This window comes from Solanum dulcamara, chromosome 10 (genome assembly GCF_947179165.1).
Source record: "Solanum dulcamara chromosome 10, daSolDulc1.2, whole genome shotgun sequence".
In the NCBI taxonomy this organism is placed as follows: Eukaryota; Viridiplantae; Streptophyta; class Magnoliopsida; order Solanales; family Solanaceae; genus Solanum; species Solanum dulcamara.
Genome location: NC_077246.1, coordinates 58,763,743 through 58,835,831, shown reverse-complemented (window position 1 = coordinate 58,835,831; position 72,089 = coordinate 58,763,743). Strand labels below are relative to the sequence as shown.

Sequence of the window (72,089 nt, the reverse complement as noted above, 5' to 3'; positions counted from 1 at the left end):
TTTTTTAAAATTTAGACATTTCCTGAAGAGACCCTAAGTCATTTATGACTTGCTGGCTCTGACAGTTTAGTCGGTTGGTCGTTCGTTTGGGTTTATTTTGCCCATTCCCTTGTTCTGAAGCTTTTATAACTTGAAAAGTTGACTTTGGTCATAACTTCTAGTAAATAACCTAAAGAACAAAATTATGGCAATTTCATCAGCTTTGGAATGGCCAAATTAGGCTAGTACGTGGTCGGCAATAGTATCGAGGTAAATTGTACGAGTTTGGGACCATTTGACGCTCTTGCCTTCAAAATTTTGCTTATAGTTTACTTTGGTCAACATTCTTGGAAAATGTGCTCGAATTTAAATTCCATCAGTGCGATTAGCTCTGCAATGTTGAGTTTGGTCTAGAACGACCCTTCATTCACCTCTCGAGGCTTCTGGTCTAATTCTAAAGCCCGTTGTGGAATGAGGCTCAAAATGGATTTTGCGTGTGAGACCTATTTTTAGTGTAACGACCTCGTATGGAAATTTTGACTGCACCATTGAGTTTGGAACATTAAATTTAGTGCGGTAGCATACATTATTTGCGCGCACGGGGTTTCGAATGAATCTTGAGCACTCCATCGGAGAATTAAACATGCCAAAGTCTAATTTGCACCAACTAAGTCTGGTGCCATTGCTAAAGAGACCCCTTGTCTCTAAAGCAATTGTCCCTAAAACGTCTAGGAGATCAAATAGTGAGAAGGGTGGTTGGTTGAGTCATGTAACTAGAGTTATGTATCTATAAAGGGTGATGGGTCATGAGTGAAGTCCTTTTTGCTTTTGACTAAACAGTAATTAGTATCATCTAACTTTCATGATAGGAGGTAGAGAAAGAGTTGTTAGTTAGGATGAGTTAGATTACACTCGAACCATGAGAGGGGTTTTATGTTGATGTGTCTTTTTATTAGTGAAGACCTAGTATAGGTGTTGAATGGAATAGAGAAGTAGTCATGAGATGATAGATCTAAGCTAGGCTTATGATTTTGAAGAGAGAGCCCTATGTTATTTCAAGGGATATGAATATAACTAGGCAATGAGGTGTAATGAATGGGTAAATAGTACTTAGGTTATGAAAGGATACAAGGTGATAAATTGTAATTAGACAGATAGTGAGATGAGGATGGATTACTTGTCATGAGGTCTTATTAGGAGAGTGTTTCTTAATTTCACCTAGCAGTTCTAAGTTTTATAGTATGCGAGTAGTGTGTGATGTGCATGTTAGTACTAGACCCTAATCTTGACTTTGAGATGAGTGGTGTGAAGAAACAGGAGATAGCATTATGAGTGTGATAGTGCTAGTTTGAAGATTTGATTTAGCAGGCTTGACATGGAGTATGTGAGAGATTGAGATATTAACTTGCGAGTAGTGTCTGTTATGAATGGAAGGTATGTGACCCTTAGATATAAATAGTTAATTGAGGCTAAGTCATTTGGTAAGAAGAGGCTTAAGATGTGTATCCGAGATAGTATAAAGTTGTATGAGGCTCTAATTTTATGGGTTGATTTGGGTCGAAGGGAGTTGTACATAGATAATGATGAGTCTCGTATGATAGTTCAAGTTTCCTTCAACTATGTTAGGAATATGTGAACCTAGAAGAGAGTGTTAGTAGGCTAAAGAGAAGTGGTTAGATCACAAGAGTTAGAGAAAGCGGTTGTATACGCCAATAAGAGCAGCAAGTATAGAAAGATGCCTAAAAGATAGAAGGAAGTTAAGAGAAGTATCTTAAAATGAGGATTCTTTCAGAGTCTATTTTTAAACCATAATTTCATTATTAAGTTTATGACGTTGAGTTACACTATACTTTGAGTATTTTTAACCAAATAATTATTTACTAAAGATGATGTTTCTAAATGCCCACTTGAGTTTATTATCTGTTGTGTCGAGTCTTCCACTAGTGATTAAATGAAAGATCAGACCAAGTGGTTGACTTGGGGCCAGCGATGGTCTCCGAGTGCCGGCTACACCTAGGATACCCTCTCGGGGCATGAAAGTCATCTTCTTTATCGACTCGCTAGACCTACGACGGTAGCATCTCAGGTTCCATAAGGTTCTGTCATGACCCGACCTAGGGCCTAGTCGTAATACGGTGATCAAAACCCCGAAGGTATCCAACCAAGCCTCTTGTACATATCATAAGCAGACATAAGGTAAAGTAAAAGAGGAAATATCATAAGAGAGTCTAAACTATTAATAGTAAATGAAGAATGTCATATGACAACATAGACTCAAAAAATTTGTCCAACTAGATGCCTCTACTCATGAGCATGGACGGGGGCTAAGACATGTCCCTAGCTCACCCACAATATGAAACATAACAAAAGTCTTTGAAAATAATAACCAACTCGATGACTAGTTCCCGGTCAATGAGAACTCACCACATACACTGCCGGATAGGAAAGCTTAACTAGCCACATAGATGAATATGATATTCAACCTCAACCCCCACATTATAAGACAATTTAGGCAAAGAGTATGCATTAGTATATCGGAATGTACTAAGTATGAGGGTGTGACATGCAACGTAAATCATGAGATGCAAGGGTCAAGTAAAACACATGATAAAATGAGATAAGTAGAGTCATGATGAAATCATGGTGACCAAAGCATTTAAAAAGTATAATTTAAATCATGGCATACGTAAGAAATCATATATATGTGGGATAGGAACCATAACCGACAATAAGACCATGCGATCTATAACATGGAATCCCATTGTCTCCCCATACAACGAAGTAAAGGAGAATCTATTTGCCAAGGTAGACTCTACATGCCTAAGTGGATCCACTAAATGGGTTATGTGAACCGTGTACTCACCCCTAATTCTTAGACTTGGGTACTCACCTTCAAACCTTGATATTTCGGGCACTCACCTCTTAGAGATTTGGGTATTTGCCTCCAATATCTTTGTTTCTATGGTGGCACGTAGTTATGCGACAAGAGACTTTATATAAGGACTCCATATTTCGATTCTCCACCTCAAGTCCACATTCGGTGCTAAGTCAAATTCCACGGAATACATACATAGCATAGAAATCATAATGACATCTATCATAGTCATGATCATAAGTTTGAAAATCATAGACTAGCTCATTTTCATAACATAAGTGCAATGCAGGTATTGTCCTTCCACATTGCAAATCATACATACATAGTTCATATCATTAGGCCTTAAGGCACCACATTGGGCCCTAAGTCACCCTTTCCATAATTTGCATGAAAATCATCATTCAAAACATACTTATAGTCTATGATCAGAATTGAAATACATAATCATAATTCATACTTGAAAATTCATGATCATAGCTTATACTTGAAATTAGGATAAGACATGAATGCATGATCAATTAATTTGATAATCATGAAATTGACTTTAAAACATGCATGCCCATATACCTCCTATCATCCCATACATAATTCATAAAGATAATATGATTGAAAAGTACAATTGAAAATACTCTTAATTAATATCATGAACCCTAGAGATCAATATAAGAGAATTCATGGAAAAACTATTCAATTTAATGCAATAACCATCAATTTATATCAAAATAGACTCATAATCATAAATCGAATCATAATTCATGCAATTGGAATAGAGATCATAAAACCTATAAAATATCATACTTTAATTTGATAAAAAACTTGAGAAATTGATTTGGCTTTCACGGATGAAAGAATACATGAATCAATACCCACATACCTTAAGTGAGAAAACCAAATAATTTGGAAGAACTTGAGATATTTGATGGAGAGCTTGAGTGAATTTACTTGAAGTCTTCAATAGAGTCCTTGAGAGTCTTTTATAGAGAGAGAAATATTTGAGTAGGTGAATTGTAGAAGAATAAATAGAATTAGAGGTTTAGGTTAATTTATAGAGCTGAATTAGGTCCTAAAAACGTCTAGGTTCATTAGCTAACAATTAGGAAAAAGTCTAAAGTGCCCTTACTAAAAACTAAAATTCGGCCAGAAAACCATCGCCAGGTCCGCGACGCGGAGGCGAGCAAGTCTGCGATGCAGACTTGCCGCGCACTTTACTATTTTGTGCAGTTTCTTTAAAAAGTCTATCTTTTGATATACGAGTCTTAAAAATCCACTGAGACTATTTTTCCGCAGATTTGACCCTCTGATCGATATTCCGAACTCGAATTTTCCAAAAATATTAAGGATAATGCATTACATGAGCGGCCTATTTCCAAGTCATTCTTAAGGCACTTGTGAGAATTTTGAGGGATATTATAGGTTCTAAGGCAGGCCATGGAGCTTAAAGTGAATAGAGTTCAGGTCGGACTTCTCAAGGTAAGCACATTGGGCCTTTAGGTAGTAGAGCTCGTTCTATTCCATTTCGGTCCATCTATTGGGATGATATTAGCAACAGTTACTGTTAGTGTTGCAAGGTAGGCCACTTCTTTAGAGAGTGTCGCAAGACCCAGTACAGTCATCTAGGGGTGGTTCCTAGAGGGTTAGAGATGGTGCACATTTTGTTAAGGTCAACCAGAGGTGTTCGTCATATTCTTCACGCTAGTCTTCAAACTATATAAGTTGTTATGATTGTGGGAAGTTTTATTACTAGTATCAGGAGTGCCCCAAAAGGGAGTCGATCTTCCATATAATTCAGACTTATCTTACTCCCCAGGCCAGAGTAGTTGGACCTTGTCACATTTGTGGGGAGCTTGGCCACCGGTCTAAAGAGTGTCCCCAATATGGGACCCGCATATGGTTTGCTCATTGAGGTTCGTCTCATGGGCTTATGTCGTTTCCAATTATAGGTAGTGCTCAGAATGTTTTGGGTGGTACTTCAAATGTTCGGGATGAGGTCGGTCAAGATCCATTCTATGCTACTACAACATGATCAATGCCCAAAGCTCCTGGTATCAACTGTGTTTTGCAAATTCATTGTGTTGTAATTTATATCCTATATTATGTGGGTTAGGGGTTTCCATACCCATGTGTTCCTATTTGACTTTTTATTTATCTCATGACTATGGTAGCATCCTTACTTGGACTTTTGTGTATATGTTTCAGTGTTATAGTTGATTTGTTTTAGTACTGGATCGACTAGGTCAAGTTTATTTGTTGAGGAATGGTAATCAAGAAACTCCTCGTGCCTTTGCCTTAGTGGATGTGTTATGAGTTTTTGGCTGAGCTAATTAGTTGATCCCTTTTGTCTCTCTTGCAAGTTATTATTGTTGTGGTGCCGATTCTTGTTAGATAGGTGGCTAGACTAGCTTTGTTAGTTTTAGGAGTTGTGGTGCTGGTGGATCTAGTTATCTTAGAAGGTTCCCTTAGTTGCGTGTCGTCCTATTAGATTAGTGTTTGAATGGCTCTTCTTACCATTATGCATAGCTAGGTTTGCTTTGGTTAGTATTTCTCTTCTGCCATTCTGGTGTTCTTGGCTTAGACGACTATCTTCGTTGCATTGTTTGATTCATAATTGAAAGGTTGGGTGTTGAGGAAGTGTGTGAATGGAGATGTATCCTTTTTGTGGGTTGTGGTAGATCCCACTTATCGATTCTTCCCTTTGCCTTATTAGTATCTTCATCCCAAAGGCTGTGAACTTGAAGTTTGCTCTCTTCACCTACCTGCCTTATTAGTATCTTCAGCCCTAAGGCTGTAAAGTTGAAGTTTTCTCTCTTGTCCTACCTGGTTGGTTCCTTTATGGCGGTCGTGGTGATTGGGTTTAGTGGTAATTGGGAGATTTCTGGCTGTTGGAGTTTTAAGAAGGGTACTATAGCATTCTGTAGCATTATGATAGCTGGAGTTGTTATTTCCCTTCCTTACATTAGTTTTGTTCTCCGCTCCTGAGGTGGGGCCGTGGTGGTTTGCTCTTTTGATCTTTTGAAACCGTCTCCTTTGAGGGCTTTGGTGCTAATTATGGCTAGTTGGGAATTTGGGAAGTGTGATCTCTCTTTGTGCCTAGTTATGTCTGTTGTTGGTTCTCCGTAGTTGTATCGGTAGCTCTCGAAGCTTTGTTTTTCATTTGGAGTTGGAGAAGCGGTGTTCATTGGTGGCTTCAGATATAGCCTAAGCTTTAGTATGGAAAGTTGCTTAGAAGGTTTATTTTTAGGATGAGATCAAACTAATTCGTGGAAGCTATGACTTAGTTCTTCTTCAAGATGCATGATCTGCTTTGGCTATATTTGGTATCTTGCGGTGTTCGTTGATGGGAGTTAGTTCCCTAGGACCATTACCAATTGATTGTCTATGTTTATGTCACGACCTGACCTAGGGCCTAGTTGTAACACGATAATCGAAACCTCGAAGGGCTCCAACCAAGCCTCTTGACATATCATAAGCATAAATAAGATAAAGTAAAGCGGAACATAGCATAAGAAAGAGTCTAAACATGAATCATAAAGAGATCGTAAAGTTGACTACACAGACTCTATATCACTTTGTCCAACAAATGCCTCTACTAAACAAGAAGGGCAGGTTCTAAGATATGTCCCCAGCTCACTATCAAACATGTATGAAGTAAAAAGTCTTTGAAAACAACTAATACATAACTAGTCCTCGATAGATGAGCACTCAGCAAAAGTTCACCGGATGGAAGCTCACTGCCATTTGTGGGAATATGATCCTCTATCCCTACATTATGAGACAATGTAGGCAATAAATATGCATTAGTACTAAGTATGTGGGCATGAAATGTAATACAAATCATAATATGCAAAGATTAAATAGCGTACATGATAAAAAGGATAAGTAAAGTCATGAGAAAGTCATAATGATCAAAGCATTTAAGAGATATAATTGAAATCGTAGAAAAGCATAAAGAGAGTACACATATATGGGATAGAACCATAACTAATAATAATACCATGCGAGCTATAACATAGAATTCCGATGTCTCCCCATACAACGGAAGAAAGGGGAATCTACTTGCCAAGGTAGACTCTACCCCGCTAGGCAGGTCATGTACATTCGCTATATATGTGTTATACCCCGCACCTTGGTACATTCGAGCATATTTTTTTTTCTAAAAGAGTGCCATGTGATCCATGTTATCTATGAAGTTCTACGTGAGTAGTGATGATTGAAAATAGATTTGGAAGAATGTGAAAGGAGTTGGAGGCTAAGTAAAAAGTCGTGGAACCCGACTTACTCGCGTAAGCTACTAACTTGGACGTTTTACAAAATTAAGCTACTTGATTATACGTTGAGCTTAAGTAGCAAAGATTATATAGATTCTTAAAGTGAGACGAGATTACGAACCTACAAAAAAGAGTAAAAACTAGATTCCGAACTTACGAAAAGAAGCAAGTAGGTGACAAGTAGGTGATGCACCTACTTGAGGTAAGTAGGTGACACACCTACTCAAGGTGGGACCCACGCTGCCATGTGGCAATATATGAGTGGCCGCATGGATGAGGTGGCGCCCTAGGGGGATGCCACGTGTCACCCCTAGAGGCTGCCATGTTTCACCTCCTAAGGAGGTCAATATATGTGTGTTACATGCTGTATACACTTTGTTCTTCAGCATTTTGAAGACAAAAAAAGAGAGAAACCCTAAGAGACTAAGGGAGAGGGGCGATGGCTTTGGACACTTTAAGATAAGCCTCCGACATTTGTTCCGTGAATTAATTATCTTTGGTATACCATGATGAAATGAAGGTGTTATTAATATAAATTTATGGTTTGGAGCAGCACCAAAGGGATACAAACAGTCTGCTAAAATTTCAGCACGTCAAGGAACGTCCGAGGCTAGTTTTGGACAAGGTAAGGTCTTCCCTTTCAATGTGGAGTTAATAATATTTTTATAGAGTGTATTACATGTCTTAAATATGGATGGAAGAATAAAAATTACATAAGTATGCTTGGCGTTAGAAACAAATGAAATTAAAGTCGTTCTAGCCGAGTTAAAGTTATTAAGGTTGTATAGTGTTGTTGCGATGGTGGTGCTGCAGTTGGAGATGGTTTTATTATGTGTTTCAGGGCTGAAAAACGTTCCAAAAGGTGTGTGGTAGCTTCTGGTTGCAGCCACATATCCCTCCGGTTCGTGTGGTTAAAGGTTTTACGGAATAGAGATTAAAAACCCGTATTTTGGAGTCGTAGTTTTGATCGGGCTGTTTGGGACTTGTTTTGAATAATGTCAAATTATTTTTCTTATATATGGTTTCTGCGTGTGGTTGTGAATATGGATGCTAAGGTTAGAGATTAAAATTGGAAGTTTGGATAGGGCAAGTTATAGGGGAGATGCTTCCCGATTTCCGCTAACTTCGGAACTAGTAATAAACTAGTCGGGAGAAATAAATAAGGAAATGAGTCCTATGGATACTTGAATATGAATTTGGGATTCAGAAATTTGAGGGTCATTAATCGTAGTGTTACTCTGGTGTTAAATTGGTTGAAGGAGTACAAGGCAAGCTGGGTTACAACTGAACTACTACAGGTATGCGAAGCTATCCTTCTCTTCTTTTGGCATGTCTTAGCTATAAGTGGAATGTAATATGTGCTTTGAGGATAATTCCATTCATAAAACTTCTAGAATGATTCATGCCTCTGACCTATTTCTTGATGTTAGAACTTCTACAATAACTGAGATATTGCCTCTCAAGTCTTCTGTACGAAGGAAAGTAGTAAGTATGTAAGGCCTATCTCTCCCTTGGTTTGGCATGTTTCAAATGTATGTAAAGCCCATCCCTTTTTTTTGGTCATGTCTTAGATATAGGTTACGAACGATATGTATATGAAGCTTGGGGTAACTCTATTCATAAGCTCTTATTCCTAAGGACCCTATAATAACAAATGTCCTTGGTTCCATAAGTTATTGGGCACTTCCTTGATACATGTTTCTGGTTCACTTATAGATGTTAAGACTCTTAAAGGAGTTAAGCTCCTATTCCTCAAGTCTTCTATATGATTGAATAGTGATTAGTATGAAAAAGCTCATCTGTTTAAAAGGCTCTGAGATAGCTAATACTAGAACTTCTATAAGATAGTTCATACTATAGTAACGTATGACTATGAAGTTGAGGCTCTAGTTGACCTAGTCCCTAATGGCATCTAGAGGGTACTGGAGATGATTCCTACCCTGATTTCCAAGTGACGGTTCATTTATCCATTTCGTTGAGCCTTAAATGATGAATTTATTTGCATATGGTTATCACTACTCAGCTCGCGCATGCTGCTAATACATTATTCATCGTGTCCCATGAAGGGCCGGGCATGATAAATGATGAAATGCTTATTCACCGCATCCCATGAAGGGTCGGGCATGATAAATGAAGAAATGCTTATTACCGCGTCCCATGAAGGGTCGGGCATGATAAATGATGAAATGCTTATTCACCGCATCCCATGAAGGGTCGGATATGATAAATGATGAAATTCTTACTCACCGCGTCCCATGAAGGGCCGAGCATGATAAATGATGAAATGATTATTTACCGCGTCCCATAAAGGGCCGGGCATGATAAATGATGAAATGTTAATTTAACGCGTCCCATTAAGGGTCGGGCATGATATATGATGAAATGATTATTCACCGTGTCCCATGAAGGGTCAGGCATGATACACGATGAAATGATAGCTTCACCGAGTCCCTCACTGAAGGGCCGGATACAGTATATAGGCATGCATGTGAAAATATAGTGATATATTTGTAACCCCGAGTCCCACAGCGGGCCGGGTACGGTATGTGAGAAAGATATACATGCCCTCATTTCACACGGTGTAGGTATAGTGATTCGTTAACTGTTACATTTGTTGCCTACATCCCTATTTCAGTTGAAAGCTTATTTATGCTATGTTATGATTTATATACTCAGTACATGTATCGTACTAACCCCCTTTATTTGGGGGGCTACGTTTCATGCCCTCAGGTACAGACGCACGTTTTGGGGATCCGCTAGCTTAGGGTTCCACTCAGCAAGTTTGGGAGAAGCTCCATTGAATCGGAGCCAAGCTTTTGGGTACTAGACCTTCTATGTATATATTTGTCTATTCAGGGGTACGGCGGGGGACCTATCCTGCCATATGATATGGTTGCTATTCTTAGAGGTCTGTAGACATATGTATGTGGGTCATTTGTAAGTTATTCCAGTTGTGCCTATACGGCGTGTTGTAACGTTATTACTCTATGGCAACCTTGTCAGCTTGCACGCCCTTTCATAATTAGAGTAATGTAACTCCTCAGGAGACAAACGGAAGTGGCTACGTGTATGTGAAAAGGTATGACCCATTGGGGTCCCCATGTATGAGTCTTATATTTGTTGTTACAATTGATAGTTATGTACACGGGAGTCCCGGTTGGACCTCAGTCGCGGCCTACGGGGATGGATCGTGACAATATGGATCCACTAGCTAGGCCATAAAGGCAAATCCTATGGTGGCATATAGTTATGAGATAAGAGACTTTATATAAGGACCCAATAGCTCGAGCCCCCACCTCATGTCGCCATTCGGTGCTAAGTTAAATCCCACGGAATACATACATAGTGATCATACTTAACGTATATCATAACTTGTTTATAAACTTCATGATTCATAGATTAGCTCATTTTTATATCATATTTGTAATGTGAGTATAAGCCTTTCAACATCACAACATCATACTTGCATAATTCCTATCATTAGGTTCCTTGGTCACCAACATAGGGCTCTAAGTTATCTTTTCTATAACTTGCATGAAATTCATAATTTGATCATAAATTGTAATCTGTAACCATAATTCATACTTAAAATTAGGGTAAAACTTGGATACATAGTCAATTTGATTAAAAACCATGAGAGTAGAATTGAAAACATGCATGATCATACTATTCTTATCAACCCATTCACAATTCATGAAAATAGCATCAATTAGATAGGCAATTTAGTCAAACATCATAGAATTCATCATAAGTAAGAAAATCCAATGCATAGTCATTAAAATTAGGGCTTTGAATTGAAAATCATAAAAATATTTGATAAAAACCTTGGACTGCACGTGTGGAAGGTCCCATGGATAAATTCACACATACCTTGAATGAGTTGGAACTTAAATTTTAGAAGGGAGACTTGTTCTTGAAGAAACCTTAACCAAATCTTGATGAAGATGATGAACTCTTGAGGAACCTTGATAGAGAAGTCTTAAGATTTGCTTGGGAGTTAATGAGGGAGAACTAATAGATTTAGGATTATTTAGGACCAATTTTGTAATGAATCTAATCCCAATAACTTCCACATACATTAATAGAATATAGGGAAAAGACCAAATTACCCCTCATTTAATTGTGACTGGATAGCCCTAAGAGGTCACTCTATGATTCGTAGAAGTGGCGATGAGCCGTAGGAACGAGTTTTCCTGTAGATCCTCAAAAAGTCTAAAAGATGGTGTCTCTGATCTTCCTCTACAAGTCATGTCTAAGACTCTTTCTCGAGTCTACGACCCATAATCTCCATTTTTCCTGCAGGTCCTTAGAACCTGAATATTCAAGTCTCTGAAGTTTTTCTATGAGTCAATATTATGACTCGTCATTTGGTCTATGACTCATCCTACAGAGCCATAGAACCTCTCATGCACCTTAGTCCTGAACAAGCCCAAGGCTTCCATTTATGACTCATCTCTATGATTCGTAGGAAGACTCGTCAATATCTCCCTCTTGGGAATATTCTTCCTCGAATGAGATTAACTTAGCATAGAAAGGACATGGAACGAGGACTAGAAATCCAACATGAATACAATGAGACATAGAAGAGCATAAACATGAGATTTTCAAACTTAACATAAATCATACTCTTAAAACTAACTTCATGAACATACATGCATATGAAAGACATTTGAAACTAAAACGTAGGATTTTAAGAAATTTGATCATGAATGACTTATACCTTAGGCTTGAGTGGGAGGAAAGATATATGGGCATCATTTCATCATATCCACCTCCAATTCCCAAGTAGCACTCTCTATTTGTTGATTTCTCCACAACATCTTAACAGACATAATATCGTTGTTTCTTAACCTCTTCACTTGTCGGTCTAAGATTTCAACCAAAAATTCCTCATAAGCCAAGTGCTATCCAACATTCACATTCTCCAATGGCACAATAGAGTTTGTATCACCCACGAACTTTTTCAATATGGAATACCGGATGAACCATAATCAAATCAAATGGAAAATCTAACTCATGTGCCACTTTGCCAACACGTTTCAATATACTATAAGTTCCTATATATCTAGGACTCAATTTCCTGTTATTACAAAAATGCATTACAAAATGGATTACACCTTTCATAGGCGAAACATGAGCAATACTGTCCATGAAAAACCAACTAAGAGCATCGGCCATAACATTTCCCTTACCCGGATGGTACAATACACTCATATCATAGTCTTTTAGAAGTTCAAGCCATCTACTTTGCCTAAGGTTCAAGTCCCTTTGGCTAAACATATATTGCAAGCTTTTGTGGTTAGTAAATACATCAACATGCACCCCATAAATATAATGATGCAAAATCTTCAAAGAAAATACAACTGCCACAACTCCAAGATCATGGGTTGGATAGTTCCGTTCATGGACTTTAAGTTTCCTAGAGGCATATGCTATAACCTTACCATGTTGCGTCAAAAATACAACCCAAACCAACATGCGAGGCATCACAATAAACAACAATCCATCTGAACCTTCTGGCAATGTCAAAATAAGAGTCGAGGTAAGATGGTCCTTCAATAATTGGAAACTTTTCTCACATTCATCCAACCATTGAAATTTTACTTTCTTTTGGGTCAACTTAGTCAAAGGCAAAGCAATAGACGAAAGCCCTTCAACAAATCTCCTATAGTAACTGGCCAAGCCCAAAAATCTTCTAATATCCGAAGGATACAATGGTCTAGGTCAATTCTTCACCGCCTTCATTTTCTTTGGATAAATCTTAATACCATCATCGGACACTAAATGGACAAGAAAGGCAACTTCCCATAGCCAAAATTCACATTTATTAAACTTGGAAAATAGTTGCTTGTCTCTCAATATTTGCAACACAATCCTCAAGTGACCCATATGATCCTCCTCATTCAAGGAGTAAATCAAAATGTCGTTAATAAACACCACCACAAACATGTCCAAGTATGGCTTGAAAATACGATTCATCAAATCCATGAAGATAGCTGGAGCATTAGTCAATCCAAATGACATAAATAGAAATTTGAAATGGCCATACCTTGTTCGAAACACCATTTTAGGAATATCACATTCCCTTACCTTTAGCTGCTGATAATCAAAACAGAGGTCAATTTTATAAAAGTAACTTGCCCCTTGTAATTGATCAAATAAATCATCTATCCTCAGAATTGGATACTTATTCTTTATGGTGACCTTATCCAATTGCCGGTAATCTATACACATTCGAAGTGAACCATATTTCTTCCTGAAAAAGAACACGGGAGCTCCCCATGATGAAATACTTGGCCTTATAAAACCCTTATCCAATAGATACTTTAATTTCTCTTTCAACTCCTTAAGTTCTACCGGAGCCATACAATAAGGAGGAATAGAAAAAGGTTGGGTATTGGAAAGGAAATCTATGCCAAAGTCAATTTTCCTTTTAGAAGGAATACCGAGCAAGTCATCAACAAACTCATTAACTATAGGGACCGACTCAAGAGTAGGAGTTTCAGAATCAACATCTCTAACTCGCACTATATGATAGATGCACCCTTTGGAAATCATTTTTCGGGCCTTAAGACATGAAATGAATCGACCCTTAACCACCAAATTATTACCCTTCTATTTAAGAGTAGGCTTATTAGGAAAATGAAACTTGAATCTATGGGTTCTATAATCAATGGATGCATAAGAGGCATGTAACAAATCCATACTAAGAATAATATCAAAATCGGTCATGTCTAATTCAACGAGATCACAAGGAATGACTTTATACAAGACTGACATGGGACAATTTCTATAAACTCTCTTAGCTAACACTGAATCACCAACAGGAGTATAAAATAGAAAGAGTTCTAACAAGACTTCGTGGCATACATCAAATCTCATTGCAAGGTAAGGAGTAACAAAAGACAAGTTTTTACCTGAATCAAATAATGCATAAATATCAAAGTGAAAGACTCATAACATACCTATAACCACATCGGGAGTCTCTTCCATATCTTACTTAGCATGAAGGGCATAGAATCGGTTGTTGTGTTGGCCATCGTTAAGTTGATCTTGGGTACCTTATTTCACTTGGCCTCCTTGAGGAAGACCTTCTACACCTTTTTTAGCAACATGAGGACACTTGGATTGCTTATGGCCCATCTTGCCATATCTATAACAAGCACCCATCCCCATCAAGTAGTTCCCTCTATGATTGTTTCCACACTTTGCACACTTAGGAAATGAAGGGCTACTAGCATCCACACCTTCTCCTTGAACCTTAGGGTATGTCACCCTATCCTTAACAAACTTTTTCCCTAAACCTTGGCCTTGTTGAGAACAGCCACTACCACCGATCCTAGCATTTGAGAACGCACCTTCATACCGGGCCCTCTTAGAGTCTCTCATTCTCATCTCTTTGAGTTTGTCTCCCTCAATTTGTTCGGTAAAATTCAATAGCGGTACGACATACCTTGGAAACCAAATCAGACACCCTCAATATGAATTGGCTTATTCAAACATGAGGATCGGCAACCAATTATGAAGCATACTTGGATAGCTTAGTAAACTTAAGGGCATAGTCCCTCATACCCATGTTTTCTTGCCTAAGATTTATGAACTCCAACACCTTTGCCTCTCTTAACTCAAGAGGGAAGAAGAGATCAAGGAAAGAAATCTGTAAGGCTTCCTAATCAATAGGACCTTCATCATACCTCTCTATCTTCCATTGAGTATACCAAACTTGAGAAACATTCTTGAGTTGGTAGGTTGTCAACTCTGCTTTCTCTTCCAAAGTCACCCTCATAATACTCACTAGCTTATACACCTCGTCAATGAATTCTTGAGGATCGTCATCAACTTTTAAACCATGGAATTTGGGAGGATTCATTCTTGAAAAGTCCCTCACTCTAGAGGATAGAGTAGGAGCATTATGAGGGGCCTCAACCCCTTGATTGTCCAGCACATGGGCTAGCATAGTGATAGGAGTCTCGAACTCTGCATTAGTCACTTGGTCGGGTAGGGGACCATTTCCTTGAGGGAATGGAGATTCTTGGTCCTCATTAGCATTGATCCCTCTTTGCATAGGTGCTCTTCTTGGAGGCATTTTCTAAAAATTGCAAAGGACAATCAATAGGGAAAGGATTTCTTAGAGTAGACTCTATCACAAGACATAGATCATAAAAGAAATGAAGACATTTCCTAAAATGCCTTATAGCCTCTTATTCATAGATGTGGCATGCTTAACAACCATGAATAAGACTATACTTGTCGCGGCATATTGGACTTCCTAGGACATCTTAAACATTGTGCTCTAATACCAAGTTTGTCACGATCCAACCAAGGTCCTAGTCGTAACACGGTGATCAAAACCCCAAAGTGATCCAACCAAGCCTCTTGACATATCGTAAGCATACTAAGGTAAAGTAAAGCAAAAAATAGCAAGAAAGAGTATAAACATGAATCATAAAAAGATTGTAAAGTTGTCTACATAGACTCTATATCATTTTGTCCAACAAATGCCTTTACTAAACAAGAAGGGTGGGGGCTAAGACATATCCCTAGCTCATCCTCAAACATGAATGAAGTAAAACGTCTTTGAAAAGAATCAACACATAACTAGTCCTCGATAGATAAGGACTAACCAAAAGTTCACCGAATGGAAGCTCACTAGTCATGTGTGGGAATATGATCCTCAACCCCTACATTATACTACAATGTAGGCAACAAATATGCGTTAGTACATTTGAATGTACTAAGTATGTGGGCATGACATGCAATATAATTCATAAGGTGCAAAGATCAAATAGTGTACATGATAAAAAGGATCGGTAAAGTCATGAGAAAGACATAATGATCAAAGCATTTAAGAGACATAGTTGAAATCGTAGAAGACCATAAAGAGAGTATACATACATGGGATAGAACCATAACCGATAATAAGACCATGCGAGCTATAACATAGAATCTTGATATCTCCCCATACAACGTAAAAAGGGGGAATCTACTTGCCAAGGTAGACTCTACCCCGCTAGGCAAGTCATGTACATTCGTTATATATGTATCCACTAGCTAGGCTATAAAGGAAAATTCTACGGTGGCACATAGTTTTGAGACAAGAGGCTTTATATAAGGACCCAGTAGGTCAAGTCCCCATCTCATGTCATCATTCGGTGCTAAGTTAAATCCCATAGAATACATACATAGTAATCATACTTAACGTATACCATTACTTGTTCATAAACTTCATAATTCATAAATTAGCTCATTTTCATATCATACTTGTAATGAGAGTATAAGTCTTTCAACATCACAATATCATACTTGCATAATATATATCATTAGGTTCTTTGGTCACCAACATAGGGCCCTAAGTCACCTTTTCCATAACTTGCATGAAATTCATAATTTGATCATAAATTGAAATCCGTAATCATAATTCATACTTAAAATTAGGGTAAAACTTGAATAAATAGTCAATTTGATTGAAAACCATGAGAGTAGGATTGAAAACAAGCATGATCATACTATTCTTATCAACCCATACACTATTCATGAAAATAACATCAATTCGATAGGTAATTTAGTCAAACATCATAGAATTCATCCTACCTAAAGTTCAAAATACTTAATAGCTAACGGCCGTGGAATTCTAAAGCACTCTTTCATTAAGAAAACCCAATGTATAGTCATTCAAATTAGGGCTTTGAATTAAAAATCATAAAAATATTTGAGAAGAACCTTGGACCCCATGGGTGGAAGGTCCCATGGATGAATCCACATATACCTTGAATGAATTGGAACTTATATTTTAGAAAGGAGACTTGTTCTTGAAGAAACCCTAACCAAAGCTTGGTGAAGATGATGAACTCTTGAGGAACCTTGATAGAGAAGTCTTAAAATTTGCTTGGGATTTAATGAGAGAGAACTAATGGACTTAGGAGTATTTAGGAAAAATTTTGTATTGAATTTAGTCCAAAAAATATCCACATACATTAATAGAATATAAGGAAAAGACTAAACTACCCCTCATTTAATTATGACCGAATTGCACTCTGAGGTCACTTTATGCTTTGTAGAAGTGGCGACGAGTCGTAAGAATGACTCATCTTACAGTACCTCAAAAAGTCTGAAAGTTGGGGTCTCTGATCTTCCTCTACGAGTTGTGTTTATGACTCATTCTCAAGTCTACGACCCGTAATCTCCATTCGTCCTACAGGTCCATAAAATCTGCATATTTAAGCTTCTAAAGTTTTTCTATGAGTCAATATTAAACCTCGTCATTTAGTCTATGACTCATCCTGCAGAGTCGTAGGACCTCTCCTGTACCTTAGTCTTGAAAAAGCCCAAGGCGTCCCTCTAGTACTCATCCCTACGAGTCGTAGGAAGTATTATGAGTCGTAGGAAGACTCGTCAATCTGAAGTTAGTCCTTGTTTTGGGAATTTTTCTTTGGTTCCAACTTTTCGACTCCCAGAGTCTTACAATTTATATACCGCCTACCGGCATAACTCCCCTTGGGATATGGTGGATGGATCAGATTTGCGCTAGTAAGGTTGCTCGTGGGCAAGTGGTATTGGTTTTCTAAAGGTTGCCTTTAATAAAAGAAAGTCACTAGAGGTGGGATCGGTGCAGTCTTATCATATGAGAGATAATTTCCCTTTTGGAGTAGAGTGTTAGTTTCAAAATATTGAGCTTCAGCTTGGATTATTGGTTTTTAAAGTTGATATTGGGTTTTGAGCTTCCCCTTGGATTGAGTTTCTCACTTTGGTGGGTGTCTCTTCCTGATGTTTAGATGGATTATGTAAATCCTTTGAGATTTGCATATTATGGTTCGGTAAGCAAATTTTAGATGGTGTTGGAGGTATTCAGGATGGCCAAAGACCGAAAGAATGCTCTTTGTGGCTAGAACATAATGGATTTGGAGCATAAGGCTTGTATTTTGAATTTGGAGTTGAGTTGCATCTGACATGGTCCTGGGTACCTCATTTTAGTTGTTTCAATTTCATATTGTCTTTATCAGATGAATATGGTGCCATTGGTCAAGCTTGGGTTTGTTGAGCGAGAGTTCGAGCGCAAAAAAGGATTGTTGGATAGAGTTAGAGCGCAATAGGGTATTGGAGGAGTTTTGGAGCCTTGAAGTGTATTTGAGGATTTTTCTCTAAACTTGAGCTCGGTGATGGTATTATTTATTCTAAGAGGGTGTTTGAGAGTCTAGAAGAGCGTACGAGTCTAATACCCTCGTCTTTTCATGCCTTTAGGATATAATTATCCATCGACTTTCACGGATGAAAGTCCTTTTTAGTAGTGGATGTTGTGATGACCCTCTAGGTCATTTTCTCTGTTATCTGAAATTTCCAACATTTAGGGCTCTTTTATAGAGACCTCAGGTCATTTATGACTTATTGGGACAGACGTTCGGTCGCCGGGTCATTCATTGGAGTTTGCTGTGAGTTTTCTCTTTTTGGAAATTCTCAATTTAAAGAGTTGACTTTAGTCAACATCTAGAGTTTCGAGTATCGGATAGGATTTTCGTCATTTCCATTAGCTTTAGAAGGGCTATTTTGGTCTAGTTTGATGGTTGGTTCAGGTTCAGAAGCTTTCATTTGAAGTTTGTGCGATTAGGCATTTTAACTTTAAAGTTTTGGCCAAAATTTGACTTCGGTCAATATTCTTGGTAAACGTACTTTAATTGAAACTTTATCATTGTGGTTAGCTCCAAAATGTCAATTTTGGTCTAGAACGACCTTTCGTTTGTTTCCTGAGGCTTCTGTTGTGAGTTTGAGCACTTAGACGAGATGTTGGAAAGCTTACAGGCCTAGAGTTGACTTTGGTCAACATTATTCCATCAACTACATTAGCTATGTAATATTTAATTTGATCTAGTAGGACATTTGGTTTGGGTATCGAAGTCCTCTTTTTTATGTTGGGCACTCGGTTGCTTTCTTATAATAGTTAAAATGTTGACTTCAGTCAACATTATTAGTAAACAAGTTCTGACTGTAGTTTTGTCAATTTCATTTATTCTGAAATGCCGTTTACAATCAAATTTTATATATGGTTTTTGTTCATAAGGCTCCAGATTAATCTGAAGCACCTAATCAAACATCGGAGTCTTAGCTAGTTTTTTGGCTTTGCTGGTGCCTAGCCTTTAGTTCATTGTAATCGCTACCCTTGGCCTCACGATAGAGATGAAAAAATTCTTTAATATCACTTTTTCTTCATCGTGGTCGCGACCCATTAGGATCGCATTTGCGACCCATTGGGCTCGTGATAGTGATGAATGATTTTCAAGCCTTTTAAGATCAGTCCCCTATGATTTTCAAAATGCGATTGTGAGAGCTCTAAACCTCCATTTTGGGTGATTTGAAGTCCAGTGCATTCAACAGGGTTGTGGCTATGCATTGGAATGCTCGAGGATCATCCGGGACTCGTCATTCGAGGTAAAATTTTCCCTAAAAGGGCTACCAACTCTCTTTTCTTTAGCTTTCAAGGAATTTTTCTTGCATGGACTGATTTCTTTATTTCCAATCATCGATTTGTGACAAAATAAACCTTTTATAGATTCAACTATTGGATTCTTGGCATGGGTCCCATAATTCCATTTTAGAGCCAATATTGGGTCCATCTTCGATTATTATGCATTTGGCGTCAAAACATCTATATTGACGTCGTGATCAATATTTTAATAGTGTGGCGGTGACCAGAGGTAATTCAGAAAGGCAGAGCTTCAGATTCATGGACTTTGAAGCGGGTGATATCGGCTTCAAGGTAGGCTACAGTCCCCTATCTTGACTGAGCTTTATTAGATATTGTCTATTATAAATTACATGTGATTTAGGTTGGTCATTGTCGATTTTTAAGTTAGCTTCCTTCTATCCTATTTTCTTGACTCTAGTTGAACCTTAGGCTAGCTTAGTCTCTAGAGATTCTTAGTTTAGGTTGTGTCCTTATTTGTAGTATGGATTAGTGAGACTATCCTTATGTAGGGTTGATGTTGATGACCTTAGGCTATGTTTGGGCCTTAGTTTCCTTAGCACGTACTCTCTTGCCCTTGTAGTTAGACGTAGCTTTAAGTAGGGATTAATTCTGATGGTGTGCCTTATGCTAGTGCCTTAGACCTTAGTGGATCATTGTAGCCGTAGGTTTTGCTTTGTTATGGTTGGTTATAGGCTGGAATGATATGTTTGGGGTAGGGCGTCGACCCTTGAGCTATTTGTCTCCCTTTATTGATTTTGGAGCTCTTCTTGATGCCTTCGCTTGTCGATTAGTGGTAGGCCTGTTACACTTTATTGGGCATGCTATGCTGCTATTAAGCTATTATTATATTATTGGGCCCGTGGCCGTGTTCGAGGAGCAGTTGGATCCCAAGTTAGTTCTCTCCGCCTTGGTAGTGTGGTAGGATTGGTATTGTATTTCTGATTGTGAATGCCTTGTTTGGATGATGGTTATGGAATGTATTGCATTGGTTGTGTATCTTCATATGTTTTGTGGTATAATCTCGGTTCCTTCATGGATTTTTACTACTATTTTTGAGAAGGCACATTCTCACACTCATACTATTTTTAAACTAGTTTTTAATGGGAGTCATACCATCTGGACTACTTTAAAATACTTATTTTTGAAGTATACGAAGCATCAAGGACATGCTCCTTTTCATAAACTTATTTTGAGACACTAGAGGCATCTAGGATGCACTCAAATTTTAGTTGACTAAATGCTACATCGTTTCCTTTCCCTACTTGATTTGGCTACTCATTTCATCGGTACCACGATGGAGATTACTTGATATAAGACCTAGTTTGGGCCCAAGAAGTGTATGCGGACTACCCACATCCTATATGGGCCTCTTTGGCTGAGAATACCATAGTACCAGATGAGGGAGATACATAGGTCCTACCTGGCAAGCCACATGTCGAAGTGGGTCTATACACTTTAGGTTGAAGGCCCTGATTAGAGATGGCATTGATTACTGATGGATACAGATGATACTATGGTTTTACTACAAACTTGCATTCATAAACATCGCGTATCACCAGTATACTTGTTTCTTGTTTGGTCCCCCAATTTTATGGTGACCGGGGGTATGCTTGTTATTGTTTTACCTTCTGGGGGTTTGGGCATTTGGTCGGTTATTGTCTGATTATAATTATAATTATGTTGTATTTGTAGTTAGTTAATAGGGGGTCATAGTCTGATTCGTTGTTGGGACTCCTGCTAGGCTGAGTTGTATTGGTTCTTAGGTGACCATGTGATTAGTGGTGATCATCGAATTTCCATTCTTGCTTAGTTGACTCCTATAGTGCTTCATTGTTGTAAATAGGTTGTTGTCTTGCCCTTACATGTGCATTCCTTGACTCTGTTTCCTTTCTCCATGTATAATATATCTTCGCTCTTATTTCTTGTTCTACCTTATGTTAGCTCCTGTTTATTTACTTATGTTGTACTTACCTTGTTTATATGGTATTTATACTTTCTTTATCTGTGGAGCACAATAGGCCTGTGCCTACTAAGTACCGTTCGTTTGGCACTCATACTACACTTCTGCACCGTGCAGATCATAGTACGGGTTATAACCGGTGATTTGGATTTTGGGTGGAGCAACCTGGATTAAGAGATTTGGTGAGCTCCTGGTATTCGGAGTTGTCGATTTCAATCTATTTTCATCTAGGTCTAATCTTTACTTGCTTTCGAAGATCGTCTGTACTTATATTATAATTGTAAAAGCCTTGTACTTTTATTTTGGTTAGATGCTCAAATATCGACTGATGACAGGCCTTGGGGATGGTTCTTTGGATTTGTATCTATGTTGGCTCCTCTTTCTTCTCATTATTATTGTTTTATATTTCGTTTGTTTCTCTTCCGCTTGATAGCCCATTGATTCTAGCTCCGAACTAAGGCTTAGCCTTACCTAATGGTGGATTGAAGTAGGTGCAATCATAATCTGAGAAATTAGATCGTGACAAAAAATATTATAAGAATATATATATATATATATATATATATATATATAAGTATCCACAGAGAAAAAATTACCACTAAAATACTCCACCTCCCTAAAATATAGAGCTATACACGTGCCATTATTCAGTTTTTTTATTTCTACAATTGTTGCTCCGTTCACACTTTATGTAGAAAAATCCAAATACAGATGCCTGCAATTCATCTACCACTCTTGAATTCTCAGTTCAACAATCCTTTCGACTAAACAATATGTATTCTTTACCATGTTTATTTATTCCTTTTTGTTTGATTTGATTAATTATAAATCTTTTGGCACGTTTTATCTGCTAGGTTAATATATAGTGTTTATATAGTATGTGGTTGATGGGCTATAGACTAAATAAGATCGAGTATACACTTTTGTTTTTGAATCGCCTTGATAAGGTGATTTCTCGATAGCTGTGAGGTCGGTTGAAGAGTTCTCTTAGGTCTACTCAAATCTTTTATTGCGTAAAATCTATTTTTTTGTTTGTTTGCTTCTTTTTAGTTTCATGTTTTCAAAAATAATCTCTATTAGTAGAGGAACATCAGACCTTTTTCTGCATTTCTTTTGTCCTGAATTATTGCTAGTGAAGAAACTTAAAATTAAAGAAGATGTAGAGGAACATAATACTTCTGCCTTCATATGTTGAGTTACATGTTTTATGAAGTTTTGATTAAACTAAGCTACTAAAAAATGAAAAGAAAATTGAGTGGAAACATTTGTCTTGCGGCCTTAATTATAAATTGCACCATTTTTAACAATTGAGAGTTTTTATAATTATAATGCTATTTTTAAAAAATTTGTACATCGTTGTATGTATCATTTTACTATTTTTACTTATACTTTTTAAAGTTTATCATGTCAAACAATTCAGTTCTCATTATTTAGGAATGATAACATATTAGCAATTTATGTGTATAGGAATTTGTTGGAGTTATTTTAGGAAAAAAGGTTATTATTTAGTTTATATATACAATTTGCGTACCTGTTGTAAAAAACAGAGAGTTTCGGTTAAAAATTCAAACAAATAACATTCTTCTCTGTTCCATTTTCTGTTATACGGCAAATTTCTTCATTTCAATTCTTTGTGTGCTTTTGTTTCACTATTTACCCTTCTCACATTATCATAAAAGAAGGTTTATAAGTAAAATGAGTTCAAATCGTCAATGAATGTACAAAAGATTAACCAAAGGTCTGTATGATCCCGAATTCATAAGGGGTGTACAATAATTTATTGAGTTCGCTATGAGTCATCCAGAAGGGACGGATGGCGAGAGACTAAGGTGCCCAAGAAATGTCAGAATAGAAAATTTGAAATGTTCATATTGTCCATGGGCATTTATGAAAACATGGTTTTATACGGGGATATCATGTATGGTACTTGCATGGAGAAAATAAAGTTGCAAGAAATCTAAATCAAGATGAAAGGATGGAGAATTGGGATACTATGAATAACCTACCAATGAATGTTAGTGCATTTGATGATCTTGGAACAACTACGTCATATCAAAGAATGATTCATGAGATTACTGGTCTCACATTTGTTCCAGATGATATGGAAGAATTACCTAATCCTGATGCACAAATGTTTTATGATATGCTTGATTCTGCAAATCAAAAAGAGTGTCCTGGTTGTGAAACACACTCAAAATTATCAGTTGTTGCACGTTTTTTGCACATCAAGGCTGAACACCACCTCTATGAAATATGTTTTCATGACATTTTTCAATATGTGAATGAGATGATTCCACCTGATAAATCGATGCCAAAATATTTCTATGAAACTAAAAAGTTAATGAGGGGAATGAACATGCCAGTTGAAAAAATTCATACTTGTGTCAATGTCTGCATTATTTACTAGGAGAGGATAGTGAACTTATAAATTATAAGTTTTGTAGTCATCCTAGGTACAAGACTTCTGATCAAAGATCTGTTTCGAAAAAAAATCGTAAGCCATTCAAATAGATGTATTACTTTCCTCTTACTCCACGGCTGCAATGATTGTATGCTTCTGAAGCAACTGCTTCGCACATGTGATGGCACTCTGAGCATGAAGTTGACGAAGGTGTGATGCATCATTGTTCAGATGCACCAGCATATCAGCACTTTAATAAGATGCATCCATCTTTTTCGGAGGAAAATCGCAATGATAAATTGGGCTATGCACAGATAGGTTTCAACCATTTGGACAAACAAGAAAATACTATTCATTTTGGCCAATAATTGTGACACCATACAACTTGCTTCCTTGGATGTCTATGAAAGAGCCGTATATTTTTTTGTTAGTTATAGTTCCTGGGCCAAAGAATCCAAGGCAACAACTAGATGTTTTCTTACCGCCTTTGATTGCTTAATTGAAGAATCTGTGGAATATAGGTGTCAACACATATGATATCTCTAAGAAGAAAAAGTTTACAATGTGAGATGCTTTGATGTGGACAATTAGTGACTTTCTTGCATACTTGATGTTGTCTGGCTGAAGTACTGCAAGCAGGCTAGCATGTCCATATTGTATGGAGAATTCTGATACTTTTACTTTGACAAAAGGTGGCAAGCAATCCTGTGTTGACAATCACTGTAAGTTCCTGCTACTGAATCATCCATACAGAAAGGATAAGAACTCATTTATAAAGAATAGAGTAGTAACCATGCACCATACCCCATTATGGTCAAGTGAAGATATTTTAAAGGAGATAGAAGAATTGGGATATAAAAAGGTAACAGAACTTGGGTTGATATTATTAATTGTCGGATTAGTAAGTTTATTTCTTGGAAGAAGAGAATCATATTTTAGGATTTGCCATATTGGCTGCAACACCCCTCAAAATTTTTCCCTAAGATTCGGACCTTTCTTGTACACGGGTAGGGTCAACCATATTTATTTCGAGGTATGTGCTTGAGTTAAGACGAGTCCCTGAGAAATTGAAGAGTGTTGGAGGTGATGTGGGGTCACAGAGGACCCCTAGGACCAAGCTAAGTCCAAAAGATTCATCGTGGTTAAGTTTTAGGATGAGTTCGTGTATAGGGTCGACTTCTAATGACCCTATCTTTTGAAAGACGGGTGGCCCACGACCTACCAAATTAAAGGTCGTCGAGTCTTCTTTCCAACGCCACCAAGAATGTAATTTTTGGAGTTCAGAGTCAAAAGATATGGCGATCCTAAGATGAACTAGTACAGTAGAGATTTTCAGGCCTGGGTTGCAATTGTTAGGAAAATTGGGCTTGCTGCCGCAGTGGCGCGATGCGCCACTATCGCGCCAGAAACATGCCTCAGTAGTTTGGGCTCTGGCGCGGCGCGCCACTAAAAGGTGTGCAGGGTCTTTCAAGCCAATTTCTAGAACCCAGAAAATATTGACCTTGGCGCTGTAAGGGCGCGACGCACCACTATCGCGCCAAGAATGTGCCTCAGTAGTTTGGTCCTTGGCGAGGCACGCCACTACTAGGTGTGCAGGTTTTAGGCGTAATCCGTCTGGCGCTGCAAGGGCGCGACGCGCCACTATCGCGCCAAGTGCATTTTTAGCCTATTTTCAGAACTTTTGAGGAGGGGTAATTTGGGAACTTACCCAAATTAGATATGTATCACCCTAGACTATTTTGAGATCATATTTTCAGCCCCCACTCTCTCTCTAAAAGCCCTAGAAACCTATCTCTCTCTCTCTCTCTCTTCTTCTTCTTCTCCAACAAGAAGAGTTCCAAGAGCTTCAAGGTTTGAGTCCTCCATTGAAGACCCAACCACAAGGTTTTCTTCAAAGTCTTCAAACAAGGTATGTAAGGCTAACCTAAAATATGGATTGAGTTCTTCCATATGCCCATAGATGTGTTGGTTAGGAGTTGTGAAAGAGTTGCACCTTCTAGAAAGGTTTTCTTGAAAGTTTTCCCTAAATTATGGAATGTTTTTAGATACAAATGGTTGATTGATGATTTTAATGACTTGAGTTACTAAATAGTTATTTTTCATATTATTAACTACAAATGTATCTTTGTATATTGATTTATAGATATTGACGATATTCTTGAGTTGAGTTTTATTGAGAGTAAGGATTCATGTTTCATTCACATGAACCCAAGATGAGATTTCTTTTGTCATAATTGTCTTGAGGTTGAGATGGATAGTTGTGTGTATATATGTATTGATTGGAATGAAAAGAATGAATTGGATAGTTAAGAATGTCCCTTTGTTTCTATAATTTGAACATAGGACTAAAATGAAGATTGTAGAGTAGATGTTTGATAATGATGTGATGATAATATTTGACAATGATGTGATGATAATATTTGATGGTGATGTGAATGGTGGTGTTTTGATGATGGTGTAATAATGATGCGAATGATGATGTTTTGATGATGGTGTGAGTGATGATGTGAATAGCGATTATTTAATATGTGTAAAATGATTGATAAAGAGGTATGTTGACGAGGATGTTATGTGATGAAGTGGATTGGGGTCTAATGTGATTGTGTGATATGTGAATTGCATATTTTGAGTCGATTGGAGTCTTATGAGTATTTTTAAAACAAAGGATCTTTTGAGAAGGAGTTTTAAATAAATAATTTGTGAGCATTTTTGCATAAACTATTTATACACTATTTTTGAGTTTAAGGAGTAATTATTTTCATCAATGTTTTAAAAAGAGTTTAAGCATGAGTTGAGTTTGAGGAGTCTTTTAAGTATTTTGAACACGAGTATTTCGAGTATAAATGAGTTGAGCATTTCTACTTTAAAAACGTCGATTTTTGAGATTGAGTGGAGATGGTATAAATTTTAAAGAGAAGAGTTTGATAATTTGAGATGAGTCGATTTGAAAGAAGGTCCAATGAGGCCAAATTTGAATTGATTTTTTGAAGAGAGTCCAATGAGACTAAATGAGTATTTTGAGTATTTTACTCACTTGACAGATATGAGCATATTGAGTCTTGGGAGGAGTATCGAGCACCGAATTGGGTAAGAGTATAGTCCATACTCGAACCAATAAACTACGTCGCCAAACGTAGGAGGGGATTGAACCGTTAAAGTCGGATACTTCCCCAAAATGTTTTTCCTGACATTATAGGACTTGGTTGGATTGGATCCATGATTGGTTGATTCGTTCATACCCTGCCAAGGTGTGAACGGATGTGGCAACAACATCGGCTTGTTGTACTATCACTCGCTCATATGGTGATAGTTGTCGGTTAGAGAAACTCCCAAATTGAATGGATTGTGATTGATGTGATTGGTTTGATTGTGATTGTAGAGTATTGAGTTGAATTGTAAAACATTGCATAATTCTAAATTGCATATCTATTAAATTGAGTTGATTGCATATCATTGGATTGGATTGGATTGTATGGTATATGATTGGTCTTTGTCTAAAAATGTATTCTTACTTTAGACTTATGATGTCTTATGTGAGTCTATCCTACCTTTCTGATTCGAGATAGTTGACCCGATGTTATTCTTAATTGAGGTATGTTTTATTCTGTCATATTACATACCAGTACATTCCACGTACTGACGCCATTTGGCCTGTCATTGGCACCAATTAGATAGTAGTGATAGAGGCTTCATAGACTAGATAGTGATGCGTCGATTGAGTATTTCTTTCCTTAAAATTATTCTTGTCAAACTATTTATAATGACAAATATAAGAGTTGATTTGTCGGCCCATGGCCTTTATTCTTTGAGTTAGATTGATGTTTGAGTTGCCCACCGAATATTCTCTTTATTTTCTTGTCTTCCGCTGATTGAATGAATGAACGGATGTGTGATCAGGATATGTGGTTCGCTTGGGAGCCAGAAATGGTTTCTGAGTGCCAGTTACGTCTAGGGTACCCTCCCGGGGCGTGACAAACATGGTATCAGAGCACAGAGTTTAAGAGTCCTAGGGAGTCTATGAAGCCGTGTCTAGTAGAGTCTTGCTTATGGGTGTGTTGTGCACCACACTTATAATCAGGAGGCTATAGGACATTAAGAATGTATTTCCCTTCTTTCATATTCTAGATTCGTGCGATAGAGTTTAACTCTATGAATGTTCCCTTCTAATTCGTGCGTTGCTCAAATCCATTTGACTACCCCTCATACTCAAGGTAGTTGAAACGGTAGATATGAGATTCTTATTGATGAGTTAAGATAAAGTCTTGAGGAAGGGAAGAGACGGCACAAGGCTTGAGAGGAGCCGATTACTATGCTTAACTCTATTGATCTGGAAGGATGTACTCTCATTCGTATGGATCGTGCGTTGAGTCAGAGCGAGACGTATCCTAGAATCTTATCCCTATATCTTGATTCGAATGTCTCCTTCGAGGGGGAAGTTGCATATCTGAGTGACAAGTCTCACCATTCAAAGAAATATGGTTTGAGGTATGGTGAGCTATGGTTGGTAGAATGATTGTAGAGGTAGGAAGAGGGAGTTAAAGGAGTAGAACTAAAATAGTGAGAATGATGGTTGATTGAGGCCTGTAGCTAGGGTAAGGTATCTAGGATATGAGTAACGAGGTGTAGAGAATGATCGTGATAGTGCTAGTTTTAAGGTTTGATTCAGTAGGCTTGACATGACATATGCAAGAGATTAGGATATTAACTCATGAGGAGTACGTGTCATGGAAAGAGGGGTATGTGACCCTCAAATGTAAGTAGTGAGTTGAGGCTAAGTCAGTTGGCGAGAAGAGGCTTAAGATATGTATATGAAATAATATAGAGTTATATGAGGTTCTAAATTGTTAGTTGTGATTGGGTGACTAGTTAGTATCCTTCCGTTGATGTCGTTAAGCTAAGGGGGAGATGATGGGGTAATGATCCAAAGTAAGTCTTGAGTTTCCGATAGTGATGAGTTGGCCAAGATGATAGTAGACGGAGTTGAGCAAGAGTAGATGAGGGAGAGTGAGTTCTTCCCAATTGTGATAGTTGTGTTGTACATGTCTAGTCGAGGATAAATGTGTGGAGGAGGAGCGAGATGAGAACTTGTGATGAGCAATAAATAGGTAAGAGTATGTTATTGTGTCTCCGGGAAAGAGCTCATACGATGAAGAGGGTATAAGTGTTGAAGTAAGCTCGGGAACTCTTAGATATGAGTGAGGTAGTTAGAGTGATAAGGTTGAGTGTATGGTTGTCACTGTGAGAGAGATGGTAGTAGGCTAATGATAGCATTTGGGGGAAAGATTAGAGGAATGTGGAGGGTGTTATGAGGTTTGGAAAGGAGAGGAAGTTTGGACACCGATATATTGACCTCATAAAATAGTGAAGAGGATTGGAAATGTCGCTCGTGAATTGGAATTCGACGGTTGGATATGTAGATGTTTGAATGATTCGGTTGATGGAGTTTCGATGTTCTATTCGTGCCAAATCCTGAGTTGAAATGATTTGTCTATTCTTGAGTTTGAATAGCCAATTGTCTAAATTGCTCGATTGGTTGATTCGATTGAGTTTCGATTTTTATTCGTGCCTAGAGTCCACTATTGGTTTACTCATCATTCGAGGACGAATGATCCCAAGGGGAGATAATGTAACACCCCTCAAAATTTTTACCTAAGATTCGGACCTTTCTTGTACACGGGTAGGGTCAACCGTATTTATTTCAAGGTATGTGCTTGAGTTAAGAAAAGTCCCTAAGAAATTGAAGACTGTTGGAGGTGATGTGGGGTCACAGAGGACCCCTAGGACCAAGCTAAGTCCAAAAGATTCATCGTGGTTAAGTTTTAGACTGAGTTCGTGTATAGGGTTGACTTCTAATGACCCTATATTTTGAAAGACGACAATCTGGGTGGCCCACGACCTATCAAATTAAAGATCGTCAAGTCTTCTTTCCAACGCCACCAAGAATGTAATTTTTGAATTGCAATTGTTAGGAAAATTGGGCTTGCTGCCGCAGTGGCGCGATGCGCCACTATCGCGCCAGAAACATGCCTCAGTAGTTTGGGCTCTGGCGCGGCGCGCCACTAAAAGGTGTGCAGGGTCTTTCAAGCCAATTTCTAGAACCCAGAAAATATTGACCTTGGCGCTGTAAGGGCGCGACGCACCACTATCGCGCCAAGAATGTGCCTCAGTAGTTTGGTCCTTGGCGAGGCACGCCACTACTAGGTGTGCAGGTTTTAGGCGTAATCCGTCTGGCGCTGCAAGGGCGCGACGCGCCACTATCGCGCCAAGTGCATTTTTAGCCTATTTTCAGAACTTTTGAGGAGGGGTAATTTGGGAACTTACCCAAATTAGATATGTATCACCCTAGACTATTTTGAGATCATATTTTCAGCCCCCACTCTCTCTCTAAAAGCCCTAGAAACCTATCTCTCTCTCTCTCTCTCTTCTTCTTCTTCTCCAACAAGAAGAGTTCCAAGAGCTTCAAGGTTTGAGTCCTCCATTGAAGACCCAACCACAAGGTTTTCTTCAAAGTCTTCAAACAAGGTATGTAAGGCTAACCTAAAATATGGATTGAGTTCTTCCATATGCCCATAGATGTGTTGGTTAGGAGTTGTGAAAGAGTTGCACCTTCTAGAAAGGTTTTCTTGAAAGTTTTCCCTAAATTATGGAATGTTTTTAGATACAAATGGTTGATTGATGATTTTAATGACTTGAGTTACTAAATAGTTATTTTTCATATTATTAACTACAAATGTATCTTTGTATATTGATTTATAGATATTGACGATATTCTTGAGTTGAGTTTTATTGAGAGTAAGGATTCATGTTTCATTCACATGAACCCAAGATGAGATTTCTTTTGTCATAATTGTCTTGAGGTTGAGATGGATAGTTGTGTGTATATATGTATTGATTGGAATGAAAAGAATGAATTGGATAGTTAAGAATGTCCCTTTGTTTCTATAATTTGAACATAGGACTAAAATGAAGATTGTAGAGTAGATGTTTGATAATGATGTGATGATAATATTTGACAATGATGTGATGATAATATTTGATGGTGATGTGAATGGTGGTGTTTTGATGATGGTGTAATAATGATGCGAATGATGATGTTTTGATGATGGTGTGAGTGATGATGTGAATAGCGATTATTTAATATGTGTAAAATGATTGATAAAGAGGTATGTTGACGAGGATGTTATGTGATGAAGTGGATTGGGGTCTAATGTGATTGTGTGATATGTGAATTGCATATTTTGAGTCGATTGGAGTCTTATGAGTATTTTTAAAACAAAGGATCTTTTGAGAAGGAGTTTTAAATAAATAATTTGTGAGCATTTTTGCATAAACTATTTATACACTATTTTTGAGTTTAAGGAGTAATTATTTTCATCAATGTTTTAAAAAGAGTTTAAGCATGAGTTGAGTTTGAGGAGTCTTTTAAGTATTTTGAACACGAGTATTTCGAGTATAAATGAGTTGAGCATTTCTACTTTAAAAACGTCGATTTTTGAGATTGAGTGGAGATGGTATAAATTTTAAAGAGAAGAGTTTGATAATTTGAGATGAGTCGATTTGAAAGAAGGTCCAATGAGGCCAAATTTGAATTGATTTTTTGAAGAGAGTCCAATGAGACTAAATGAGTATTTTGAGTATTTTACTCACTTGACAGATATGAGCATATTGAGTCTTGGGAGGAGTATCGAGCACCGAATTGGGTAAGAGTATAGTCCATACTCGAACCAATAAACTACGTCGCCAAACGTAGGAGGGGATTGAACCGTTAAAGTCGGATGCTTCCCCAAAATGTTTTTCCTGACATTATAGGACTTGGTTGGATTGGATCCATGATTGGTTGATTCGTTCATACCCTGCCAAGGTGTGAACGGATGTGGCAACAACATCGGCTTGTTGTACTATCACTCGCTCATATGGTGATAGTTGTCGGTTAGAGAAACTCCCAAATTGAATGGATTGTGATTGATGTGATTGGTTTGATTGTGATTGTAGAGTATTGAGTTGAATTGTAAAACATTGCATAATTCTAAATTGCATATCTATTAAATTGAGTTGATTGCATATCATTGGATTGGATTGGATTGTATGGTATATGATTGGTCTTTGTCTAAAAATGTATTCTTACTTTAGACTTATGATGTCTTATGTGAGTCTATCCTACCTTTCTGATTCGAGATAGTTGACCCGATGTTATTCTTAATTGAGGTATGTTTTATTCTGTCATATTACATACCAGTACATTCCACGTACTGACGCCATTTGGCCTGTCATTGGCACCAATTAGATAGTAGTGATAGAGGCTTCATAGACTAGATAGTGATGCGTTGATTGAGTATTTCTTTCCTTAAAATTATTCTTGTCAAACTATTTATAATGACAAATATAAGAGTTGATTTGTCGGCCCATGGCCTTTATTCTTTGAGTTAGATTGATGTTTGAGTTGCCCACCGAATATTCTCTTTATTTTCTTGTCTTCCGCTGATTGAATGAATGAACGGATGTGTGATCAGGATATGTGGTTCGCTTGGGAGCCAGAAATGGTTTCTGAGTGCCAGTTACGTCTAGGGTACCCTCCCGGGGCGTGACAAACATGGTATCAGAGCACAGAGTTTAAGAGTCCTAGGGAGTCTATGAAGCCGTGTCTAGTAGAGTCTTGCTTATGGGTGTGTTGTGCACCACACTTATAATCAGGAGGCTATAGGACATTAAGAATGTATTTCCCTTCTTTCATATTCTAGATTCGTGCGATAGAGTTTAACTCTATGAATGTTCCCTTCTAATTCGTGCGTTGCTCAAATCCATTTGACTACCCCTCATACTCAAGGTAGTTGAAACGGTAGATATGAGATTCTTATTGATGAGTTAAGATAAAGTCTTGAGGAAGGGAAGAGACGGCACAAGGCTTGAGAGGAGCCGATTACTATGCTTAACTCTATTGATCTGGAAGGATGTACTCTCATTCGTATGGATCGTGCGTTGAGTCAGAGCGAGACGTATCCTAGAATCTTATCCCTATATCTTGATTCGAATGTCTCCTTCGAGGGGGAAGTTGCATATCTGAGTGACAAGTCTCACCATTCAAGGAAATATGGTTTGAGGTATGGTGAGCTATGGTTGGTAGAATGATTGTAGAGGTAGGAAGAGGGAGTTAAAGGAGTAGAACTAAAATAGTGAGAATGATGGTTGATTGAGGCCTGTAGCTAGGGTAAGGTATCTAGGATATGAGTAACGAGGTGTAGAGAATGATCGTGATAGTGCTAGTTTTAAGGTTTGATTCAGTAGGCTTGACATGACATATGCAAGAGATTAGGATATTAACTCATGAGGAGTACGTGTCATGGAAAGAGGGGTATGTGACCCTCAAATGTAAGTAGTGAGTTGAGGCTAAGTCAGTTGGCGAGAAGAGGCTTAAGATATGTATATGAAATAATATAGAGTTATATGAGGTTCTAAATTGTTAGTTGTGATTGGGTGACTAGTTAGTATCCTTCCGTTGATGTCGTTAAGCTAAGGGGGAGATGATGGGGTAATGATCCAAAGTAAGTCTTGAGTTTCCGATAGTGATGAGTTGGCCAAGATGATAGTAGACGGAGTTGAGCAAGAGTAGATGAGGGAGAGTGAGTTCTTCCCAATTGTGATAGTTGTGTTGTACATGTCTAGTCGAGGATAAATGTGTGGAGGAGGAGCGAGATGAGAACTTGTGATGAGCAATAAATAGGTAAGAGTATGTTATTGTGTCTCCGGGAAAGAGCTCATACGATGAAGAGGGTATAAGTGTTGAAGTAAGCTCGGGAACTCTTAGATATGAGTGAGGTAGTTAGAGTGATAAGGTTGAGTGTATGGTTGTCACTGTGAGAGAGATGGTAGTAGGCTAATGATAGCATTTGGGGGAAAGATTAGAGGAATGTGGAGGGTGTTATGAGGTTTGGAAAGGAGAGGAAGTTTGGACACCGATATATTGACCTCATAAAATAGTGAAGAGGATTGGAAATGTCGCTCGTGAATTGGAATTCGACGGTTGGATATGTAGATGTTTGAATGATTCGGTTGATGGAGTTTCGATGTTCTATTCGTGCCAAATCCTGAGTTGAAATGATTTGTCTATTCTTGAGTTTGAATAGCCAATTGTCTAAATTGCTCGATTGGTTGATTCGATTGAGTTTCGATTTTTATTCGTGCCTAGAGTCCACTATTGGTTTACTCATCATTCGAGGACGAATGATCCCAAGGGGAGATAATGTAACACCCCTCAAAATTTTTACCTAAGATTCGGACCTTTCTTGTACACGGGTAGGGTCAACCGTATTTATTTCAAGGTATGTGCTTGAGTTAAGAAAAGTCCCTAAGAAATTGAAGACTGTTGGAGGTGATGTGGGGTCACAGAGGACCCCTAGGACCAAGCTAAGTCCAAAAGATTCATCGTGGTTAAGTTTTAGACTGAGTTCGTGTATAGGGTTGACTTCTAATGACCCTATATTTTGAAAGACGACAATCTGGGTGGCCCACGACCTATCAAATTAAAGATCGTCAAGTCTTCTTTCCAACGCCACCAAGAATGTAATTTTTGAATTGCAATTGTTAGGAAAATTGGGCTTGCTGCCGCAGTGGCGCGATGCGCCACTATCGCGCCAGAAACATGCCTCAGTAGTTTGGGCTCTGGCGCGGCGCGCCACTAAAAGGTGTGCAGGGTCTTTCAAGCCAATTTCTAGAACCCAGAAAATATTGACCTTGGCGCTGTAAGGGCGCGACGCACCACTATCGCGCCAAGAATGTGCCTCAGTAGTTTGGTCCTTGGCGAGGCACGCCACTACTAGGTGTGCAGGTTTTAGGCGTAATCCGTCTGGCGCTGCAAGGGCGCGACGCGCCACTATCGCGCCAAGTGCATTTTTAGCCTATTTTCAGAACTTTTGAGGAGGGGTAATTTGGGAACTTACCCAAATTAGATATGTATCACCCTAGACTATTTTGAGATCATATTTTCAGCCCCCACTCTCTCTCTAAAAGCCCTAGAAACCTATCTCTCTCTCTCTCTCTCTTCTTCTTCTTCTCCAACAAGAAGAGTTCCAAGAGCTTCAAGGTTTGAGTCCTCCATTGAAGACCCAACCACAAGGTTTTCTTCAAAGTCTTCAAACAAGGTATGTAAGGCTAACCTAAAATATGGATTGAGTTCTTCCATATGCCCATAGATGTGTTGGTTAGGAGTTGTGAAAGAGTTGCACCTTCTAGAAAGGTTTTCTTGAAAGTTTTCCCTAAATTATGGAATGTTTTTAGATACAAATGGTTGATTGATGATTTTAATGACTTGAGTTACTAAATAGTTATTTTTCATATTATTAACTACAAATGTATCTTTGTATATTGATTTATAGATATTGACGATATTCTTGAGTTGAGTTTTATTGAGAGTAAGGATTCATGTTTCATTCACATGAACCCAAGATGAGATTTCTTTTGTCATAATTGTCTTGAGGTTGAGATGGATAGTTGTGTGTATATATGTATTGATTGGAATGAAAAGAATGAATTGGATAGTTAAGAATGTCCCTTTGTTTCTATAATTTGAACATAGGACTAAAATGAAGATTGTAGAGTAGATGTTTGATAATGATGTGATGATAATATTTGACAATGATGTGATGATAATATTTGATGGTGATGTGAATGGTGGTGTTTTGATGATGGTGTAATAATGATGCGAATGATGATGTTTTGATGATGGTGTGAGTGATGATGTGAATAGCGATTATTTAATATGTGTAAAATGATTGATAAAGAGGTATGTTGACGAGGATGTTATGTGATGAAGTGGATTGGGGTCTAATGTGATTGTGTGATATGTGAATTGCATATTTTGAGTCGATTGGAGTCTTATGAGTATTTTTAAAACAAAGGATCTTTTGAGAAGGAGTTTTAAATAAATAATTTGTGAGCATTTTTGCATAAACTATTTATACACTATTTTTGAGTTTAAGGAGTAATTATTTTCATCAATGTTTTAAAAAGAGTTTAAGCATGAGTTGAGTTTGAGGAGTCTTTTAAGTATTTTGAACACGAGTATTTCGAGTATAAATGAGTTGAGCATTTCTACTTTAAAAATGTTGATTTTTGAGATTGAGTGGAGATGGTATAAATTTAAAAGAGAAGAGTTTGATGATTTGAGATGAGTCGATTTGAAAGAAGGTCCAATGAGGCCAAATTTGAATTGAGTTTTTGAAGAGAGTCCAATGAGACTAAATGAGTTGATTTGAAAGAGTCCAATGAGACTAAATGGGTATTTTGAGTATTTTACTCACTTGACAGATATGAGCATATTGAGTCTTGGGAGGAGTATCGAGCACCGAATTGGGTAAGAGTATAGTACATACTCGAACTAATAAACTACGTCGCCAAACGTAGGAGGGGATTGAACCATTAAAGTCGGATGCTTCCCCAAAATGTTTTTCCTGACATTATAGGACTTGGTTGGATTGGATCCATGATTGGTTGATTCGTTCATACCCTGCCAAGGTGTGAACGGACGTGGCAACAACGTCGGCTTGTTGTACTATCACTCGCGCATATGGTGATAGTTGTCGGTTAGAGAAACTCCCAAATTGAATGGATTGTGATTGATGTGATTGGTTTGATTGTGATTGTAGAGTATTGAGTTGAATTGTAAAACATTGCATAATTCTAAATTGCATATCTACTAAATTGAGTTGTTGCATATCATTGGATTGGAATTGATTGTATGGTATATGATTGGTCTTTGTCTAAAAATGTATTCTTACTTTAGACTTATGACGTCTTATGTGAGTCTCTCCTACCTTTCTGATTCGAGATAGTTGACCCGATGTTATTCTTAATTGAGGTATGTTTTATTCTGCCATATTACATACCAGTACATTCCACGTACTGACGCCATTTGGCCTGCATCGTTTCATGATGCAGAGACAGGTACTAGAGATCATCAACCGGCGCTCCGTTGAAGATCCACATCCACTCTCAGCGTATTGGTGAGTCCTCCCCTATATTCGGAGGACACTATTTGTGTATTCTTGCGTTGAGTTAGCCCTTTTTCATTTTGAGTTGAGGTAGCCATGAATATGTCATTGGCACCAATTAGATAGTAGTGATAGAGGCTTCATAGACTAGATAGTGATGCGTCGATTGAGTATTTCTTTCCTTAAAATTATTCTTGTCAAACTATTTATAATGACAAATATAAGAGTTGATTTGTCGGCCCATGGCCTTTATTCTTTGAGTTAGATTGATGTTTGAGTTGCCCACCGAATATTCTCTTTATTTTCTTGTCTTCCGCTGATTGAATGAATGAACGGATATGTGATCAGGCTATGTGGTTCGCTTGGGAGCCAGAAATGGTTTTTGAGTGCCGGTTACGTCTAGGGTACCCTCTCAGGGCGTGACATTGGCATACCAATCTCAATTGGCATAATCTAGATTTAATGCATATTGAGAAGAACTTCTTTGAGAATGTGTTTAACATAGTGCTGGATGTAGATGGTAAAATAAAAGATAACCCCAAATCTAGAAAAGACTTGTAGAAATTCTATCGACGCCCTGAATTACATGATGTTGATAGCAAATACCCAAAAGTTATTTATACACTAAAAGAAGAGTCAAAAAAATTATTGTGTGAAAGGGTGAAAAATCTAAAATTTTCTAATGGATATGTCTCAAATATGGGAAGATGTGTGGACATGAAAAGGCACAAGTTATTGGTATGAAAATTCATGATTGTCCTGTGTTCATGTAAAGATTGATACCTGTTGCATTCCATGAGCTATTACCAAAAAAAAGGTGGGAAGCACTTACTGAGATGAGCCTTTTCTTTAGGGATATCACTTCTATAGTAATTCATGAAGAGGACATGGTAAAACTTCAACAAGAAATACCTGAAATCCTTTGCAAAATTAGAGCGTGTATTCCCTCCTAGCTTCCTTGATTCAATGGAGCATCTCTCTGTGCATCTCTCTTACAAAGCAAGGCTATCTGGTTAAGTATAATATCGATGGATATAACCATTTGAGAGGTAACATTTCATTTATATATTTAAGTATTTCATTTTTTTTGACAATTAAACTGATTTTATTAAACACCAAGGGACAATATAAAGCTTAGGGAGGAGCCAAGCAGCAACCTTCCCTTCTCAGAAAATGCCTAAATAACCTTACAATCCTTACGACAATTCCTAATCAGTATCTCTAATAGAAAAATCATAACTCTAATTAAAGAGAACTTAAAAACTCAAATAACCTCCTGTTACTTCTATTTAATTTTTTTCAATTAAACTGATTTTATTAATCACCAAGAGACAATACAAATCTTAGGGAGGAGCCAACCAGCAACCTTCCCTTCTCAAAAAATGCCTAAATAACCTTACAATCCTTACGACAATTCCTAATCAGTATCTCTAATAGAAAAAACATAACTCTAATTAAAGAGAACTTAAAAACTCAAATAACCTCCTGTTAAACTAATTTTATTAATCACCAAGAGACAATACAAATCTTAGGGAGGAGCCAACCAGCAACCTTCCCTTCTCAAAAAATACCTAAATAACCTTACAATCCTTACGACAATTCCTAATCAGTATCTCTAATAGAAAAATCATAACTCTAATTAAAGAGAACTTAAAAACTCAAATAACCTCATGTTACTTCTATTTAATTATTTTTAATTAAACTGATTTTATTAATCACCAAGCGATAATACAAATCTTAGGGAGGAGCCAACCAGCAACCTTCCCTTCTCAAAAAATGCCTAAATAACCTTACAATCCTTATGACAATCCCTAATCAGTATCTCTTATAGAAAAACCATAACTCTAATTAAAGAGAACTTAAAAACTCAAATACCCTTGTTAAATAGATGCATAGGTCAGTCTTCACAATCTGAAATATTATGACATACAAGATTTTCCTAAAGAATCTTTTCTGCAACGCCTCTTAAAGTTTTATAAATATATGACATTTTGTACTTCCCCCTATGATCTGTTTGTGTATTAAAAATGTTAATCTGCTAGAATTTCCACATATGAAACATCTTTCTTGTCAACCAAGAAGCATATCGGATACCTCCATGTCTGCAAGTCTCCTGTTTCTTATATAGTATGTATGGACTCAATTGATCCATAGTTTTTCCTTGTTCTGACTCAATAGCCACAACAATTTGCAGATTGCAGCTTGATTCAAGACCTTCAAGTTAATATTCAAGCCTCCTGCACCTTTAGGAAGAGTCACCTTGTCCCAAGCTACAGGTGTCCTTTTAGTAATATTGGTCTGACCTGTCCATAAATAGTTCCTACAAGCAGCTTCGATGAGTTTAATAACCTTTTGTGGTAGTAAAAATACTCATGACCTGTATGCTTGAACACCAAATAGTATTTCTATAATAACTTGAAGCCTCCCGGCATATGATAATTCTCTAGCCATCCAGTTAGTGATCTTTGTTGTAATTTTGTCTACTAAAGGTTTGTATTGCAAAACTGTTATTCTTTTAGTATACAAAGGAACTCCTAAGTATTTAAATGGTAAGTCACCTATTTCATAGTACAACAAACACAATATGTCATTCCTTTCATCCGTCCCTAACCACCCAAACAAACATGGTTATTTAAGTACTTCATTCTCATTCTTATGAGTGATTAACGCCTTGAGCTTTTGTGCTATTTCCAGAAATCTCCAAAAATATAAATATAATGCTCGAAATAAAGTACACGTTGAAGGATCCATATGCAATGCACATATAATTGAGGAAGCTTCATCATTTGGTTCACACTACTTAGAGCGTCATGTTTATACAAGGCATAAAAAAGTGCCACGGAATGACGATGGTGGTATAGGTGAACAAGATGGATACGAGGGTAATCTTTCTATATTCACCTATCCAGTTCGAGGATTTGGGGAACTAAATTGGAGATATCTAACCAAAGAAGAACTTAATGCAGCTCATATTTATATTTTAGTAAATTGAAGAGAAGTGCAGCATATGTGAAGTAAGATTTCAAGCTTTTGTTTTCATTTGTACATAAAAAATATCAACAAAAAAAAACTTACACATTTTTTTCTTATATGTGATCCAAAGGAATTTTATTGACTCCAAGATATGCGAGCATTTGTACAATATCTTTCTATATGTACTTACTTCACTTATAAGAAACTCTAATTTCTTTTTAATCTGATAGGACCGAATACACATAAATAACCAGTTCATCAAGGCTCTTGCAAAAGGTCCATGTCGATCATCAAAGCCATACACTGGTTATAATGTCAACGGCTTTAAATTTCACACTAAAGGTCGCAGGTTTTCTAAAACATCTAATAACAGTTGTGTTTGCATAAAAGGAACCAATTATAGTACAGATGACAATGACTACTATGGTGTGGTTACTGAAATTCTTGAACTGGAGTACAAAGAAAGTACACTGATTAAAAGAACTGTTTTATTTAACTATGAATGATTTGACCCAACACCAAATGTAGGAATGAAGATTCACCCGCAATATGAACTTGTGGATATCAACCATATAAGGAAATTGAAGAAGTATGAATCATTTTTTTGGCAATGCAAGCGGCTCAAGTGTATTATGCCACTTATCCTAGCTTACGACGTGATAAGAGTGATCGGTGGGTTGTGTGCAAAACAAAAGCTCTAGGTATTGTGGATATGCCTCTGTCATCTTCGTTGTCCCCCTAGTTGATGTTGCAGAGCCATTTCAATGTGACGAAGATGGTTTAAGGTTTGAGGTGGTGTCCAATAATGAAACTGTTATTCAGAATGATCTAAATAGCGAATTCATAAACTTAAGAGACGAGGATGATGATTTAGATGATGAGACAGAATTTCATGATGAATCAGAATCAGATGATGAAAATGAAGAGGAAGAGGCATACTATGAAAGTGGCAATGAATCGAGTCAAAGTTCTCCAATATTTTTAAATATAAGAGTTAGAGTGACTAAAACATAATATATGAGTTAATTTTATTGCAATCAGATTTTATATTTCTTGCTATCAAAGTTTTGAATTTTAGATCTCACCGATTTTATATTTCTCTTTTATCAGTATACTTATTTTGTTTTAATAGTCTCTAGGTTGTTTTGTTTGAACAACTATCCCTCAGTCTTATTTTGTGATACGAAGTAGAGCACTCTGGAACTATGTTTTGAATAGTGATGTGATAATTTTATTCCTTGAAGTGTTTATATTTTTATCGATTGTCTAGATTAATACATATTTTTTGTTTTAACATTTCATAAGCATCCTCTTCTTGAAGTGATATATCAACTAATTATCAATTCTTGTTATAATTAGATTCACATGTAACTTTGAAATTGTAAAAATAGCGCCAAGGGGGTGGACCAAGCAGATATTCAGGAAAAAGAAAAGTAGATCCAGTGACATCTCTTCCAGTGTCAAGTTTGGCACCTAATCAAGCACCATCATTGCCTGAATGCCAATACCAGTGACACCAGATTCAGTCGCAGTCAATATATCACTACCTTCTTTATTTGTGGGGATTGAAACACCAAGAAATGACATTGTATCAACAACTTCGTCAAATACAACTGATGGTACCCCCATGTCAATTGAAATCGTCCTGGGACATTAAGTGTTTAGCATCGTTTCATTTACATTGTTTAACTTTAGGCATGTAAGTAAGCTATGCTGGTTTTCTTTCCATACTTTTTTTTCTATAAACCTTTCAAAAGTTATGTTGGTTTTCTTAAGTTGCATTGATGGGGAATTAATTACAGAATTGAGGTGTGGCATTTCTTTGATTTGAACAGTCCTCATTTCTCATTTCCTGAAGTTTTTTTAATCTTCTTTAGTATATTACTAGATTTCATAAAAGAAATTTTTTCAATTGTTCCAAATTAAGCTTAGATCTTAATCTATATATTGAACCCATGTTCAACATGGGCTCCTCCAATAGTCATTTCAAGATATGTTAATTTTAGGATTTTATAATTTATATCTAGTCCTTGTCTCTTTGATAATACTTTCATAAGTATCATGTTTTTTTCTTACTTCCTCTACTTTTTCAAGCTCTTATAATGTCGATAAAGACATTGATATACACTCTAGCCATTGATTGATTTACATAAATGAAATTGAGTATTGAAATGATTACTTGCTATATTTATACAAGTTTGGAGCCGAGTAACAATGTATCCCGGGCGATGACAAAAAATTTTAAGGAAAAATTGGATCTTGAAGGACATGATTGGAAGTCAGTTACACCAGAGATTAAGGACTTCTACTAGTAGGAGTTTAAGGTGAAACTATACTATCATTTTGGTTTTCGATAACTAATGTTTTATTACCAAATTAAATAGTACAGCTCAAACAAGAACAAAAGAAAAAACATAGCTCATGGAAATAGATCAATTACAACTAGCCAAAAGCAAAATTTAGGTTGCCTCATCTTCTACATCTAGCAAAAGAGAAAATATTTAAGGATAAAAGTTCATAGTTTCTAACAATGCAGTCAGTTTTCTATTGCTATTTCTCTTCCGGAACACCTCTTGGATAACTTGTCTAACTGTAGCTTCAGGTCGTCTTTGTGTGCCTTTGAAAACATGTTGATTCCTTTCCATTCAAAATATGGCATGCACTACCAGCCAAGAGAGCTTTGTATATTTATTCTTTGGGACATTTGCCTTTAATTAAATTACTTGACCACTCTACTTCATCCTTCCATCCTATGGGAGCTCTTGTTATGTGCCACTGTAACAACTTATTACATAAGTCGTGGGACGGACCACAATAAAAAAAGCAAGTACTCAATAGTTTCGTTTGCATCTCCACACACTGGACAACTCATATGATCAACAATATCCCAGCCAAGAAGCCTATCTCTAGTGTATAATCATCCCAGTATAGCCAAGTTTAGAATGAAGGTCCCTTTAGGTGGACCATTGTTATTGCAAGCTAACCTTCTCCATGGGACTTTTTGATAATTTCCGCTAAGCTTCACATATAATTTCCTAACAAAGAACTTGGCCATACTTCCCAGTTCAACCATATTCATCCCAGCTTCTTCTATATACTTCTTCCCTTTTCAGACTTTATTCAACACCCATGATGCTTGTTTTGGTACATTTTCTTACAGATGATTGTGTCTCCTTCTACTTAAATATTCATGTACCCATTTTACTCTTAAATTCCATTTTAGTAAAACTGATGGGTTTATTCATTTAGAATTTCCGTTATATCAGTTCATGTGATATTTTACATTTAGTTGTTTTAAGGGGAAGTGATTCCATTGGAATACCGAAATTGAAGGTTCCATAAAGGGTGATTTTATGAAAAATGTTGAATACAATACAAGAGTATGTTATCTGAAGCAAGATTCTCAAGGAAAAACAAAAAGATATCCCAAAATCTATTTGGGAGAGCTATGAGCCTCACTATGATACTTGAGCTTTTAAGACTAAATCTGCACAATGTTCAAAAAATCGACAAAGTGAAAAAGGTGGTGAGGGATCCAGTCCCTCACGCCATACAGGAGGCTCTCATTTTGTCAAGTTATAGTTTCTTCAAAGTTATTCCTTATGTAATAACTTTCATAGATGTGATTTCAATTTTAGGCAAATGTACTTGGACCGCCAACTCATCCGCACGAACTTTTGAAGAAGACACATACCAAAGCAAACGATGATGAGTTTGTGGATCTGAAGTCCAAGGGCACATATGTAACGTCACACATTGCTTATTATATTTTTCAGAGTTTGTCATGGATTTGCTTTATGATTCATGATTCCAAAAGATTAAGCACACGGTTATAATATTGGACGTTAACAACAAGGAAGGTTACTGTTGTGATTATATTATATTGGAACTGATATCCTTGCATCTCCATAAATAAGGGAGGGGATTTTTGTTATTACAGAAACGTGCAGAGGAGGATATTATTGTGAACCATAAAAATGTATTAAAGACAAATATCATGCGCACTTCTTTCCGTAATTATAATTTGATTTTTAAGAATTACCCAATTCTTAGCCTTCCAAGTATGGTCATAAATAATAGGTCCCCATGTAGCTGCCACTAGGTTTTAAATTGCCTTTAGTGTGTGTCATGACCCGACTTAGGGCCTAGCTGTAACACGGCGATTAAAATACCGAAAGATTCCAATCAAGCCTCTTAGCGTAACATTCATGAGCATACATAAAGTAAATAAGCAATAAAGCTAAATCAAGGTACGGAAGCAAAATCTCAAATAGAACATAGATCTCGAAAACGAGAAACGATAACATAAACTCTTTTCTATCTAACATGTCTCTACTACTAGATGGGGGCATGAGACAATCTCCCAACTCACCCAATAGACAACATAAGAGTAATAAAGTATAACTGTCAAATGTGAAATAAATTTCATGTCCTTGAACTGTGAGGACTCACCAACGAGAAGCTAATAGAGAACTCTAGCCATGAGCGGGAGGAGGATGAACGTGATCGTCAGTCCCTACATTATGATACAATGTAGGCAAAAAGTATGGATTAGTACATGGAATACTCTAAGTATGTGAGAAGATGCATGAACAATAAACATAGGACATACTCAATATGAATTATGGATGCAAGACCAATATCTTTAAAACATGAGTAAAGTCATGAAAACATTAAAACATTTATCTCATTGGTCAATGCATCAAAAGAATCTCATAAGAACTCATAACTCGATTGAAACTGTGTGGGGTAGGACCTTTAACTGACATATAAGACCATGCGAGCTAATGCATGAATTCGGTGACTCCTACATCGAGACAGGAGAGGCTACCTTTCCAGGGTATACTCCATTAGTAACTCTTTTAATTGGGTTATGTGGATTCACTAGCTTCGCCATATAGGCATCTGTAAACCTACACGGGCAACGTAGTTTGGAACTAAAGGTTGCTACTAGGATTTCCTTGATTAACTAACTACGTTACCGGATCAAACCCCACCTAAAATTCCTCTCGGTGCTTAGTCAATATCCCAATGGAACTTATAAAACATGATCATAAACATCATAGGAAAAGATAATAACTACTTATCGATCTATCTTTATAAGACATCATAAGAATAGCCCATCTAACATCATCATAGAAAATCATAGGATTAGCTCATCAATCATATAACTTCATGCAATGTGGGTATAGGTCTTCCATCATTAGATATCTTTGATCATAAACATTTTTAGGGACTTAACTTGTCCTATCTTTAACTTTGCTTGAAACATCATAGAATCATCATTCATAAACTTCTTTGCCTAAAGCCTCTTTAACTTATTCATAAAACCTTCATTAAAATAACTTGAAAATCATGATCATATCTCATAAATCATATTTGAAATTAGCATATAGCATGGTTCATAGAAATTCAACTTGAAATCATGCAATATGATATGAATTATGCATAATTATGCTAATAGCACTAAATTAAATCATAATTGAGAAGACCCAACATAAATCATGAAATTAGGGCTTTTAATTGAAGAATTCATAAGAGAATTGAGAAGAGATATTTAGGATTCCATGGGTGAAAGGTACCCATGGATGAGGTCTCACATACCTTGACCTTGATGAGCCCTAATTTAAAAAGAATGGAAGCTTGACTTTGGAAGAATCCCTTGAATTTGCTTGAGGAAGAAAGAAGCCTTAGAGAGAAAACTTATGAGAGAGGGTTTTATAATTTTGGGGATTATGAGAGAATAGGAGGGTTAGGGGAATTTAGGTTAGTTATTAAGTAGGAATCTAGGCTCAAAAATCGTCCATATTCATTAGTGAGATAGGGGGAAAAGACCAAAATAACTCCAACTTAAAACTGAATCTGAAATCAAACTGGTCCACCACCATGAACTATTCGTGGCACCACGGCCCATGGTGTAATGACCTTGAGGGTTATTTTTGGAAATTTGTGCAAAATTACCATTTTACCCTCTCTTTAATGCCCTCGGGTGTTATTTGATCAGTTTGTGGTGTTGGTTTTTTTAAAATCTTAATAGGTTGTGAATTGTGTGAGTTTTTGAGTTTTCATAAACTTTAAATGTTAAAAAGTGATTTTCAGTGCCAATCGGACCTACGGGTCTCAGAACGGGGTTCTGTCAGTTCCATCAGCTCCAAAATATGGAAATTAGTCTAGGAGAGTTGTCGGAATCACATTTGGGGTTAATACATGGATTTGGGGTCTTGAGTTGAAAAGTTTAATTTTTATGAGCTAAGTTTGACTTTGGTCAACAAATCGAGTTTTGAGTGTCGGATGGTGATTCTGCTAGTTCCATTGGCTCTGAAACGTGCTTTCTGATCAATTTGCACTATTGGTTTATATTTATAGAGTTCCGAATGAGTTTTAAGGGTCAAAAATATGTTTTGAAGAGTGGTAGTGTAAGTTGACCGCGGTCAACACGTGTACACAGTAACACGCGTGAACAGTAACTTTTTGGGCAGAAAATGCCCCTTTCTTCCCATTTTAATATTTTTCATCGTTTGTTTGAGTACTTGAACTCTTTGAGATGATTTGAGAAGAGATTTTCGAGGCAAAGTGTTGGGTGATTTTTTTGACCTAAAACCTTCCTTTTTCATTAAGTATTTGATGATTTTAACTCCTAAATTTTAGTTTCAAGCCCCAAAAATCTTTGTTTCTTTCCTAATCCGAATTTAAGAAAAGTGATGATTTTTAACTCATTTTGAGCTTTATTTTTATGGGTTTTTCAACCATGAGTTCCTTATTACAAGTAGAATATGATTGTCCAATAAATTTTTAGATTTGACTCTTTTTGGAAATAAATAATTTTTTGACTATTTTACCCCCGGTTCCGAAACCTATCAATATGGGTGTCATTAGACTCCTTGTGATATGTATGTTTCATTATTGATAGTGGTTATCATTCTAGGCATTGAATTCGAGAGTTGCTTGTCCGATGGAGGTATTCGGGTGTGGTTTCGGCAATTGAGGTAGGTTTGACTATCCTTCTTTGAGATTGAAATGGGTAATTAGTCATTCATATGTTATAGACTTTGAGATGGGTTGTAGTTTGAGTTAAAAATGTTATATATATTGTGATGCTCGTGTGGGGACTTATTTATTAATGTGTTGCCGTGTGAGGGTTTATTTGTATTACATAGCCCGTGGGGGGGCCTTATTTGTTATCTTATTTGCTTTGAGAGCATGTGATTCGTGATTTATCTGAGAGAGAAGCTTGAGTATATTATTTGACTTGTGATGCCCGCCTGAGAGATTGAGTTGGGCGTTTTGAGCATGCTTGAGTATTGAAATATTGTTGAGAAAGGAGTGAATATTTAAATGGAAGTATTTCCTTCCCATTACTATTTATTGAGGGTGAATAACATGTGTAGGTAAGTTTTGAGAACTTTGAATCTTGTATCACATGTGAGTTGACTATTACTTCTATGACATATGTATTTTGATGCATTCATCCTCATTCATCATATCATGAAATATGGAAAGTTGAGAAATATGGAAAGTCTTTTTGAGAAAGAAAATGAAACACATTTAAACCTTTGTATCTTGAGTCCCTGGCCGAGTCAATTTTACGGCAGGGTAGTAGATGCATTGTGATTCCTTGACCACGAGGAGGTGGCAAGGATAATAAGATATTATGATTAAGGTATATGGTCTGCGATACCCCATGTGTCCTGCTTGGTAGCACAGCTCGGCAGGTGTATACGACAAGTTGTGCGACAGTCTTAATTCTACTGTACCACCGCATCATTGCATCATCATATTGCATTGCATTGCATTGATATCTATACTACTTCAATTATCTAGTTAATTATGATTATGAGTTGTTATTATTAGTTTACTTTACTCGTGCCATTATATATATAAACTGAAGGCACCAATGTCGAAGTTGGACTTTTCTATATGTAGGTGAAAGTGTTCCTTAGTTTATTTCATAGGTTTGATTAAATATTTATACTCAGTCGGCTAAATTCTACTGAGTACATGTGAATTGTACTCACTCCTACTTTTGTGTCCCTTTTTGATGTAGATACTAGTCAGGGTACCTCACGTGGCAGCTGATATTCTAGCGGATTGTGTATTTTCAGATTAGTGGTGAGGTCCCGAAATTTGGATCATCACTAGTCTATCTTTATTTCTCAGTCTTTTGTATTATTCAGAGACTTATGTTGTATCTTCAGACTCAAACCTTGTATTAGATGCTCTTTATACTTATGACACCAGGTCTTGGGATATTTTTTTCATTGTCTTTCTTTTCATTTAAATCATAGCATGACTTTTCCTTTAGGAATCTCGTATGAGTTTTACTTCTAGGCTTACACATCAGGTTGGATTTTGGAATATGTGCCATTATGACCTCAGTTTTTAGGTCGTGACAAATTGGTATCAGAGCACTAGGTTCACTGGTCTCATAAGTTAAAAAGGAGGGTTTCAGTAGAGTCTTGTGGATTGGTACGTAGACGTCTGTACTTATCTTCGAGTGGCTAGAAGATATATAATAAGAGGATTTCCTTCTTTTTAATCCCTTCATGCGATTTATTCATATCAAGTATTGTATACCTCTGATTTATTTCTTATGCGCAGATGGTGAGGACTAGAGCCATAATTACTAAGGGTGAGGCTGTACCTGCTACCCGAGTCCCAGTAAGCGGGCGAGGTAGAAAATATGGTAGAGTCAAAGGACGAGGCCGAGCGAGGGGAGCGGCACCTACTCATGGACGAGCTAGAGAACCATCACATGAGCCCATGTATGAGCATGAGGATGACTTAGAGCAGAAGATGGAGGAGCAAAGGCCATCCCAACCTCCTGTGGTTCCCGATAGTGCTCCGATGCTTCAGGAGCTACTGGTTCAATTATTGGCTAGACTGGATGGTGCTCTTACCTCTGGTATTCTTCCAAGTACTATAGGTTCTCTTATCATAGTTGGTGCTACACCGCTAGTTCAGGGTGTAGGATTTCAGACTCCTGGTTCTTCTTCAGTACACTCTATTGCACCTCCGAGATTTGTAGCTCCGCCAATTTCTACTAATATTTCCATGTTGGTAGCTGAGCAGAAGAACTTTGAGAGGTTTGTTCGATTGGCGCCTCTAAGATTTGATAGTACAGCCGGAGAGAAAGCCTATGACTTTTTGACTGAGTGCCAAGACAGGTTGTTCAACCTAGGCATTTTAGAGGCACATGAAGTAGCTTACACTTCATATCAATTTGCGAGAGTGGCCAAAGAGTGATGGAGGTTGGTTCTTGCTCGTAGACCTATTAGTTTTCCTATGATGAGTTGGGAACAGTTTACTAAGGTGTTCCTTGAGAGATTTTTGCCTTATAGCCTACGTGATCAGCGTCGGGTGAGTTTGACAAACTAGAGCAGGGCTCTCTATCTGTATTTGAGTATGAGACTCGCTTCCATGAGTTATCTCGCTATGCTATGTCAAATATTCCCATCGAGTTTGAGCGGATTCGCAAGCTAGTGAAGGGATTCACCGGTTATCTCCAAAAGGCTACAGCCTCTCCTGTACTGTTTAGAGGTACGTTTCAAAATATTATTAATCATGCCAGGATGATAAAGAGTATCCGACATGCTAGACAGGGCGGGGCTAAGAGGTTTCATCGGTAGGGTCAGTTCAGTGGTCATTCCTTCAAGGGCATAGAATATTCAGGTTCAGGAACCCATGGTTATTAGAGCAGACTAGTCCAGGAAGTTATTCAGGGTTCTTTGGGCTCCGGAGCCTATTTTGACATTTCTGTTTATCCCCCATAGGGGTTAGGTCATCGAGGTTGTTATGTGTGCGATGAGTTTGGGCATAAGACTAAGAATTCTCCAAACGTGCTCCTTCTACTGGATGGCCCAGGACACCAGTTGTTCGTTCTACAGATGCTCCAACTGTTCAAGGTTCTTGACAGAATACTAGAGGTGGCACCCATGGTGCTAAGGGTGGAGCGTGAGGTAGTGCTTGTGGTGGTTCGCAGGCTAAGGGTGACCTTCAGTTATGCTATGCTATACCGGGTAGATATGAGGCAGAAGCCTCTAATGTAGTTATTACAGGTATTATTCCAGTTTTCCATCGTTCTGCTTCAGTATTATTTGACCAACGGTCTACCTATTCTTATGTGTCAATTTATTTCGATGTGGGTATTGATTATGTGAGTAAGTCCCTTGCTATGCCTATTACTATTTCTACCCCGTGAGAGTGTATACTAATGTTCCTCATTACACTTGCATGTGGCATTTGTGCGGTAATGTGCAAAAAAATATAGAAAATCACATGAAAAGTTGACTGTTATATTCTACAAAATGGCAAAGACGTGCAAAAAAGTTGAATTTCATAGTCTAATAGAGACTATGGAGAAAGTAGATATAAGAGTGAAAGACTACTTAGAGTTGGCTGGATATGAAAATTGGGCTAGGTGTTATGAAGAAGTTCATCGAGGATGAGCTATGACATCGAATATTGCAGAGAGTATAAATGTTGCACTAATATCAGCTAGAGAATTGCCAATCTTTGAATTTTTGGAGCAAGTTAGACTTATGTTTGGAAGATGGAACTATGATTATAAAAAGAAAGCCACCAAGGACTTTTACGCCATTGATTGAAAAGTATCATGATATACTCATAGAGAATGAATGCACAAGAATGATTGTATGTATTTTTTTTGTATATTTTTCTTTAATTATATATTAAAACTATATATACAAAGCTTTATTTTATTATTTTTAATGCGATAACAAGTTGTACCAATGACTGAATATGTGCACAATGTAAATGATGATGGCAGAAATTTGTAGTGTGTCTTTAGGAAAAAACATGTTCTTGTGGTAGGTTTCAGTATGAAAAATATCATGTGAACATGCTTGGGCTGTATTAAAATCGAAAAATCTAACAGCAGATGAATATTGCTTTGATTTATACAAATCAGAAACTGTCCTGAAGATTTATGAGATGCCAATATATCCCTTACCAGATATTAAAGAGTGGGTGGTATCGGAATACATCTTGGATGATGTAGTTCTGCATCCACCTTTCAGGTGACCACCTAGCAGGCCGAGGAAGAAGACTCGCGCAAAAGGTTCAAGAGAGATGCTCGAGAATATATGGAAGAATACGTGTAGTACAGTGGAGTTGCAGGTCATAATAGGCGATCATGTAGAAATAAGCCTTGAGATATTTGACGAGTGATAGATTGGTTTAATAATTTGAACTTCTGTTGAATTGAAAATGTTATGAACTTCTATTTTGAATATTTCTCTTGTAATAAATTATTTGATACATTACGAATTTGAGAATTTTTTGAAAAGATAAACAATAATAATTCTTATCATTTAAGTGTTGTTTTTTGATTAAGATGTTTATTTAAGGATAAATGTATAAATATAATTTGAAACTTGGAACATCTATGTTTGTATAAGTATATAGGTTAAACAAAAAATGTATAAATGAATATGATAATGTTGTTGACGAAGTTCGTTTGTATATTTATACAGAATATAAATATATATACATATATAATTATATAAGAAGTCAAAAATGATTATACAAATTATTTTATGGTGCATGCTATTTATAGGCTTAATTCAATCAGTAATATTCCATATAAATATGTAGAACTTAATAATTTGTACACTTGTTTGTTATACCTGTCTAATATGTATAAATATATATAGTATATTTGTGATTGTATACAATTGAATCATTTATTTTTTGTATATGTATAAGTTTGAATACTCATATTTTTGTATAAGTTTTTGTTTGCCTGGTGTTTTTAAACTTGTTACTGATAAGTCTGTTCAAATATTGATTCGAGACATAGTGTATTTATATAATTATACACATTGTAAGAATGGAAATAAGAACATAATTAAATGTAAAAAAACACGAATTGCGTACGAGCACAAAAAATATTAGCTGATTCAAAATATTACCAATGTATTTAACATCGACAAAAGTATATTGTCAGGCATATATGCAAAAATACAAAAGCGCATAAAGTCATGCGTACATTCAGTAACTGAAATGGAAACTTAAATTCTACTAAATTGTGATTCTTTCACTAATATCACAATCAGTCCTACTCCTGTCAGGTTTCGAAGGTGCCTCACTGTCGCTAATTTCTTCACATTCAATCTTCTGGATCCAATGAATCTGGGATTTCATTGCTAGAACTGAGATGTAATACATAAGCTGCCACATATAGTCCACAATCTCTAAAAATTATAAATTTACAACGAGTTAGAATATTTCGCAAGATAGTATAAAATAGGAAAAATTGAATATACTTACAAGCTTCCTTCAGTCTGCTATGGTATAGCGTTGACATAAAAAATGTTAAATGAATTAAAAATAGAGTGCGCGTTGTACTTTGGGTGAGAAGCCACATCCAACCCTTTCTTCGTATAAAAATTAGACATAGATAGATACATTTGGTAACAGGTCGGCACGAAGTGATTTGTTTTTCACTTATTCTCGAATAAAATAATGTTTTGTATCGATGTGCTTGCTTCGACTGTGCGACACCGAATTATTCGCGAGTGATATGGTAGACTTGTTGTCAACATAAATTGTGATGGAATCTTCTTGTGCAAAAAAAATTCTTCCAAAATATTCTTCAACCAAATTGCTTGACAAGTACATACTGCGGCTATATATTCTGCTTCACATGTTGAAAGAGCAATAATTTGTTGTTTCTTTGATGACCATGAAAATGCTGCTGAGCCAAGATGGAATAAATATTCGAACTTGTTTTTTTCGATCATCCAAGTCTCCCCTATAATCACTGTTTGAGTAACCAACCAATTTCAATTTTTCAAAGTGTGTATAAAAGAGACCATGATCCACCGTACCTTTGATATGCCATCTCTCATTTATTTCACTTCAACTCCAAGAAAGTATGACATTTCACCAATGTCTGTCATTTCAATTTTTTTAGTCATAGCTTTCTGAAAGTCATTGAACATACCTAGATTGTTTCTGGTGAAAATCATATCATCCACATATACACACACGATCATGATGTCACCGGCCTTATTTTTTTCGTGTATAATGCATGCTCGTATGGGCTTTTCATGAAGCCATTCTTCTAAAAATATTCATCAATCCTGGTATTCCATGCTCGCGAAGCTTGTTTTTATCCATACAAAGATTTCTTTAGACGGTAGACTTTGTCTTCATGTCCTTGCTTTATATATCTAGGTGGCTGCTCGATATAAACTTCTTCTTCCAGGTAACCATTTAGAAATGCTGACTTGACATCCATTTGATAATTTTTCTATTGATTTTGTGATGCAATTGTTGTGAGAAGCCTTATGGTATCAATCCTTGACACCGGAGCAAATACTTCATCATTATCTACTCCATATTTTTGTTTGTAGCCTTTTGCAATGAGTCTTGCTTTGTACTTGTCCATTTTTTCTTCTTTGTTGATTTTCATCTTATACACCCATTTGACTCCAATAGGACTGTTTCCTTCTATTAGACTTGTTATTTCTTCTGATGGAAGCAACTTCTTCGTCCATTGCCTTCTTCCATTTAACATCTTCAGTTGCCTCTTCATATGTTACCTGATCACATTCAGCCATCAAACAAAATAAGGAATAGTCGAGAGTTGTTTCTATGGGTTCAATATCATCATAGACCTCACGGAGACTAAGCATTTTTGTTGGAGCTTCACTTGAGCTACTGCTACTTGGTGATGCATATGTTGAAGGAGTTGTTCCAACAGGGATTTGTAGTGGACTCTGTCCGTCTTCTTATTCATTTTGATCAACAAAATCATCATCACCTTCATTACGGAAGAATAATCCTTCAATTTTCTTTTCTTCTTCACTCCATTTCCAATAACCACCTCATCAAATTCAACATCTCTTGAGATATACCTTCTTTGAGAGAGGATTATACAACCTGTAGGCTTTGATTCTTTTATTATATCCAATGAATATGTACTTTTCTCCTTTATCATCGAGCTTCTTTCTTAACTGTTCAGGAACATGAGCATATGCAATACATCCAAATATCTTGAGATGTCCAACTCTAGTATTTTGACCACTCCATGCTTCATTTGGTGTCATATATCGTACATTCCTTGTTGGATAATAATTCAATAAATAAAGGCACATTGAACAGGTTTAGTCCAGAAATTTCTTGGTAAATTCTTACCTTTCACTTGTAATGACCTTAAGGGTCATTTTTTAAAATTTATGTGAAATTATCAATTTACCCCTATCATTAATGCCTCTGAGTATTACTTAATCGATTTGTGTAGTAGAAAGTGTCAAAATCTTAATGGTTTGTAAATTGTGCAAATTCTTGAGTTTTATTGAGTTAAGAGGTGAAAAGTGATTTTTGGTACCAATCGAAGCTACGGGTCTCAGAATGGAATTTCATCAATTTCAGCAGCTCTGGATTGTGGAAATTGGTCTAGGAGATTTTACAAAATTAGTTTTGGAGTTGTAACGAAGATTTGAAGTCTTGAGTTGAAAATTTAAGGAATTTTAGGCCAAGATTTGACTTTGTTCAACTTTTGGAGTTTTGATACTCAGAATGGAATTACAATAATTTCGTTAGATTTGGGGGATGGTTTTTGGTCTAGAAGAAGTGTTGGCTGAATTTTTAGAGGTCCCGAGCCCATTTTGGTATTTTGAAGCCTAAGTTGATTTAATTGCGACTTTTTGAGTTTCGAGTCAAGGAGACCTCAAATTTGAATTCAAATGGTTCCATCAGTTCTGAAATAGCCAAATTAGTCTTGTAGCATTGTTGGCGTTACTATCGAGAAAATTGATACGAGTTTGGGGCTATTTGGTGCTTTTGACTTTGAAAATTAGTCTATGGTTGACTTTGGTCAATATTCTTAGAAAATGTACTTGGATGAAAATTCTGACAGCGCAGTTAGTTCCAAAGTATCAATTTTGGTTTAGAACGACCCTTCATTTGTTTCCTGAAGTTTTCGGTCTAATCCTGAGGCCCGTTGTGGAATTTGGCTTAAAATAACACTTTGATGTGGGATCTATTTTTTATTAAAATGATCTTGTATGATAATTTTGAATGCATCATTGAGTTCGGAATGTCGAATTTAGTGGGGTAACAAATCTTATTTATTTTTATCGGGTTCCGAACGAATTTCGAATGTCCATTCGAAGACTTTAAATAATGAAAAAATCTGGTGCAAAACTGCAGATTTTTCAGATTTTCTCTCAACTTTGAACCCTTATTTCTTGAGTTTTTCAAGTCCAAATTTGGCGATTAAATAGTCTATATTCAAGAGAATTTCATGGAGAGTCCATTGGTGAGCTCGGAATCTTAATTAGAAGCTTCGTTGGAGGTAAGATTTGATGTTTTAGATGCTGCCTCGATCATTTTTGAATTCAGATTTTTGTAAACTTTGGTAGATGATTTCTTGGCCATCTTAGATCCGAATTCAGTGATTCAAAGCTATAAATTGTGTAGTCTTTCCATAGGAATGCAGTGTTGAGTTTACAAACTTGACAGGAGCTTCATGTGAGGTAAATTCGCTAATCTAGCTGTCGCCTTTATCATTTTTGTGTTGGAATTTTAATGGATTTTAGAGGATTGTTTCTTGGTCATCTTAGCTCCATTTTTAATAATTCTTGATCTAAATTGTGAGTTTTTTCTGCAAGGAACATCGTGATAAGATTATTCTTTATCAGTTTCTGCAATTATTATCTTCCAAAACATCTTTAAATTAAGATTTCAAATGTGGGTTATGAGGTTTAATTCCAAGTTGGAAAATTGTATTTTTATGATTTGGAACTCGATTCTTACTCGATTTTAATGATTTTTTCATCCACAAACTCTACTCAATGTGTAGAACATAATTTTAAAATAAAATTCCAGATTTGACCCTTTCCAAAAATAATTAATTTTTGAACCATTTTACCCCCATTCTGAAATCACCAATATGGGTGTCATTGGACTCCTTGTGATGTGTATGTTCTATTGTTGATAGTGGGTTGTTATTCTGGGTGTTCAATTTGAGAGTTACTTGTCCGATAGAGGTGTTCGAGTGCAGTTTCAGCAATTGAGGTAGGTTTGATTATCCTTCTTTGAGACTGAGATGGGGTAATTAGTCATTCATATGTTATAGACTTTGAAATGGAGTTGTAGTATGAGTTGTAAATATTATATATATTGTGATGCTCGTGTGGGATCTTATTTATTTATGTGTTACCGTGTGGGGGCTTATTTGTATTACATAGCTCGCCTGAGGGGTTCACTTGTAATGCCCGCCTGAGGGGTTCATTTGGGGATTTTGAGAATAACTAAGTATTGAAATATTGTTGAGAAAGTGGTGAACACTTAAATTGAAATATTTCCTTCCCATTTTTATTTATTGAGGGTGAGTATCATGTGGAGGTTAAGTTTTGAGAACTTTGAACCTTGTACTACATCTTGAGTTGAATATTGCTTCCATGCCATATGTGTTTTGATGCATTCATCCTTATTTATCATATCATGAAACATGGAAAGTTGAAAAATATGGGGGGGGGGGGGGGGAAATTGAGAAAGAAAATGAAACACCTTTAAACCTTTGTATCTTGAGTCCCTAACCGAGGCAGTTTTACAGTAGGGTAGTGCATGTATTGGGATCCCTTGACCATGAGGAGGTGGAAAGGATAATGAGATATTTTGATTAAGGTATATGGTATGTGAGACCCCCATGGGTCCTTCATTGTAGCATAGCTCGGCAGGTGTATACGACGGGCTGTGCGACAGTCTTGATTCTACCGTACCACTATATCATTGCATCATTATATTGAATTGCATTACATTGATATCTGTACTGCTTGAATTATCTGGTTAATTTTGATTATGAGTTGTTAGTATGGGTTTACTTTACTCGCGCCATTATATATATAAACTAGCGGCACCGCTGTTGAAGTGGGACTTTTCTGTATACAGGTGGAAGAGTTCCTTAGTTTATTTCATAGGTTTGATTAATTCCTTATACACAGTCGGCTAAAAACTACTGAGTACATGTGAATTGTTCTCACCCCTACTTCTGTATCCCTTTTTGATGCAGATACTAGTTAGAGTACCTCACGTGGCAGCTGATATTCTAGCGGATTGTGTATTCTCAGATTAGTGGTGAAGTCCCAAAATTTGGATCGTCACTAGTCTATCTTTATTTCTCAGTCTTTTGTATCATTCAGAAACTTATGTTGTATCTTCAGACTCGAACCTTGTATTAGGTGCTCTTTATACTTATGACACCAAGTTTTAGGATAATTTCTTCATTGTCTTCTTGTCATTTTAATCGTGGCATGACTTTCCCTTTGAGAGTCTCGTATGAGTTTTACTTTTAGGCTTACATATCAGGTTGGATTTTGGAATGTGTGTCATCATGACCTCGGTTTTTGGGTCGTGACATCACTATACTCCTTGCCATATTGAGAATGGTATGATTTTTTATTTTCGCGATTCTATTTTATTGAGGTGTATATCTAACTGTCAACTGATGAATAATCTCATGCTTTTTAACGAAATCTTCAAATAAATTTGCAGTGTATTCACCTCCTCTATCTGATCTGAGTATCTTCATATAATACCCACTTTATTTTTCCACCATCGCTTTAAACTCTTTGAATCTTTCAAGAGATTTTGATTTTTTTAAAAAAAATATATACCCAGCTTTTTCTACTGCAATCATCAATAAAAGTTAGGTAATACCTGTTTCCACCAAGTAATGGTATGTCAAACGGACCAGCTAAATACGAGTGCAAAATCTCGAGTGGTCTTCTAGCTCTTCTATATTTTCCAACTTTAAAACTTTATCGGTGTTGTTTTCCTTTGATGCAAGCTTCACATAGTTGATCAGGTAAATTTATTTTTGGCAGACCATTCTCCATCTTTTCTTTTGCTAACAGCTTTAGACCAAAAAATTCAAGATGTTCATATCCCAAGTGTCAAATCCACGAGTCATCTTTTATAGATATTTTCATGCACTTCATATCTCCGAACTCGATACCAATAGTGAATAGGCGATTTTACATCATATTAACTTTGGAAATAAATTCTTTATTTTTGTTTCTCAAGGTCATTGAACAATCCTTTATCTGCACTTCGTATCCTATTTCAGAAAGCTGGCCAATGCTGATGATGTTGTTTTTCAAAGCTGGTACATAGTAAACATCAAGAATAAATTTATTTTCCCTATTTTTCTGAGTAATTCTAATTTTGCCTTTTCCTTTAACAGAAATTTGTGATTCATTGCCAAAGGTTATCTATCGGGAGTTCAGTTCAGCGTCACAAACTTTTTTGTTTTCATGGGGCGATTTGGGTGAGATCCAATGTAGATCCAACTTTCTATTCACTCTTGTTAGATAGGAACAAATTTGATAAATACTGACGCCCTCGGTACAATATTGACGATCTCACAAAGATGAAATTTCAGTTAATTGATCGGGTAAATTCAATATAATAGACGTCTGTTGGCATTCCAGCCTTCCTTCTCCTTTCAGGGCCTATCCGAATCTCTTTGGTTAATAAAATCCAACAGGTTTATCGCTCCCAGGGGTGCAAGTTTAATTATCCATGATTGTTTATGTCTCTAGCATGACCACTTATGAAATCTGGAGGGAAGTGGGGTAAATGGCCGATACTACTGGAAGGATTCCTCTTTGGATAATAGGTACTGTAGCTGGTATTCTTGTAATCGGTTTAATAGGTATTTTCTTTTATGGTTCATATTCCGGACTATTTGAAAGAACTTATTGTCAACCTCTTTCAAATATGAATCTATCTGATTCAGAAGGGAATACCATTAATAGATTCATCCAGTTCAGAAAACAACTCCTTTTGGCCAGACATATGGTTGCTGGCACAACTATCCAAATACCAAATATTTTTCATAGATTTTTCATCTCCCTTGTAGGTGAGAAATATGCGAGATTCTCTATTTTGATCTTCAATAGCTGCTACATGACTTCTTTCTTCTTGTTTAGGAGTTGATCTACACTCATAGCTATAGTGACCATATTTATCACAATTATAGCATTGTATCTGAGATTTATATCCCTGTTGAGATCTGCCTCTACCTCGGCTTCTGCCTCGAGCTCCTCGTTCATGACTTGTGGCATAATAGTCTTCACTTGATTGTCCTCTACCATATGACTGATTTCCTCATCCACATTGTTCAGGTCCACCTCTGTTGCTACCTCTATATTCTCCACGGTATCTTCCACGGTTGTTTGAACTTTGTTGTGAGTTGTTGCTCGTTCCGCCTTCATTTACGGATAACTTATTTTTGAAAGCTTGATCCAGACTTTCAGAATCATCACTTTGCTTCATCTTTTGCTCATAGACTTTAAGAGAACCCACAATCTCATCAAAGGATATTTGTTATAGATCTTTTGATTCTTCTATGGTGACACCCACATAATTGAATTTGCGTGTCAATGACCGCAAAATCTTTTCCACGATTCTAACATCATCGAGAATTTCTCCATTTTTTTCATTTCGTTTTCCACCTATTTAACTCGCGTGACATAATCATCCACGTTTTCTGACATTTTTATTTTCAACATCTCAAATTCAGCTCTATGGGTTTGCAAACGTATCCTTTTCGCCTTTTCAGCTCCTTGAAGAGATTTTTGCAAAATCTCCCATGCCTCCTTTGATGTTTTTGCTCCAGAGATTTTTTCAAAGGTTGATTCATCAATACTTTGATGAATTGCACTTAGCGCCCTTCTATCTCTTTCTCGATTTTTTCTCAACACTCTTTTTTCTTCATTTGATAGAGCCGCTTCAACTGGTGCATTTACAAGCATATCATAGCCAGCTTCAACCATATCCCAACAATCTATTGCACCAAGTTGGACTTTCATCTGGATACTCCAGTTGCCATAATTGGATTTTGTTAATTTTGGGACTTGAAATTGGAACATATTTGGCATCGTGGCGTGTATAAAATCAAAGCTCTGATACCACTTGTTGGAAGCGTAGTGGACCAAAATAATATTTTTATTACACAAGGAGTAAAATATTACACACAAAATAAAACTCTTACAACTTTCTCACAATAAGTGCTTCGCACTTCACTTTATCATAAGAGCTTTGCTCTCTATTTTTTCCTCTCTAACTCTCTAGGAAGCTTTGCTTCTTTTTTTTTTTAAAACACACAATTACATACATACAAGCATCTATTTATAGCTAACCTACACCTTCATATAGAAGACTTCTCCATGTTGAATTTCTCCTACTTTAGTTTACTTCTCCAAGTTGAATTCTTCCTACTTTAGTTTACTTCTCCAAGTTGAATTCCCCCATCTTTAGTTTACTTCTCCGAATTGAATTTCTCCATCTTTAGTTTACTTCTCCGAATTGAATTCTTCCATTTTTAGTTTACTTTTCCAAATCGAATTCCTCCTACTTTTTAATCTTGCCAATTTTGACTTTATTGAAGTCGGTTTGAATTTTAACATCTAATTGGTACCAAAAACCACTTTTTAAACAACTTAAGCATTTAAAACTCAAAAACTCACATATTACTCAACTTTTCCTCAAAACTCCAAAACCAATCACAACAACGGGTCAAATATAACTCTGGGCAACTATCGGGAGGGCAAAATCATCATTCTGTAAAAATTACCAAAAATGACCTTCAGGTTCATTACAGGAACTTGTCACTTATCTAGTTGAATTAAACCTTTGACCTCTTGAGGAAGAGATTGCCAAGAGGAGAAATAGGTTTCATTTCCACTAGTAGAGGCCATCTTGGCAAAGTAATCAGCCACCATATTAGCTTCTCGATGACAATGAATGAAGTTGACATTGGCATCGCTAACACTTGCTTTAGTTTCATAAATGATCTTTTTCAGCTTTTGGTTCGTAATGCTCATGCTTTTCAACATGTCAATAATTGAATCCATTTTGATCGTGAAGGGAAAATTGCATTTTTAGTTCCCAAGTTAATGTTATATTATAATTTCTTGTCCTTGTATTACTTAACGTAGCACTTTTGACCTTCAATTAAATTATGTGAGTTATTTTAGTCCTTTAAGTAAGGGATCTCACAAAACTTATCAGATAAACTATAACAAAAGAGACATGGGTGTGTTGGGTACGAAGGAAATGTATCTCACGGAAAATATTTTTCTCTAGTTTATGGTAAGTAAGCAGGAAAATTTTAATTTATGGTAAATAAGCAAAAAAAATTATTCCAAATCATTTATATATTATATAGCAAAACACTATGGAGGATGGATGGAATGGAGAGTAGGTGCTGGGGGGGTGGCGGGTGCTGGGATGGACAAGGGGTGGAGGTTGGGGGGATTGGGTGGGTAAAAGAGACAATAAATTTAGAATATCACTTATGCAATATGTTTTTTCTACTTTCATTAGTCATTTTCCTCATTTTTAAGGAACTTTTTTATCTAGAAAAAATATTTTCCAAACATTTTGAACAACCAAACATAGAATAATTAGAAAATATTTTTCGGAAAATGTTTTTCTCCGTACCAAACATACCCTAGCAATAGATTTTTCTTTTAGTATTGACATGCTCATGAATCTAGCAACAAACACTAATCAAACAACAACCTATTCGGACTCCAATAAGCTCGACAAGTATATAAACAGTAAACAAACCTATCTAAGCCCCCATTAGCTCGATAAGTACAATTCAATCTATATACCCCTAATGATAATACTCTAACCCTATAGACAATTATTACATCTCAATAGCCCTTCATGCACAACGCGTATAGGCATGTCTCAAGTACAATTTTGTGGTGTTCTGTCACTGGAAAAGGCAGTACAAGAGGAAAATAACGTGGATAACAAAGAAGGTGAAATTGCATCTTGTTATTTTCTGTAAATTTCTAATGAAGTGACAACTTCATGATGAACATTCTAAACTTATTTTCCACTTCATTATCTCCCCAGACCCCATGTTGTGGGATTTCACTGAGTTGTTGTTGTTGTTGTTGTTGTTGTACTATTAATTAAGCAGTCGGAATTTATTTGCATTATTTGTTCCAACATAGCCGGACTGATAAGAAAATTCATTGCATTCACCACAGAAAAACACATTCCCATAAAATAATATCATAATGTTTTTTTAAAAAATCTGTATGTCTTCATATTTCACGATTTTATTTTTCATTTTATTTTTCGTACTGGAACCTATTTGTACCCTACCGTTATTATATCTTGCCATCTTTAGACTATAGAAACATCTCTTTTTCAAGTGAAACAAAATATACTTAAATGGTATATTTTTATTTGACTATTTATTTATCTATTTATACTTTTTAACAAATATGAATTCGGATATGTCACTATTTATAATGTTGAGCGCTACATTATATCAAGCATATATCATAAACAATAATTTAAGCAAGCTGAATTTATTTGTTCCACTATTTGATGAACAGATGAAGTATAAGGAGAAGACGGGGCTGAATGACAAGACCAAAATCAGGTTCCATTCCTAAACATCCGGTAATTATCACCATCATCATAATCATCATCCTCATACTATTACTATTACTATTACAATTATTACTATTATTTTTTTATTATTTTTGTATAATATTGATTTGAGACTAATTTAATTTGAAAAACGAAAAATGACAAATGCATGATAATTTATGCAGGCGATTCTAACTTAACTGAAATTAAGGTGCACATAGTAATTGTTAGACGTGTCACACTTACCGACAAGAATTGTGGTTGACAGGTAAGTTACTCATTCATCCTTAACATCTTAACTAAAGATCTTGGGTTCAAGTCTCTTACGTCTTGGGTTCAAGTCCCTTGGGGTAAGAAGTCGCCTTTATTAGGGACCCAAGAGTGGAGCCAATTGGTCGATGAAATTGACATGAGCATGAGAGACAAGGGTTAAAATCCCAAAAAAAATTAAAACAGTTTCTCTCATCGCTAGCTTGCTCTTGTGCATCTGAGGAGTTTTCCATAGCTTGCTAGCTGATGTACTACTTTGTTTTCTCCAACAACAACCTGCAATCCATGTTGCAGAAATATCGTGGATTAAATAGCACATAATCACAAACAAAGAAAATAGAGAAGAAAAACAACACAAGGATTTCATGAGGTTCGGCTATGTCTACTCCTTCCATCAAAAGCAGAGAAAGTTTTTCACTATGAAAGAAAGAGAACAAATTTACAATGCTTTCAAACACTTAGGACTACATTGTGTATCATGTACCATCCTTTTAGAATTCCCAACTTTATCCCATATATATAGATTTCAAGTAGTCTCAAACCTATAAAAAAAAGGTTCTCTCAATCCTATAAGGATAATATATTACTTTCCCAAATCTATTAGGACAAGGGTCACCAATAGGGATTATGAGTTTTCTAAAATATACAAGGGAAAAATTCAAGACATAATTAACAAATCTTCCCCTTGGATTGAATTCCCTTCATCAATAGGAATAACGTCTTTTTGAGCCCTCCAAAGGGCTTACTAGGCAATGCCTAAACTTATTGGTCCAGACTATCTTGGTCAGCATATCTTCTGAATTATCATGTGTAGACACTTTCTTCACCTCAACAACCCCTTTAGATATGATATCTCTAATAAAATGATGTCTGTCTATCATATGTTTTGTCCGCTCCAAGCCTTGTAGCCATGTAGCCTCTTCCATTGCTTCAGTAATTTGCATATACCCAGCCTCTATGGTGGATAGAGAAACTCCACATTGCAAAGATGCCTTCCAATTGATGACATTACCAGAAAGAGTAAAAACATAACATGTCAGAGATCTTCTCTTATCCAAGTCTCTTGCATAGTCCCAATCCACAACCTACTATTGATCCACTTATTAGCTTGTCTTTGAAAAAACGAAGCTCACATCTGCAGTATCTTTCAAGTATCTCAAGATCCACTTCACTGCATGTCAATGTTCTTTACAAGGACATGCCATGTATCTATTCATAACACTAACAACATGTGAAATATCAGGACAAGTGCAAACCATGGCATACATAATGTTACCAACTACACATGATTATGGAACACTAGATACTCGAAGATTGTACAGACTCTTTTTCAAGCCTACTTTTTCTAATTCTTTCAACCCTTCTGGAAAAACCACCTCAATTACCTTCCATAACCCTTGTAACAACAAGGACAATCTCATTCTAATCTTCCATAGACTGAAATTAGACCCCCATCGAATTTCTCTATTTCATACTTATTGAAGATGACGGTGACATCTCAACCCTTGATTATGTCTAGAAACCCTAATCAAGCTCTGATATCAATTGTTGTGGAAATATCATGGATTAACTAGCACACAATTACAAACAAAGAAAATTGAGAAGAAAAATAACACAAGGATTTAATGGGGTTCGTCTATACCTACTCCTCCCAGCAAAATCAGAGAGAGTTTTCCACTATGAAAAAAAGAGAACAAGTTTACAATGCTTTCAAGCACTTAGGACTACATTGTGTATCATGTACCATCCTTTTAGAATCCCCAACTATATCCCCTATATATAGATCTCAAGTAGTCTCAAACCTATAAGGAAAAGGTTCTCCCAATCCTACAAGGACAATATATTCCTTTCCCAAATCTATTAAGACAAGGATCTCCTAAACTAATAGGGATTATGAGTTCCCTAAAATATACAAGGGAAAAATTCAAGACATAATTAACAATCAATTCGTAGAAGATATTAGTAGTATTGTGTGATTTGAGAATTTTATGAACAGATGGTTAATTTAGAGGAAAAATCAATTGGTTGAATACTTTTTAATAAATAATTACTGATTTTAACGATACTTTTTATTTATTATCATTTATAACAATACATAACAATACTATGATAAATATGCATTGTATTAAAAGTAGATTATGCATGCAATATAAATGTATTATAAGTGTTTTAAAATAAATTATGTTTGTTTGGTAAGAAATTGACACAGTGTACCACAACAAGCTAAGCAAACCATGTGGTAAAAACCTACATCACCATCTTAAGCTGCAAAGTGATAATAGTGACACCAACCAAGTGTCAAAACTATTTGTACACTCATTCTCAACGGAAAAAAAAAACTACTTTTTTGGTTCATGCGGCCAGAGAAGTCTATTGTAATGTTTGGTTACTAAGATGACTATGCGAGAGGGGCGGTATGAGAGAAGACTTTTCTTTGGAAAAAAAAAATCATTTGTTAAGCTTGAAATATTAGGAGTTGAAGTGTTAAATTAGAACACTTTATCAGGAGTTGCAGTGTTAAATTTGAACCTTAATTGTCTAAATGGAACATCATATTAAGTTTAACGGGTTTGCTATATATTAAGCCTAAAAATAATGAACACATATCCTCTTTTTTATTGGAAGGAAGAAAGGAGATCTTACGTTTCAAAGCTATGATTCACGTCATATAACATATACATGACTAAGAGGAAATACAATATAAAAAAGAAAAAAAATACATTGATTCAGAAACCCTCAGGGTAAATAAAGAGAGTATTCTAGCCTAAAATCATCTTAGAAAACTTACTTAGGCAACCATTTCGAGATTGTCTTTGTATAAACACAAGGATAAGGAGAAGATGATGATCTGATCAAAAGGAAAATGCATCAACACAAAAGATGTTGATCCCATCGAAGTATCACCCAATGATTCCCACACTCCTTAGTGGTAAAATACACAACAGATAGGAGGGGGAGGGAAAAGTCATATAATCAAGACAAGATAACGAAAGGAGAATTTTCCTGAATTTGAGATCCGTCTTGTAGAGTACTAGCAAGCTACACAATTTCACCTACAAAGTCGCATAAAGTTCAGTAGGTGGTCTAGAGTAATTACAAGATCAGCAATTTCCCCGACAAAGACACAAATCGTTGCGCCCAGGTACCTTGCAAAATCACATGCAGAAGTGCATTCCTTCCTAAAATTCTTTTTCTCTCCAGTTTGATGCTCTTACACCGTTTGCATATGCAGGCAGGGAGCTGCATCAACAACTTCAACAGCAAACAAGCACTTATCTTTCTGTCTTCAATCAGAAATTGCATCATTATTAAGCTAGTACAAGGCATAACATAACTTCTGTAAACAGTCTAACAAAGTAGATCATTACTTCATTCAATGTCTGGCATGCCCAACAGTGGATAACTGGTCTCAGCAGATCCAAGAAGGGGAATATATTCCGATCCTCTTACATGAACACTAAAACAAGCTGCAGAACAATCAGTTGCATAAGAGATATGACTCGAGTTTTTTCCAGATTCAGTTAAAAGTAACTAACTACTTATCCACTTTATCCAAAACTAAATAAAGATATTGACTGCACAAGATCAAACTAAAACAACAAATTAAATGCAATCACGTTGTTCTAAAACATGATGCTTTATGAAAGGTAAAATATCCAGTAAAGGCTGCAGGAAACACCAACGTAACATAAGAAATATCAAGTCTCCTTTTTATCCAGATGGAATCTGAATACCCAACTACCTAGTGCAACAAAAAAAAATTGAATATATTACTCAAATGTAATTAGTCAAAGTATCAAACATTAAATGAGAACTTAAATTATAGTAGCTACTACACATTCTTATAGTTATTATACATGGAACACCCAGGTGAACCACTCACGAGAATATGATTTAAATTATTCAGTAGCCAGAGCACATACATAGTTTGAATAACGATTCTTTCCTGTACATCCAATTAAAAGCTTTGGAATATATTACTGCTAAAAGAAACTTTTTAAATATATCCAGTTTGAAATGAACAAATCCCTGAGACTGGAAACAAAAAGAATATTGCCTAACAGAACCCTCAGTCCCAATTTCTCATCCCACAAGTTGCTTAAAAATAGTTCTGTTTACATTGTCGTAAAACAGTATTTACACTGCCCTATAGCAGTATTTAAGTAGTTAGGTTTGGAATAACATACAAAGAGAAAGAAACCGGTAATAGACAACAGCTGAAGACTATACCATTTTCTATCTTCATCACACTCTGGAGCATTGTTTCCATTTTCTGTTTCATGTCTGAACTATCATCCATCTCTGGGGCAATAAGAGTAAGGTTCCTGTAAATTTCACGCACAAAACTGCAAATCTTCTCTGCAAAATCAAGTTCCCCTTCTGAAATTCGACCAATTGCTAACCTCATTAATTCTCCTGTCAAGTCCGCAAGCTAAAGTGAAATATTTAGCAATATGGCAATATTTCTTACTTGGGAAGAAGTAGACAACTTAGCATTACTTAACTTGAAAAAAATACAAATAGATGATACGCTTACCCCTAAGATATAGTCTAAGAGGTTAATCTGCAAGGGTTCAACAGAAGGATCACTTAATGGGAGCAAGGTCGAATTCATCTCATCAAGAGTTAATAGAGTCCCTGTCTTGCAGAAATTACAAAGTGTAGCAGCTTCAACATATTCTTGAACCTATGAGTTGGAAGAGCGTACAAGCTAAGTCAAATTAGAATATTTACGAGTCTTTAGAAGCAAAGTAAGACCAACTGACCCACCCCAGGAGAATATGCTCGTCTTAGCTTCCAGAAGTCAGTCCCTTGCAGTTCCTTTACTAGCCGGGACAAATATTGATCAGTCACAGCTGCCAGATCTTTTACTGCTTTATCCAGAACTTCCTCTTTGTTCTGCTTGCTCATTCTGTTAGGGAAGAAGGGAAGAAAAAAACTAAGATAATCTTTCGCCTCACATAAAATTCAACTAAGTGGAGCAGACAAAGATAAATAGCTATCCAACATTTGACACTTCTTGACTGCATAGGTTAAATAAGCACAAATAAAAATTGTACTGGTACTGGCATACTACATACACATTGAGAAACAAGCATCAGCTTCAAACATGTTGTTCAAGTGGATAACTGCCTTGAAGAAATTAAGATTTCAAGCCATACATTAGCAAGAATGTGAAGGAAAAATGATTAACAGCAGCAATGCATAGATCCAGGTATACTGAAGACCACATACAACCATCTGCACAGCGCATATTTTATAGATAGCGGACCCATATACTTTAAAGCATAAAAGAGAAATATAATGCATCACGGGCTCCACAAGAAAATTCATGGGCAGCGACAAATTTGATACCTGTGCACTTGAAAAATAACCTTCTTGCTATTCATAGTAATATCACGACTAGCTTTCACCACCCTTTCTCGTTTATCATTCTGCATCATGCACAAAACAAAATTCATATATCACAATTCTATGTGAATTTTGATTCTTTAATATTCAAGAGGGACCTTTCTCCATCATCAATTTGTTTAAAGCTTTAATCAGCTAACATAAGAACTTATTCAGAAACTAGCAAGAATAATTTCGTTAAAGTGTTCTATGCCATCAATCCTCACTCTAGAACTTTCTCTTTTCAAACTAGAACTTGAATCTAAAACTGAGATTTATCTCTTCAAGCATGGACATACTCAGACATGTATTCTCTACTTTTGACAAGAGAGAGTCATCTGGATATTATAACTGCAAAATCAGTGGTAAGTGCATAGAATATAGATTCATCTTTTCACAAATAAACTTCCTTCTCTCTAAATTTATCAAAGTAAATGATCTTCCTTTTTTCTGGTTTTTGATAGGTGAACAGAACCACCCATTCAATAAAGCACAAATATTTGCATTGGTATATGATGTATAGATTGGGAAAAGATTGACTCTCAAAATAAAGTGGCACAAGCAGAAAACATGACAGTATGTTCAAATGTCCGTCATCCAAACCATATGATCTTAATTTCACTACAGAATTTCCAATTCACTTCTCTCCTGCTTAGCTGAATACCCATACCATTTGGTTGTAGTAAACAAAAAAAGTGCCACAAAATTACTTTTGCGTTTTCATGCATCAAGTCTGCAAGAACATTGTGGCTGGTGGGACTATACCTGGAAACTTGACCATAGAAAGCCACATTCTACATATCGAGTTGTAAAATTATGGGATATTGGGAAAAGTTTGTTTTTTTTATATAGGTAACCACTTATATTACAACAACAACAACAAGCCCAGTATAGTCCCACCATGTGGGGTCTGAGGAGGGTAGAGTGTACGCAGACCTAACCCCACCTTGAAAGGTAGGGCGGCTGTTTCCGAAAGACCCTCGGCTTAAGAGAGAAGAACAAGGGAGGAGAAACAAGGTAACCAGTTGTATTCTTAACATCAAAAACATGTCAAGAGGGGAATCTTTTACACTTTCGAAAAGGTAAAAAGGACTCCTATTCAAAAAACTATGCACTTACACATTGCCAAATAAATCTATCAAGTCTCCTACTTCCCCCGACATGTTCTGCTTACACCAAAAGTAAAAAAGACAAACAATTCATCCTAATTTTCTGAATGGTATTGCTCGTCTTCAAAATATCTGGGCATATTGTCCACCAGATACAAGTTGGGATGATCTGCCACCAATCCTCCACAGCATTTCTTTTCCGCACATTCTTCCGGTAGCTTAGCAGCTCCTTAGTAGAACTGGACATAAACCTTTATGCCCAAAATACACAAGACCATGTGCCACCCTTTGGTCACGTTCTAGGTCAATGAATTATTCCAGTTCTAGTCTACTGCAGTAACATTTTCCATCTTATGTCCACCCTCTGGTATTTCAAAATTAATCACAGCTAAGAATGTGTTTCATAGGAAAGAAAATATTTTCCAATTTTCCCATGTTCGATTGGTGTTAGTCAAATTTTTGGAAAATAAGCTACTTAGAAAATAAGGAAAACAAGTTCCACACTAGTGATCCTCCTCACCCTCCAACACACCCGCCCCCCCTCCCCATAGCCCTTACCCCCACCCATCCCACACCCCTACCCAGTGGCGGACCCAGGATTTTAAATAAGGAGGTTCAAAATCTAAATAAGTAGACACACTAGCTAGTCAAAGGGGTTCGACATCTATTTTATATAGATAAAAAATTATTTTAACCATGTATAAATAGTATAATTTTCCGCAGAAGGGGATGAACCCCTCGGCACAAGGTAGGTCCGCCCCTGCCCCTACCTCTCCCGCTCCTATAGTATTTGTCTAAATTATATAAAAATACAAGAGAACATTTTCCTTTGTACTGAACACAAACCCTAAATTTCTACCCTTTTTACTCCTAAAAAGCATCAATTCCATTAACAAATTCAAGGAAAACGCAAATAAACATCTTTCATTACAAAGTAAATGTGTACATGTGAATAATAGACAAAGCGAAAAGGAAGAATCTTTACAAGGTTATTAAGGTAATCAGCATATTTGGAGAAGGCGTCTTTCATTGGTGATTCAGTGTCAGTCTCAGTACTCATTGTCCTCGCCTTCTTCATCGCGCTTTGCCAAGTTGTTCCCACCACTATTCAACAAAATGAAGGAAAAATTCAAACTTAATTTTTTCCTGGGGAAGAGTGAATTAGGGTAGTTGTTTGAAAGGAGGACTTACAGTGACGGATGCGCTGGGGTTTTGGAGCCATGACTAGGAATAACAACTTCGAGCCGTACAACATATGTCTTTCACTGCTAAAAATGAGAAAATGTTTACCATCTTCTAATTAGCTTCTCTTTCTTTTCCTTTTTTACTTTTCAATAGATGGTTTTGCCTATTTTCAAGTTACTATTATTTGCACAAAATTTCAAGGGCAACGTCTGATTTACTTTTGAATTTTATGATATAGAGCTGATATATTTTTTGTTTAAAAATTAATTTATAATATTCTTAACGTTATTGAAATGGCATATATATACCTCTATCCACTGTTATAAATTACTTTTTACTAAATTAGAAATACATTTTTTTACTAACATATATATAATCTTTTTAACAAATAAATTATTTTTGAAAAAATATATATACCCATACATATACCCTTTTCTTCCAACGGAAGTGAAAAAAATTATTTTTAAAATTATTTTTTAAAGGTTTTTATTAAAAAAAATAATACATATAGGGCTATATTTGATCTTTCTCACACATAATTTATTTTTTTATTATTTTTTTGATTCAACGCCTAATTTGAATTTATTATTTAGATGGTCAAGTTTATTTTTCTCACTACTTTTATGGAAAAATTTATTATACATGCCACAATTGTTTTTATAGATACAAAAACTAAATTACAATATAGCATTAAAAAAATTAGTTTTAAATTACAATATAGTTGCAAAATAGTTTTAAATTTTTTTCTTATTTTTTTTCTCTTTTTTCCATTCACACTTTTTTTATTTCTCTTATATTTACACCAAAGAATGAAAAAATAAAAATAAGAATCAGAATCAGAAACTCAAATAATAATAATTAAAGAAGTCAAAAAAAATTATGTGTGAAAAAGATTATATATACCCCTAAACTTTGCTAAAATTATTTTTTACATGTATGGGTATATAAATTTTATTTTTTTATTTTTTTACTTTCTCAAAAAAGATATATACCCATACATGAATTTTTTTAAAATTAAAAGTCAAAAAATTAATTTTTTCACTTTATTAAGATGAAAGTGGTATATGTGAGCTGTTTTTAATTTGTAACGGTGGGGGGTATACATGTGTCATTTCAATAACGGCAGGGATATATATGGGTTAGTTTTTAAACGGAGGGTATATCAAATCCATATCATAAAGTTCAGGGGTAAATCATGCCCTTTGCCCAAATTTCAACTTCACTTTCAAATTCCAATTTTTCTAACAAGTATAATTTCATATTTTAAATGGTGATTTTAATTATTTTTTAATATAAAAGTTGACTCATAAATTTATATTTTATAGAAAAATCATCATTATAAATTTTGCAAAAAAAAGATCCATGGTCGATGTGAAATAATTGTTTGCAGGAGAAACTACCTAATTAAACAAACGTTCTTGCCATATTTACTAATTCTCCCTATAGTTTGAAATAATTACATATTGTCTCACTAATTAATAATTTCATATTAGTTTTCAAGTCAGATACACCTAGATACATGTATTCTTGCTACTAGATACACTACAATATAGAGAAAGATGAACGAGAGAAGAAGAGAGGTGAGCGAGATAGTTTGTGTATCCCAGATACATGCAAATTACACTAGAAACATGTATCTAGGATGCTAGATACATGTATATGGGATGCAAGATATAGAGAAAGAGGCAAGCGAGAGAGAAGAGTGGCGAGCGAGGTAGGAGAGAGGTGAGCGAGAGAGTCGAGTTACATGTGTCCATCTACAATGTATGTAAAATAAATTACATCTTATTTTGACCTAATGTATCCGAGA

General features: G+C 36.3%; 2 protein-coding genes, 1 long non-coding RNA gene and 1 pseudogene across 6 annotated transcripts; 2 read left to right on the top strand and 2 right to left on the bottom strand.

Annotated features, from left to right (window-relative positions):
- Positions 1 to 14,181: 14,181 nt before the first annotated feature.
- On the bottom strand, positions 14,182 to 15,205 carry LOC129869829 (uncharacterized). The gene is made up of 2 exons (XM_055944428.1): positions 14,838 to 15,205; positions 14,182 to 14,458 (listed from the first exon to the last, which is right to left on the bottom strand). The coding sequence occupies exons 1-2, from the start codon at positions 15,203 to 15,205 to the stop codon at positions 14,182 to 14,184; spliced, it is 645 nt and encodes a 214-aa protein (XP_055800403.1).
- Positions 15,206 to 38,929: 23,724 nt separating this feature from the next.
- On the top strand, positions 38,930 to 41,725 carry LOC129870895 (uncharacterized). Its single transcript, XR_008762156.1, has 2 exons — positions 38,930 to 39,934; positions 41,253 to 41,725. It is a non-coding gene; the product is annotated as an uncharacterized LOC129870895 (long non-coding RNA).
- An 8,616-nt stretch (positions 41,726 to 50,341) lies between these two features.
- LOC129870789 (uncharacterized) lies at positions 50,342 to 51,073 on the top strand (annotated as a pseudogene).
- Positions 51,074 to 65,578: 14,505 nt separating this feature from the next.
- LOC129871399 (uncharacterized) lies at positions 65,579 to 70,413 on the bottom strand. Of its 4 annotated transcripts, none has more exons than XM_055946306.1 (8): positions 70,286 to 70,413; positions 70,080 to 70,198; positions 67,950 to 68,029; positions 67,365 to 67,506; positions 67,132 to 67,281; positions 66,825 to 67,026; positions 65,963 to 66,061; positions 65,579 to 65,878 (listed from the first exon to the last, which is right to left on the bottom strand). In XM_055946306.1, the coding sequence occupies exons 1-7, from the start codon at positions 70,347 to 70,349 to the stop codon at positions 65,964 to 65,966; spliced, it is 855 nt and encodes a 284-aa protein (XP_055802281.1). In that variant the 5' UTR covers positions 70,350 to 70,413; the 3' UTR covers positions 65,579 to 65,878; position 65,963. The 4 variants fall into 4 exon arrangements, with proteins under 4 accessions (XP_055802281.1, XP_055802283.1, XP_055802282.1 ...); XM_055946308.1 differs by having other exon boundaries at positions 65,579 to 65,874; XM_055946307.1 differs by having other exon boundaries at positions 65,579 to 65,846.
- Positions 70,414 to 72,089: the final 1,676 nt, after the last annotated feature.

Excerpts from the sequence above, each read along its gene's own strand:
- LOC129871399 (XM_055946306.1), bottom strand. The coding sequence starts at position 70,349 with ATGTTGTACGGCTCGAAGTTGTTATTCCTAGTCATGGCTCCAAAACCC. Across the intron at positions 67,507-67,949 it reads GTTATTTTTCAAGTGCACAG|AATGAGCAAGCAGAACAAAG; the intron begins GTATCAAATTTG and ends CTTCCCTAACAG. Across the intron at positions 67,282-67,364 it reads GACGAGCATATTCTCCTGGG|GTTCAAGAATATGTTGAAGC; the intron begins GTGGGTCAGTTG and ends TCCAACTCATAG.
- LOC129869829 (XM_055944428.1), bottom strand. The coding sequence starts at position 15,205 with ATGCCTCCAAGAAGAGCACCTATGCAAAGAGGGATCAATGCTAATGAG. Across the intron at positions 14,459-14,837 it reads AAGAATGTTTCTCAAGTTTG|GATCGGTGGTAGTGGCTGTT; the intron begins GTATACTCAATG and ends CTCAAATGCTAG.